The sequence below is a fragment of the Cololabis saira genome, chromosome 1 (assembly GCF_033807715.1).
Source record: "Cololabis saira isolate AMF1-May2022 chromosome 1, fColSai1.1, whole genome shotgun sequence".
NCBI classification, from domain to species: domain Eukaryota; kingdom Metazoa; phylum Chordata; class Actinopteri; order Beloniformes; family Belonidae; genus Cololabis; species Cololabis saira.
In genome coordinates, this window is record NC_084587.1 from 4,203,648 (window position 1) to 4,275,736 (window position 72,089).

Below are 72,089 nucleotides of genomic sequence, written 5' to 3' on the forward strand. Positions count from 1 at the left end.
AAGTCTGGATACAGATTCACCCTTTTTGACTTTCTTAACTTCCTTTCTGCATAATGAGCCGATTCCTGCCATGCTGTTTTGGAAAATTTGCAACTGAAAGGTCGCTTAGCATCTTTTAGTGTCAGTTTAATCTGCATGCACATCTCATACATTAGAATGAAGCGGTGAGACTGTGCCCTGAGAGAAACCCCCCAGAAAGTCATCCAGATCTAATTCACTTGGGAACTTACATTCATACTAAAATGGTGCAGACTTACCGGTGGGGTTTTTAGAGCTGAAAACCAACAGCTCTGAGTTTGGGTTCAGCAGGCAGAAACCCTGTCAACCCTTACGGTTGAGCTGAAGACTTATATTTCGTTAAAGTATACCGTTAGGACGGGCCTGGGTCCAGTCTTCTCGTGGACCTCCCATCATCCTCTGAGCACTTGCTGTAAATATTTGTATGAGTCATTATTGGCATCATTAATTATGTGTTTTCTTTTTAACCACTGGTATTCCTGGTTTAGTTTCCCCGTCCTGTCCTCCCAGGACCAGTCCCAGATCTGGTCTACCTGGGACCGGTTCTGCTGGAGGTCCCGTCCATGATCACCCTTGAATTGCAGTAGATGAGATTATAGGAATAGAAATAGAAAGCCTTTATTGTCATTATAGTATAATGAGATTAAGCAGCAGCTCCATAAAAGTGCACACATGTAAAAGGCTATGTAAAAACAAAACAATAAACAGACAAAACAAAGGTATAATACACATAGGCATGTATGATATTTATTAATGACATGTGGAATATGCTGTATGTTTGTGTTATTTTGTTACTCGGGCAACTTCTCATATGGATTTATTTATGTATTTTGTTTCATTCTCTAAATCCTAAATGCACTAGTTTTTAAAAGCTAATTTTTTTGTGAAAAGGGAAGGCGTCAAGCTTAGGCTTCAGTCTACACCTTTTGGTCCTTTGTTTTTAGTTAAAATTGTATCTATCTATATATATATATATATATATATATACCAAAAAATTATATATTTTTTTGTATTACACTGATGATTTACACCTGTACTTTGGGTTATTTGTGTTGTGGAAATTGAAATGACCAATAAACTAAACTAAACAATATAAATATATATACACTATAAAAATAAGTGAATGAAAGAATATTGCACATGAATGGATGAATATCTCACGGTATTATAATTTGATTGGACTTGAATTCACCATGTCAGCTTCTCTTTAAAGGGCTTGTCTATCGTCATGTCAGAAGTTGCAACTCTGGCAGAGTTTTGTTGTTGTTTTTCAAGCTTGATTTAGGACAAAATCCCTGAGAAGCTTTGATTCCAAGTGTTGATGTTTAAAACTCCGTCTCCCTCTTATATATATATATAGGAGTTGAATATAAACCAAATGCAATCTCATAAACTCAAATTTTATTCATAATCCGACACAGAAAAGCACATGAAAGGTTGAAAGTGCGATTGAGAGTCGGAATCACTCAGAGGGAAAGATGGACAGATGTTCACCATTCACCACAATGTTCCCCGCTGTGAAATACCTCAACATCTGCAGGACCGCAGGTCCAAATATCCCAGGAATCTGGAGAGATCTCTGTGTGCGTGGTGTCGTCATGGAAACCATGGGCTCAGCAACACGGTCGGCGTGACATCAGCTGACGGAGGTCAAAGCTCCTAAAACCAGTTCTAGGAAACAGATGACGGTGAAACGTCCTCAGGGACGAAAGAGCAGGAGGTTCGTCGCCTCGTGCACACCGGCATTTGGTATATTTTATAGGTTCTGTTGTCAATAACAAACACATTTAGCTCTAAAAGTTTAAATAAAAACTAATTTACCACCAATCTTCAAAATATATGTTTTTATTGATAATTTTTCTCTGCAGATTGATGACGTTTGACGAAAACAGTCCATCAAAGGAGACGATACAATAAAAGCATCAAATACAAACTAACTCAAAGTCACATTTAAATACAAACATCTGCAGCTGTTTTTATAAAAACCTCCTCCAGTTCATGAGAGATGAGCGCCGGTCCTGCCGTGACCCGCTGAGTGCCGGGCCGAGCGCCGGGCCGAGCGCCGGGCGGGCGTCACGACAGCAGCACTCTGTTGTCCTTGGCCCACTTCCTCAGGGCTCGGATGATGTACTCCACCTGAGGGTTTCCGGAGTTACGCAGCAGCTCCAGAACCTCCTTCAGCGTCTCCCTGGAGCCCAAACCGGACACGTCAGGAAACCAGATTAGATCAAGACCGGCCCGTTCGCCGCGTGGATGTTATCTAACATCTCACCGGCTCCAGCTGACAACGTCAGGTTCATAACAAAGTGGCTGCGAGTCCTTTAAGTCTTCAGAAGTCTTAAATTCAATTTTTCCTAAAATAAGGCCTTTAAATGTCTTAAATGTCAATCCAAGGGTCTTAGTTTTAGAGGGAATGTATCCAGTCATCATTAAAAAGTTCATTTAATCATTTTGAGGAGAATCTCCTGCAGAGGTTCTAAATCTGTGCTGCCAGGCTGGGCAAGTTTCAGAAATATATATTTGGGCTGCTTTTCCTGGTTTTTACTAAATATTTTGGAGAAATTATTAACAAAGAAGTTTCCATTATGGCATCATCATGAAAAAGTTTTTTTACACTTTGAAAAGGAAAAGTTAATTCATTGTTTTGAGGAGAAATAAATCTGTTTACCAGTTGTTAAGCACACAACGTTGCCAGGTTGATCAGGTTTCCGCCCAATTGGGCTGAAAAATATAAGACTGGGCGGGTTGATAAAACTTGGGCTGCTTTTCCTGGTTTTTACTAAATATTTAGGAGAAATTATTAACAAAAAAGTTTCCATTATGGCAATGGAAAAGTAGAAATGTACACAATAAACTCACTGATATTTGATTTGCTTTAATCTACCCAATTTAATTGTAGTCTTTGTTTGGAACCTGAACTTTCTTCGGCTATTTAGTGGTGTAGTGAAGCTTGAAATTTATTACGCATTTGATAATTTATGGTTTTAACATAGAGAATGTTTGATTCGGGGTGGTTTTTCATTATTTCGGTGGATTTTACATCACGTTTGGGCTGGAACAGATTGGCAACCTCGACCTCAGCACTGGATTTCTTAGTGATTTGTCTTTTTGGTCTTAAATTTAGTTTGAAAATGGTATTAAAAAGTCTTAAATTTACCTCGGTCAACCCTGTAGAAACCCTGGATAAAACCACCTCACAAACACTGAAGAGGAAGCAGAGCAGGACGTACCTGGACTCCTTGTTGGCCAGGATGAGCTGGAAGACGCCGACGCAGGCGCCCCGTTTTCCCTCCCAGTAGTTGGAGTCCGGGTCCAGCTTCTCCAGGCCGTCGAACGCCTTGGCGGCGTAGTAGAACTGGCCCATCTGAAACAACAGGCCGGCATCACGAGCTGCTGCAGAACCTTCTGGGTCCTCAGCGGGATAAATCCCACACTTTCCCTCCTGATGGCTGATAGTTTTAGGAATGTGGAGCACAAGTATAGAGGGTCTGCATTGACGTCACTTCCCCACTGGACCAGCCCCCTCACTCTCACTGAGTGGCAAAAACAGCTGCAACTAGTGGAGAAGACGGGATAACAGCTGATTATCGACTTAAATTAGCGTCAGTTGGACTTGACAGTGACCCGTACAGTTACCCCAAGAACCAGTGGTCCATGGACATTAATATTTGGTACAGTTACCAAGAACCAGTGGTCCATGGACATTAATATTTGGTACAGTTACCAAGAACCAGTGGTCCATGGACATTAATATTTGGTACAGTTACCAAGAACCAGTGGTCCATGGACATTAATATTTGGTACAGTTACCAAGAACCAGTGATCCATGGACATTAATATTTGGTACAGTTACCAAGAACCAGTGGTCCATGGACATTAATATTTGGTACAGTTACCAAGAACCAGTGGTCCATGGACATTAATATTTGGTACAATTACCAAGAACCAGTGGTCCATGGACATTAATATTTGGCCATGAATCCGGTTTCCTGATATTTATATGGACTTAATTTCTACGCCGGGGAAATACACGAAGCAAAGCTTGAAGGAATACAAAAGTCTTGACGCTTGGTCCGACTTCAAGGCAGGATTTGTTGTAGAAATTAAAGTAATGAGGACACTGAACTTTATGATTTGACCGTTTAACGTTAGCTACCCAAAAATCCAACATTACCTGATACAAAATGGGAACCACAAATCCACGTTTCGGTGCCTGGAATCCAGTTGTTTCTGTGAATTGCAGCGATCCATTTGTCTCTCTTAAGCTTATTTTTCATTAGTCTGTAAAACTATAACTCCGATTTCTTGCTAAATCTATGAGTACAGTCGATCGCACAACAGCTCTTTCCCATTTTAGATGTTTTCCAGTTGCTCAAACTGAAAGTTTACGCTGCCACTCAGTCTTTCTGCAAATCGCATCTGTGACGTCATGCACATTCCCTCTATAATATCAAGTATAATATCATCACGTTTGGACTAAAGAAGCGGCGGGAGACCTTGTAGCAGTCGTTGGCGATGAGCTGCAGCATGGAGAAGGAGTCCGAGGACGTGCCCATCTTCAGGTACAGCTCCCAGGCCAGCTGACCCTTCTGGTTCATGATGTCTGAGGAGGAGAAGATCACGGGGTCAAGGTTCAAACCCGAGACGCATTCGTGGACAGATTGAGCCAGAAGAGGCAGAGAAATATCTGAAATGAGGTTTTCTCTCTTCGTTCAGCTGTGGAGCGTTAAACACGGGCTGAACGGAGGGACTTTAAATTCTTTGCGAGCCTGAGGCCTGAAACCTGGCAGCCGCGTCAGAATCCCGTCCAGGCCGCAGTTAACAGCCGGGAAGAAGCTCTCGTTTTTTGTTTTTGCAGAGTTAAACGGTCCGAGAGCGTCCTGGACTCGCCGGGAGACGCCATGCCCTCCTCTGTTTACCTTAAACGCCTCGCGGCTGATTCTGCTGATTCTGGACCTGCTGCCAGGTCGGAATAAGTCTTTATTTCTTCTTTTGTTGGGTATAAAACCTAAAACTCAGAGCAGGTATTCTGGCGCTGGCAGGCCGTTGTGTCGGGGAATGCTTTCAGGATTCTTCAGACTGTTGTTTTAAAATCTTTTTGTGCCAAAGTTTAAACCAGAGATGAGGAGAAAAAGCTCTATTTCCTCATTTGACTTCAGTAACTTCAGTGTTTTGGTTTGAAATCCGACCCAAACACCATAATAGTCTGGTGAGATCTTTCTTTGATATATGACACACAGAAATACCTTACTGCAATTAAAAATAGCATACGTACAGCATCGCGCCAGCCAGCTCAGGTAAACGTAGTCGTTTTTGATCTTTTCGTTCTGAATGAGCAGAAAAAGCTGCGAAAGAGAAAGTCAAACAAATGAGTCAAGGGCGGAGAAAAGGAACCGTGAGGATGTTTGCTGAGTGAAAGAACCTCTTCTGCTTCTCTGTAGTTGCCGAGCGCCGCTTTGGCCTGAGCGTAGTTGAAGTTGAACGTGTCATCGTTGGAGAAGTAAGTCTGAAAACACAAGTGAGGCTTTAACAGGAGAGAAAAGAGCGATGAATGAAACAGGGAGACGCTCCGCTCGCCTGAATACCGCTGCACTTTTTCTTTTTTTACTTATTTTTTCTAATGAAAATTCCGTCAACAATTACAGAGTCAGGTTTTTACGGAAGAGAGATTTTTTTTTCATTATGCACTTCAAGAAAAAAGTTGAAATGTTGATTAAAAAGTCGAAATGTCGAGAATAATGTTGAAGTACAATCTCGAGAAAAAAGTTGAAATGTATTTCAACTTTATTCTCGAAATTTCAACTTTATTTACAAAATGTCGACTTTATTCTAGAAATTGTATTTCAACATTGATCTCGACATTTCAACTTTTTTCTCGAAATTGTATTTCAACATTAATCTCGACATTTCGACTTTTTTCGTAGTGCACAATAAAAAAAAATCTTCCCCTCTCAAATATTTTTCCCCCTGCATGGCCCTGATACTCTTCCGTACCTCTGAGCTGTGTGTCTAATGCAGTTTTTTTGTTTTTTTTAATGAAAATTCCGTCAACAATTACAGAGTCAGGTTTTACATACTTCACAAAGCAATTATTCTCCTATCAATGTCCTTATTGTCCAGTGGTGATGGTGGTGTCCTCTTGCTGTGCTCTATAATCTGTCCATTATTCCCATTTTTCCTGAAATTGTGTCTCTTGTAATCGTAAACACAGAAAATGGAAAAACTAAAAACGGAATGTGGGAAAAACTAAAACCGATTTGATCTGTCTCTGTTTCCTCCCTGGATCTGTTTGGTAATTCTGCCCCACGATGTTTCTGAAAGCAGTTCTATCAGCATTCTGGGAGCTGATTGGTCCTTACAGCATCATTAGCTGCAATACTTGCTGTTGAATCTCAATATAACACTAGTGTTAATATGTTGCAGAACTACAGTCATATAATTCATGCAACAGCGCAAAAAACAGTTTTAATAACACTAACCCAAATCGATATTGGATCGAATCAAATCCTGATAATCGATTCTGAATCTTAAGAATCTGAATCGAATCTTGACATTTGAATCGAAACCCAGCCCTAATATGAATCCTCTTTTTGTATGACATCTTGTGTCAAATTTCCCAAATAAAGTATCTTACAAGATTTGGGAATCTTGTATCCTATTATTTTTCTTAAACCCTGCCATATTTTATCCCAACATCCAATTATCTTCTGGCAAAACCAGAAAACATGCATGTGGGCCACATCCATGTGTCCACATAGTCTCCTGCATAGCTGCTGGTTACATACAGTTTCCTTCCTAATGTTTGGAGTTATAAAAAATCTGACTATATTTCTCCAAATGAATTCTCTCCTGCGTTTTACAAATATTAAACCATTCCTCCTCAGTTATCCGTTCTCTCAACTCTTTTTTCCCATTTTTCTTTGATCTAAAGAGAGGAAGTCTTCCTGCATGACAGCAAACCTTTGCACAGGGTTGAGATTACTTTACATGTTTTTCCTTCATAAGCTTTCAAAAACACATCAATAACTTCATTATCAGTGTCAGTTTTTATTTCCTTCTCATAGTAATCCCTAATTTGACGGTATCGATATTGTGCATGTTCATCTAATCCAAATGTATCGCTTAACTTTTCAAAACTCTGCAGCTTCATATCGCTGTAATGCCTTTTTTAGACCATTGCTTAAACCCGTTATCATCGTGTGCTGCTCTTTTAAAGCGCCACTCGTCAGCTGAAGTGGCACTTCTCACCCAGAGTGGCTGTCTTTATTCTCTTTTTTTCCAACTTCATCTCATTTAACAATTACAAAGAAAGTGATTCTGCACGGCGGCACCAACCTTGACTGAGTTCAGGTAAACGAGAACGTCCTCAAACTGCTTTAGCAGGAAGAAGCAGGAGGCCATGCACTGCCTGCCAGGAATAGTGTCTGCAGGAGCAAAAGCCTCGTTGAGAGACGGTTGCACATTTAGTCTGTGCAGAACGACAGCGATAAGGGTTTATATCTGGCCTCACCACATTCGCTGGCGGAGCCGCCGACCAACTGAAAGAACTGCTGAGCCATTTTCAAGTGATCCCTCTGGGAGATAAGAGCAGTTACGCACATTAGTTACACAGGCGGAGACGGGATATTTGCATCCGTCTTGTTCTCTAACCGAAATACTCACTGATCCCAGTTCCTGTCCGAGCGCCACGTTCACCACTCCCTTTAAAATGTACTCCTGCGAAGAGGATAAAGGATGAGAGGGATGTCATCTAATCTGCATCAAAACCCTCCAACAAGTAAATAATCACATCACTGAGACAAAACAGATTCTCATCCTTTCAGATCCTAGAGACATAAAAGTGCTTTTGAAGATTAAGATAAGTGGTCGAAAGGAAGGAAACATCTCAAGTGAAGCAGAAGATGTTTGTGGGCAGGTTTTATTCCAGCTATTTAGCTCCAGATCTGACCTGAGGTGTGGTGGGAACCAGGTCCTGGATGAGGTTGTAAGCTTCCTGGACGTCGTCTGTGAATGTAAAACAGAACACGTTGGTCTCTAAGAGAGGAAACCTGACAAACATGTGAACAGAGACGCTGCAGGATAAACGTGACGGTGAGGTTAATGGAAAGGATCGCTGTTAAATGAAATAAAGTGGACGAGACATGAACCTTCTCGGGTAAATGGTGTCTTTAATTAAATGAAGCTCAAAGTAAATGTTTGTCAGTTTGTTTACATTGTCAGTCACATCTCAACTTTACTGACTTGGATTTTGAAAACCAGAGTCAGAGGAGGGGAGGATCCCAACAGAACCCTCCACCCGGTTCTGTTGGGAGGCCGGAGGGAAGGGAGGAGTTTTAAGTAGTTTTAAGAGTGGAGAGAAAGATAAATGGATGCGTGAGTGCAGCATCTGCAGTAGTAGAGACTCAGAACTGAGCTGAAAGGTGAGATTTTCTGTTTACTGGTTGATTTATGCAGCTGAGAGAACGAATGAGATCTCAAATAGAAGCAGATGAAGCTAGTTTCCTCTGCAGACTCTCCAGGAGTGATTGGGTGAAAAGTTCAGTTGAGAGGGGGGGGGGGGGGGGCATGGATCCATCCATGGATTGATCCATCCATGGATGGATGGATCAATCCATGGATGGATGGATGGATTAATGGATCAATCCATGGATGGATGGATTAATGGATCAATCCATGGATTAATGGATCAATCCATGGATGGATGGATTAATGGATCAATCCATGGAAGGATTGATCCATCCATGGATTAATGGATCAATCCATGGATGGATGGATCAATCCATGGATGGATGGATCAATCCATGGATGGATGGATCAATCCATGGATTAATGGATCAATCCATGGATGGATGGATCAATCCATGGATTAATGGATCCATCCATGGATTAATGGATCAATCCATGGATGGATGGATTAATGGATCAATCCATGGATGGATGGATCAATCCATGGATGGATGGATCAATCCATGGATGGATGGATCAATCCATGGATGGATGGATTGATGGATTGCACACAATGAAATACATTTCAAAACAAATGTGGTCAGAAACTAAGATTTATAAAATACAGAGAAATCCATCCATCCATCCATCCATTTTCTCTACTGGTTTCATTCTGTGCAGGGTCCCAGGGTCTGCTGAAGTTTATCCAGCTCATCACAGGTGAGGCCGGGGTTCACCTGGACAGGTCACCTGTCCATCACAGGGCCACATAGACACACAAACAAGAATGCACACTCACACCTACAGGCTATGAAGAATCATCAATTAACTACTACGCATGTTTTTGGACTGTGGGAGGAAGCCGGAGTAACCAGAGGGAACCCATGCAAGCACGGGGAGAACATGCAAATTTAACACAGAAAGACTCCCACCAGGCCTGGGAGTCGAACCAGGATATAAAGAAATAAAATCACAAACTGTTCAAGAAGAAAAACCTGCGTCAGAAACCTAAAAACCTCTTTTGCAGTGCCATGCACATCCAGGACTAGTGCCTTTATTTTTAAGGTATAAGTGTTTCCCTGTTATGGCAGTATCCCTGAGAACTGAAGTGGAGCGTGCACTGCCCTCTAGAGGCCGCAGCGACAACTACAACTGGACTGGCTCCATCTTCAGGAAACACTAATGGTTCTGAGGCAAGCTTTTATCATATTGTCTTGTTGAAAAACAACATTTTGCATTATGATGTTATTTTGGCCATAACTTGTGGTGCTTTTGTGCAAAAATACTTTTAGGAATTGTCATTATTTTATGAACAAATATCCTCTAAACTACAAATCTAAAGTGATTTATGAGATCTACATATGACATTAGTTTCCTCTTTTTTAATGTCTAGTATTAAAAGTGAAACAGATGAGTTTTTTGTGTTACAATATTAATTTTGATTTCCTTTGAAGGATTATCTGATCACCTTTATGAAGCGTGGTCTAACCCGCGGTTAAACAGTCTCATCTAAAGACGATAAAGTCACAGTTCTAAGTTCCAGATTTAGGAAGAAACTACAACCAGATTCCTGTTTGAATCAAAGTACAACAATCCTCACTGGTTCTGATACGGATGGATGGACGGACGGATGGATGGATGGATGGATGGATGGATGGATGGATGGATGGATGGATGGATGGATGGATGGATGGATGGATGGATGGATGGATGAAACAATGAATGATGGATGGATGGACTGATGGGACTCTGCTCTAGTTTGTACATAAAGTGGAAGATTCTGCATCTGCTTGTTTTTATTTAGCGGATTAAAGTCTGCAGCAGATGTGAAGTCTGACAGGATTCTTTCATTTTTCCTCCAAAATAAATAGAAATCAACAACCACTGCAGAGAACAAATACAAACAAATACAAACACATCTCTTAATCTCTGTGCAAAACGCTGCACATGCTGAGATGTGTGGGAACTGGTTCTGGAACTGGTTCTGGAACCGTTGTGGGGACGGTGCTCCACCATCGTGCAGGTTCCTCCACCTGCAGTGCTGCTGCCCTCACCTTGCCTCAGGTAGTAGATGACCAGGTTGAGCCGAGCTTCAGAGATCACGTCGATCAGGGGGGGCAGGACCTGCAGCGCCCCCTCCCCCCCACGAAACACCACCTGCAGGATCAGAGGGAGGCAGTCATGCACGTGAGACCCCGGCGTGTGCTCGTACCATCACAATCACAGCAGCAGTCTGCGGCTAACCTACCAGGTTGTGTCGGATTAGCTCTTTTGCAAACTCAAAGGAGCAGGACGAGATGTCGATCAGGTTCTTCAGCTCCGCCTGAGAGCGAGAAAGTTCACACTCAAGTCAACCAAAACACAGCCATCACTCTACGCAACAATACCCCTCCTGACCACAAGGGGGCAGGATTTACCTAGATCGGGGTTTAGCAACCCGCGGCTCTAGAGCTGCATGTGGCTCTTTAGCGCCGCCCTAGTGGATCCCTGGAGCTTTTTCAAAAATGTTTGACCTTTTTTTTTCTTCCTTTTTTTCTTCTTTTTTTTTTTTTTTCTTTTGTTTCTCGTTTTCCTTTCCTTTTTAATCTCGACATTTAGACTTTTATCTAGAAATTTTTACTTTTTTCTCGACATTTCAACTTTTTTCTCAACATTTCGACTTGTTTCTCGAAATTGTACTTCAACTTTTTTCTCGGAATTTAAACTTTTTTCTCGACATTTCAACTTTTTTCTCAGATTTTAAACTTTTTTCTCGACATTTCGACTTTTTTCCTCGAAGTGCACAATGAAAAAAAAAATCTTCCCCCCATTTATAACTAAGTTTTAGTTTTAGTCTAGTCTTTGGGTCTTGGGTCATTTTAGTTTTTATTAGATTTAGTCACGTTCATTCTCCTTTTAGTCGTGTCAAGTTTCAGTCGACTAAAAGTCTGAGCATTTTAGTCTTATTTTAGTCAGAATTGTCCAGGAGCATTTTAGTCTCGTTTTAGTCAAAGATTTTATTTAGCCAAACCCATTTTACAATTCAAACAAGGTTATCTTATTATTGCTTTTTATTATTTTACCTCTTTTCTTATAATTTTATTTGTTATTTAAGCGTACTTTTAAATTAAATACTTATGATTTTTGAAAACCGCGCAAAGTTATGGATAAGCCCTGAATGCAGGCATTATGACGTAGAATTGTCAAATTGGTTTAATTCACCATACGAATTGTAACAGATTACTTTTGTAATACTGTATTTGACCCGGTGTTTGTACGTTTTGACCGTATAGAAACGTAATTCTTGCCATTTTAAGAATGAGATGTACCTGCTGTACTCTACTGCCCTTACTTTTTAACAACTTGTGCTTTTTTTATTATTTTACCTCTTTTCTTATCATTTTATTTTATTTTATTTGTTATTTACTGTTTAATTGTGTCTTGCCGCTTTTAATGTTGATGTAAAGCACTTTGAATTACCTTGTGTTGAATTGTGCTATACAAATAAACTTGCCTTGCCTTATATTATTGTTACCTTATAGACTCAAGAATACATTCATTCCAGATACAGAAGACTCTAATTTGAGTTTAAAACATATTTATTTTTCTGCATTTCTCCCCATCTTTTTCTTTTCCACGTCTATGTAGGAAAGTGTATCCAAATATGGTTCTTCTTCTTCTCCCCCCCAGAGCAGATCCCCGTGTTTCTCTATGTAACTTTGTTTTTAATGTACGTTAACTAGAGCTCTGCGTTAACGGCATCAGCCTCTAACTCTGCAGCTGCATCTTCTGGATCTGATTCCCCGCTGCAGCGACTGGGATTGAGGACTAACGTCACCCAGCAGAACTAAACCAGAGAAACAACTGAAAACATGGACATTAAACCAGAGAAACAACTGAAAACATGGACATTAAACCAGAGAAACTACTGAAAACATGGACATTAAACCAGAGAAACAACTGAAAACATGGACATTAAACCAGAGAAACTACTGAAAACATGGACATTAAACCAGAGAAACTACTGAAAACATGGACATTAAACCAGAGAAACTACTGAAAACATGGACATTAAACCAGAGAAACTACTGAAAACATGGACATTAAACCAGAGAAACTACTGAAAACATGGACATTAAGGATCTTTGGTAGAACATTTCGTCTCGTTTTGGTCAATGAAAATGAAGACAAATTTTAGCGTGTTTAGCGAGTTTTTATCTTGTAATCTACATTTTAGTCTCGTTTTTATTCCTCTACGATATTGCATTATATATTATTATCGTTATCGTCACATGACTAGCATTTTGTTGCGTATCGTCTCTTTTTCCTCAGGTGATAAACATTTGTTGATGACGATATTTAGTCATAATTTTCATTGACGAAAGCAACTTTAGGTAGAACCCCGTGTTGTCAGAAATGGTATTACTACATAATACGAAATATTTGCAGGGATGAAAAAGCGAGCACCTCGGCCTCCTTGCCGTTGTAGACCCGGTAGTGGTTGCAGGCCTTGAGGTTGAGGGCGATGGTGGAGTCGGGGATGCTCTGCAGGTACACGGCCAGCACCTCCTGGGACACGTCGTAGTAGTCCAGCTTGTAGTAGCACAGAGCCACGTACACTTTCAGGGCCAGGAAATCCCTGTGAGGACGACATGAACCTGGCTTTCATGACAACTTCTTGTTCATGGACATAAAGCTGCATAAAAATGCTAAAAGTCATACTTTTATATTGTGAGCCAATTAAACTCTCAGGCATCTGTCTCATACAACGCTCTAGTAGTTTTTGTTCTGGACATTAAGGCTAGTCTTCTTCTAATTGTGATGGAATTGACTTTAATATTAAATATGGTCAGTGAGGTTTTTCTTTCTTATTTTAGTATTTCTCTGAACATTTACCAGCCTGATTTCAGGTAAACCTGCAGGGATGTCTACTTCTAGGAAGACTAAAGGCTTCCCATTTGTGAATCACCTATTTCAGTGCAGAACAGTGATCTCCAAATAGTTTGGAAAGAGTTTATAACCCTTTCCAGACTGATTCGTAGCAACAACTGCTTCTTTAAGACCATTGCTGATGTCTTTCTCTCCAGGCAGTGTTAACACACATTTGAACGCTCCAGATCACTAGATGATCTTCTTTTATAGAGGTCTGCAGACCTGCTGATGATCAATTTATCTAAACATCAAGCTGCAGCTTACCTCCTAAAATCTTAAAGCAGCAATAAGGAGGTACTTAGTATTGCCCACATTATTATCTTTATTTATTTATTTTTGGCTTCATTTCTGTTGAATAAATAATAGCACAGTGGAAAAAAAGGTTGTATGTCGTTGGTCTGAGGTTGTATTTGCCTGGTTTTAAGACTCACTAGGATCAGATTGTTTACATGAAAATCAGTTTATGGGACAATCTGAACAAAGAAACCAAAGAAAACAAATCAAACATCACATTCAAAAGAACAATTAAAGCAAGTATGTTCAAGAAATATAATGAAATATGTTAGTTACATTTGATTGACCTACCCATCGTCATGAGGGGTATAATCATCGTTTGAATGGAATTAACTGGGCAACTAAAAAGGAATGTGACAGTCTGTGCTATTTTTATTTTATTTTGTTGTTTTTTAATTTACGTTCTTTGTAAATGGATTCCTTGGGGTAAAGGGGCAGATTAAATCAAATTATTCTTCTTTCTGCTCCCTTTCATTCAGAATTTAGGAACGTTTGTGTTTATATTAAATTGTTCTTTAATTTTAATCAATGAATGAAATAAAAATAAAAAGATAAATATATAAAATAAAAATAATAACAATAATAATAATAAAATAGAAGTAAAAAAAGAAAGGGGGGTTCTAATGTTTTCACATTACTTTTAAAGAAATCCAGACTGACTGAGGGATAAATAAGGTACTATTATCACAAGATGATTTGAACCCATAACAAACACTTGTGTCTTCAGGAGCGTTACCGCGGCGATGCCTGGATTCCCTTCGGTGCAGAGCTCATAGAAACTCAGGAGAACTCTTCATAGCTCTCATGGAGATAAAAAACAAACAGAGATATCTGCAGCTAACATGTAAACTTTAAAGCACAGTTGATCCCCAGATGCCACAAAACCACAATCTGACCTCTGACGTAACGATCGCATTTAAAGCCCATGGGATTTGGAGGAAACCAGCTCCCAGACCTGCTGCACCAGCACTGGGACCGCCGTCGTCGTGGTTTCACGGGCCGTGATAAAGGCCCAATCCCAATACACCCCCTACTTTCTTCCACTAGCCCTACTTTCTACTACTAGCCCTCCCTCACTATCACTAACCCTAAAAAAGAAGGGCAGATTTTAGGGCACTTGAAATCTTCCCAGGGGCCTGTCCCAATACTCCCCCTACTCCTACTTTCAGCACCACCACTAAAATCAGGAAGCCGAGAGCCAAAAGCTGTTTTAATTTCAGCTGTAGCGCTGTTAATATGCCACTTTATTAAGTTTTAATATTTTTTCGGGCGTAAAAGTAACCGTTAAGATCCCCAACCTGGGCTCTTGGGGAAAGAAATTTGGTGCTATGCTTTTAAGAAATTTGACCCGATGTTTTCGGAGATGATAAGAGCCGCCGGCTCGGAGCAGCAGCAGCAGCCGGAGTACAGACGTGATCCACCTGCGGCGTCGTCCCGGGCAGCTCTGTGGAGAATTACCGCTGGCTGAAATAAATCATTTAGGAAGATAAATGTTGGTTTAATAGATGAAATCTAACAGTTGTAGCTACGCCTGTTAAGAAATTTGCTCCGAAAATTTCGAGATTTCTGCCTGCCAGCTCCGGAGCTGATTTATGGTTGCGCGTTAAATCGACGCAGAGCCTACGGCGTAGAGTACGTAACCTACGCCGTAGGCTCTGCATTGGTGTAACGCAGAACCATAAATCAGCCTTTATTCTGGCGTGATCTTCGGCAAACGGGCAAACGAGTGATTATGTACATTCACTGAGTGAATATTATGAAAGTAAAATATATATTTCTCACTAGAAATGTAATCAAAACGCATTTTTATGCAGAAACTAACTCAAAATATTGATTTTATTCACTAAAAATTAAGAAATGTCCGCCATGTTTTTTTTTTTGATTCAATCCAGACGAAAAGCATTCTGGGAAATATTTACGTCCCTAGATCCGCTAGTGAGCATCGGAAAACACTAGCTCCGTAGGGACATATTCATAGCCACTACACTAGTTTTCTTCACTACCCCTAGGTGAAAAGAGGAATTGGGACACCACTACCCTCACGGGAACGCGCAAAATTTAGGGGTAGGGATGAAAACTAGGGGTAGGGGAAGTATTGGGACAGGGCCAAAGTAGAGCAGGATTGTGAAGCTGATTTAGGAGCGTGAAAAGGAGGGACAAGAACCAACAGACCTGGACTCCAGCAGGAGGCGTTTGTAGATGTCTATGGCTTCCTGGTAGTGCGAGCGCATGTAGTGGATGGACGCCAGGCTCAGCTGGTCCTCCGTCACGTCCTCAAGGTTCTTGTGGAAACCCATGAGTCTCTTCTCATCGTTAAACTGAGATACAACAGACAAGAGCGAGGGATGGTTTTACAAATTACAGCGACGGGGAAGAGAGTGACAAAGAATAAATCAGGTTTGGGAACTAGTGACGGATGTGTTGAACTACAAGGTCGGGGTTGTGTAGAAGGAATGCGCATGACGTCACAGATAGGACTCCACAGCGGGTTTCGCCCACTGAGTGGAAGAAAGACTGAGTGGCAGCGTAAACTTTCAGTTTGAGCAACTGGAAAACATCTAAAATGGGAAAGAGCTGTCGTGAGATCGACTGTACTCATAGATTTAACAAGAAATCGGAGTTATCGTTTTACAGACTCACGAAAAATAAGAAACGCAGAGACAACTGGATTCCAGGCACCGAAACATGGATTTGCGGTTCCCATTTTGTATCAAGTAGTGTTGGATTTTTGGGTAGCTAACCTTAAATGGTAAAATAAAAAAAAGTTCGGTGTCTTCATCACTTTAATTTCACCAACAAATCCTGCCTTGAAGTCGGACCAAGTGTCAAGACTTTTGTATGCCTTCAAGCTTTGCTTCATGTATTTCCCCGGCGTAGAAATTAAGTACATATACAGGACTGTCTCAGAAAATTAAGAATATTGTGATTTTCTGTAATGCAATTACAAAAACAAAAATGTCATACATTCTGGATTCATTACATTAGCCTTTTATTATTTTAATATTGCTGATCATGGCTTACAGCTTAAGAAAACGTAAATATCCTATCTCAAAAAATTAGAATATTCTGGGAATCTTAATCTTAAACTGTAAGCCATAATCAGCAATATTAAAATAATAAAAGGCTTGAAATATTTCAGTTGATTTGTAATGAATCCAGAATGTATGACATTTTTGTTTTTTTTAAATTGCATTACAGAAAATAAAGAACTTTAATACAATATTCTAATTTTCTGAGACAGTCCTGTAAATATCAGGAAACTGGATTCGTGGCCAAACATTAATGTCCATGGACCACTGGTTCTTGGGGTAACTGTACGGGTCACTGTCAAGTCCAACTGACGCTAATTTAAGCCGATAATCGGCTGTTATCCCGTCTTCTCCACTAGATGCAGCCACTTTTGCCACTCAGTGCGAGTAAGGGTCCAGTGGGGAAGTGACGTCAATGCATTCCCTCTATAAATCATGTTTGGGAACTAGTGACGGATGTGTTGAACTACAAGGTCGGGGTTGTTTAAAAGCACTGAGGTGTCAGGCGGGACAATCAGAGGAAAGCAGGTAGTATTGTGGTGACGGTGTTGTTTCTCCGAACCTTGTGAGAACAGTGAAACAGCAGCCGGTTCTGGAGCGGCGACTTGGGCGCTGCGGAGGACAAAAGACAGCAGATTCAGAGAGACGGCAGGTCTCGGGAGAATAACGGCATGAGTCACTCGCTCCCATCACATCACTGTGATTTGATCTCACACAGCGGTTCCACGCCGGCTGAAGAGGGGTTTAATGAGAGAGAGCTGGTGTAAAATTACACCGCTTCCACCTCCAGCAGGGGTTGCTAAATCTAGTGAGCAATCTTTGTGTAACTGAAGCTCAGAATGAGCCTTCAGAATAAAAGAGGAGATGCATAGCTACCTCTTACATCAGAACAAAAGAGGAACAGCTGTTCAGATTTAAACCCTTTCAGACAGATTTCTTGGGAAAAACAACCTCTAATAATTAAGATAGTAGTTTAGGTGCACAGAAATATCTTTTAAATGACACCAGAGAAGTCATCTTTTATCATCTTACATTCTTTACGTATTAGAGTCTTTGCACAAATAGTGGAAAACTAGGTTCACATAATGTGAATAATACTAGACTCTCATGAATAAGAGTATGTTTTTATGTGTTTATGTAGTTGTTATTTATTTTTTATGTTGTATGTCTTGATATTGGGTCTAGAGCCCGTAATAAAGTTTATATATACTAGGCCTGTGTTGAAAAAAATCGATTTTCCGATTCTAAATCGATTCTCATATAAATTCCTAAAAATCGATTCGTATGTCTAAAGATACATTTTTTTTCATCATTACATTACAACTTTTGGTATTTTTTTGTTTATGCCCAAAAAAGGAATGTTTTGTTGGTAACGAGAATAACTGGTGCCATGTTTTTGCCTTTAAATATGTTTAAAGGTATGAAAACATTAAAGTTTTCAGTTATAATTGCATAAATTGTCTATATTTCATTACTTTATATACTGTCTTGAGGTTACATTTGCATAAAATGCTAAAAACCAAATTATCAAAAATGAAAAACCGAAATGGACTGAAAATGGAAAAAATAAAAATGGAATGTGGTAAAAACTAAAACAGATTTCATCCGTCTCTGTTTCCTCCCTGGATCTGTTTGGTAATTCTGACCCATGATGTTTCTGAAAGCAGTTCTATCAGCATTCTGGGAGCTGATTGGTCCTTACAGCATCATTAGCTGCCAATACTTGCTGTTGAATCTCAATATAATACTAGTATTAATATGTTGCAGAACTACAGTCATATAATTCATGCAACAGCTCAAAAAACAGTTTTAATAACACTAACCCAAATCAATATCGGAATCGAATTGGATCGAATCAAATCTCGATAATCGATTCTGAATCTTAAGAATCAGAATCGAATTGATTCTTGACATTTTAATTGATCCAGCCCTAAATAATACTATAATGATGATTATTCAGTCACGTTAGCGCCAGTTTGGTCAAACATAAGCCATCACGCCATGTTGTTCTTAGAGGGACGAGACTTTCACCCCCAAATCCTCCTGGAAATAGTAATTCAGTTCATGAATGCTAACATTTGACATGCTATCTAAGGCCTGTAGTGTCGGATAAGCAGCTCTTGCCCTTTTTAACATTGCTTATGTCTTTTCTCCTTGGCATTGTGTGAACGGACACCTCAATGGTCCAGACCGGACAGCCTTATGTTTTTATAGAGGTGTAATAATAATAATAATAATAATAATAATAATAATAATAATAATAATACATTTCATTTGTTAGGCGCCTTTCATGGCACTCAAGGCCGTACAGCAATCAAAATACAAAAACACAATTTAAACAATAAAGAACAGATAATTTTGCAGCAGAACAAAAAAGACCATGTACGTTGTAGGTGTACTTAGTTGATTAAAATCTCATCTTTGAATCAAACTTCACCAGTAAAGTCAAACATGACATAGACATGTAATGACAACCAAAAATATTTGTGAGTGTGGGGCTGGATTCTGAATGTCTGAAGCCAGAATATGGTAGTTTTAGTTTCATATTTCTGTGATGACAAAAGCAAATTTATCACCAATGTCACACTGGATAGACTTTACAAAAGACATATATAGTCCATTTTCCACTTATTTCCTTTACAGGACTGTCTCAGAAAATTAGAATATTGTGATAAAGTTCTTTATTTTCTGTAATGCAATTAAAAAAACAAAAATATCATACATTCTGGATTCAGTACAAATCAACTGAAATATTGCAAGCCTTTTATTATTTTAATATTGCTGATTATGGCTTACAGTTTAAGATTAAGATTCCCAGAATATTCTAATTTTTTGATCATGTAAGCCATGATCAGCAATATTAAAATAATAAAAGGCTTGCAATATTTCAGTTGATTTGTAATGAATCCAGAATGTATGACATTTTTGTTTTTGTAATTGCATTACAGAAAATCACAATATTCTAATTTTCTGAGACAGTCCTGTATGTCCCAGTTTACATATGTGCATTTTAAGTTCATACAATATTGTGATTGGCCTGAATAGTAACCACTTAATCATGATAAATCAGCCGTGTATATTTGATTTAAGTGTCCAAAATGAAGGTGTGTGTTAATTGTTTAGCATTCAGGACGTGTAAATATCTCCGCGGGCGTTCCTACCCTTCACCGCAGCCTCCTCAGCTTCTTTATAGAGCCCCAGAAAAAATAGGGCGCAGCCCAAATACACCCACACGTCTGGAGGACATTCGGGTTTCACAGTCAGAGATCTGTATTCCTGTCAGAAGATGAGCAGAGATTATCACTAATGTCATCAGAGCCTAAAACAAAAAAATCCCATCACACGGTTTCTCACGTTCGCTACCATTAAGTGCAGAATTTGTTATCTTAACGCTGAAGGGAAGCGTTTACCTCCATCGCTCGTTTGTGGTCTCCCAGGTGAAAGGCGCAGTAGCCGATCCAGAGGTCGGCATTCTCCTCTTTCTCTCCGATACTTCTCTTGAACTGAGAAAGACACAACCAGACGTCAGCTGCTGCAGCACCACCGTACGAAACGCTGTCTGTAGAGTATAATTCTGCTCCAGAATTCATATCCGGGGAAAAAAGATAATCTTCACACGTTAAACAAATAGGAAAGACAAGGATAACTTCTCTATGAAACTGAAGTTAGTGAAATCAAGTAGTTCTATGTGAGCTCGCAAGCTGTCAATCAATCCATCTCATTACATCTCCCCTTAATTTAAGGAATTAATCTTAATTTTTAAACTTCAGTCTGGAATTTTAAAATGTATTAATTTCACTGAAATCTCCAGGCAAAGAACAAGTATTTTTGTTATATGGGTAACTTTGAAAACATACGTAGCCTGGAAGTTCCTGGATTCACCCCCAAACCCGGAGTTTATAATATTTATGACTATAACTTCATTGGATTAAATTATTTTATTTCTTTTGTAATTTAACATTTACAAAACTGTCAATGAACCCTAATAGTGTCCGTCGCAACTATAATTCTGAATTTATTGTAAGTGTTTTAACTATGTATAATTATTATGATTAATAGCTGGTACTTTATGATCCTGGACAAACGCTGCTGGTTTTACTTAGAGTGGACATAATATGATCATTTCCAATATAATTAACAGGATATGGAATATTTATTTTAAACCTTGATACTTCTAGAGCACCTCCTCACCTAATATAACTGTAAAAGGATGCAATAACTTAAAGTGAAAGAAGACATCATCTAAAAAAAGCTGAGTTGCTTCTGGAGAGTGAGACAATTTTGTGGCGGAGTTTAGGGAACTGTCTTCTGATTGGTCGATATCCTGGAGGAGCACCACTGACTGTAGAGCATCGCTGCTTTTCAGTTACACTAAAGTTTTGACTTGTGTACAAGGAAGTTCATACTTGACGAGCACGACTCTGGAGCTTCAGTTCAGTCTTTCTGCAATTGAAACATCAGTGTTCTTGTGTACTTGATGACATCACAACTCAGCCAACAGGCGGGCATGTATTCAAAAACAATTCAAATTAACATAAAATCAAAACTATAAACATTAGAATAACTCAGAATGGACAATGAATTCTTCCAGCATAAGTGCTTATAACTGTTACTTTAAAGTATGTGTTTTGGTGCTATGCTTTTGTATTTCAGCCCTGTAATTTAAAAAAAAGGGTTAATTGGAGACAAAAATAGAGAAACTTGACTCCAGGGCACTACACATCATCTACTTTATCTCTGTTTTATTCTTTTTCGAGGTCCAAATGTATTTTTTGTGCTTTTATTATACATTTTATTTTCATTCTTATGTTATTTCTTCATATATCTTTCATTTCAGTGTCTCTGTAGAGCACTTTGAGTTGCCTTCGTGTATGAAATTGCCTTCCCTTGCTTTTATTCTCTATATATTATATAGTAAATAGTCTCTATATTGGATTGGTGTCCAAACAAATGACAATCTAACGTTTTTGCAGATCATTTCCTCTTTAAATGGGTGGTATGTTACAAATTTATGAGCTGTGTCTGATAGTGTATTAAGGTGCTCAGTTCTCTACAGAAATAAAAGTATGCAGTAGATTAAATAATGTCCTATTGTGGACTGAGATTAAGTTTAGATGAAGATTGTGTGAATGAGGTACCTCCAGTAAGGTCTGAGCCCCCAGGTAATCTCTCTGCTGGAGATATTCCTCCAAACTGGGAACTTTGGTCTTGTTTTTCCTCTTCTTTTCACTGGAGCTCGCTGATGTTTCTCCTCCCAGCGCTGGTTTCACGCGTGAGAGGATCTGTCCGAGGGCATCATTTCATTTCATCAGATTAGGGCACGAAATAAACTCTTTTCAATGTAAATAATATTTGTTTGTCAGTATACATGTCATGAAACACTTTAGAGGACAATTGCAACAGTTAAATGACAATGTAAACAAATAAAAAGAGAAACTATACTGTTATAGCTGAAAAGTGCTTTCCTTACCATTATGAAAAGTCCTTTTTGAAAACGTTAGTGTTAGTAAGGATTTGTAAAAGCGTGTTTATCACTAACTCAGGTAGCTGTGATATTAGCAGCATAACAGTAACGAGCTGTTCAGGTGTTAACTGCGCATGCGCACTTTGGTATGTAATTGAAGAAAAAAAGAAAAGGGTATCTGTCAACAAAATGTTCCGAAAATAGCGTGTTAAAAGTATTTTTCCTTCTATTCAGTGTCCTTAGTTGCTGAGAAACCTCGTTGTATCTTTAGCTGTTAGCGCTTAAACTTAAACAGCATACATTTAACAGCATTTCCGCTGTACAATTTTCAAAATAAAATCAGACCTTATTGACATAACGATACTGTACAGCGGTTCAGTGCCCGTTCAGCGCGAATTGTTGATTTATAGATCTCCATATCCTTTTCTGAGCTGGTTAAGTGTAACATTTATTATGTAAGCCCAAAAGAGGCAGTTGCAATTAGTGTAGTAAAAGTGTCGGATGGCATTTATTTTGAAAGCTGTTGGAACAGCCGATCTCACGTTTCAGGAAATTGATCTTCCGGTGGTTTATCCCAAGTTGCTTAGCAACGCAGAACAACGACACGGCTGCGCCACAATAATCGTGATTCTGAATCACGATTGTCTCTGTGAAAGTCAAATTTGGAAACCTAAAATAGTTCAGAATTATGTACACGGACATTGGCAGAATGATATATACTATTTGGTTCTGGCTTAGTGCCGTTAAAAGCTTTTGTTCTGCCTCCAGTATGCGTCAACGCCCCAGTGGCCTAATGGATAAGGCACTGGCCTCCTAAGCCAGGGATTGTGGGTTCGAGTCCCATCTGGGGTGACCGTCAGTTTTTCATTTACCATATTTCATTGACATTCAACACGACCTCTTACTTCCTTATCCTTTAACAGTTAAAGTTTAACTAACCCGAGTATCTAAGCTCCAACCTCTCTAAGTCACCAGCACCGTACATTATATTATATTACACTTACGTAAAGTATGTCCTCGTCCCTGAACCATCTCGATCCAGCCTTCATTCATAAAAAAAACAACTAATATTTAAAGAAATCTCTTGCTGGTAATGATTCCTGTGGTGAGTGAAACCAGATCCTAGAAAGCTTGCTGCTATTTGACTTTCAAATTGTTTAAATTTGACTAAATGTTGCTTAACTCTAATCACTATTTGTCTAGTATTGATTCAAAGACAGTATTTTTGATAAGCCAGAGAGTTGCAATTTGTGCGCAGAGTTCATAAATATGTTTTTTTTGTTTTTTTACCAAGAACGCTATCTATATTAGACAGTAAAAAGAGGAAAAAAGACTATACAGTTGTCTGTGAACAGCCTCCAGTGACACAAATGTTTTTCTAAAGACTAAAGGTTTAATTACTATATATTAATTTGTCATTGAAATAAGAATGATACCGTCAGCATTTGCATTTCAAAAACAAAATCCAGCACGCTTTGGAAGTGGGCTGCAAGTGTAAACCAATGGTTCAGGTCGACCCGAGAAAAGGTCTAAGCATTCAAAGTTAGATGTTATGAACACAGAAGTTGGCTGTAAGAAAATGGGATTTATAAACAAAAAAAAAATATATCAGCCATTATTAGCGTAGAAAATAATAATAACAATAAATCAGATTACAGACTCGTGATTGGTGATTTAAAGTGTCATTTATTAATCACTTAATGTTCTCACAATCTACCAGGCAGCAAATAAACCGTTAAAACACAATTCAAATACAGAAAAACTCAGATTATTGATTGTGATGTTTGGAAATGTAGAGAATATTTGTGGTTTTACAATTAACTAAAATAATTTCGAATCTTTACAGACCCGAATGTGGTCCAGTATAAATATGACTGAATCTCTTTTTCTAACTAGTCTGCAGCTGATTAGTCGTCTGGTCTTCTCACTCTTATAAAGAACTATATCCTCCTACAGTTGTCCAAAAATGCTATTAAGATAAAACACAAAGGTTACAGGAAACACTAACATAATTACGTGTTTAGCAACGTCTTAGGGGGGAGCTGTAGAGAAGACTGATGGTGGACATTCTGAGGCGTTAAAATGAAATAAAACCTTTTTTTTAAGGATTTTAATGAGTCAGATGGACCCGATCAGAACATTTTATCTGCTGTAGTTGGATATCTTTACAAAGCAGACAGAGTTCTTCAGCTGATGTTATTCTCTCACTCAGACGCAGACGAAGCTGAGTCTCTCTCCACAGTCTCCACAGGGGCAGTGGGGGTAACTGAGGGACAGTTGGGCTAATTCAGGGGTCAGCAACCCGCGGCTCTAGAGCCGCATGCGGCTCTTTAGCGCCGCCCTGGTGGCTCCTGGAGCTTTTTCAAAAATGTTTTGACCTTTTTTTTTCTTTTTTTTCCTTTTTTTTTTTTTCCTCTTTTTATCTTCTTTTTTCCTTTTCTTTTTTTCCTTTTCTTCTCTTTTTTTCTTCTTTTTTTCCTTTTTTTCTTCCTTTTTCCTTTCCTTTTTAATCTCGACATTTCAACTTTTTTCTCAACATTTCGACTTTTTTCTCGAATGTACTTCAACATTAATCTCCACATTTCGACTTTTTTCTCCACATTTCGACTATTTCCTCGACATTTCGACTTTTTTCTCAACATTTCGACTTTTTTCTCGGTATTTTGACTTTTTTCTCGATATTTTGACTATTTCCTCGACATTTCGACTTTTTTCTCGATATATTGACTTTTTTCTCAACATTTCGACTTTTTTTTCGGTATTTCGACTTTTTTCTCAAAATTTTGACTTTTTTCTCGACATTTCGACTTTCGCCATTTGCCTTCATTCTAAGGCTTATACAAGACTTTTAATTTTTTGCGGCTCCAGGCATGTTTGTTTTTTGTGTTTTTGGTCCAATATGGCTCTTTCAACATTTTGGGTTGCCGACCCCTGGGCTAATTGGAGGGAAATGGGGGTAACTGAGGGGGAAATGGGGGTAACTGAGGGAAAGTGGGGGTAACTGAGGGTCGTCTCACTCAGCCACAGATGAACCTGAGTTTCTCTCCACAGTCTCGGTCCTCCCACGTTCCCTCGGGGGTCAAAGCTCCGCAGCGTCTCCATAACGGACACCGGTCCTCCTGGTCCTCCTGGTCCTCCTGGTCCCCGGTTCTGGTCCAGGCCTCGTACTCCAGCGGATCCCCGTTCACCCACATCCAGCGGTCCCCCAGGAACCGCAGGCCCGTCCAGACCGGCCCGCTGACCCCGCTGTGCTGGATCTGGGTCTGGACCAGGACGCTCTCGCTCTCGGACAGCAGGCTGGCGAGGTCGTTGCCGGCCCCCCGGCAGTGGTCCAGAGCCTCCTCCCAGGTCTTCTCCTCCGGCACCACCGCCAGGTTCAGGCAGAAGAAGCCACGCAGACTGTAGTCGATCAAACCTAAGAGTCCATTGGGACTCCAAACAAGATGGTAATTCTTCTTAAGATAACCATTTAGCATGTCCTGGTACATGTAGTCCGCTCCTCCTGACCATCTCCATTTACTCGTTTCAGAGTCCCAGTAGAGACCGAGCCATCCAGTCTTGTTCAGATCCACAGACTCCATGAACACCTTCTCCTCCAGGTGAGTGCCGATGGAAGACAGGTCCACATGATGCTCCCGACAGTAGTCACGAGCCTCCAGCCAGGGGAGTTTGTCTTTGATGAAGACATGTTTTGCAGAAAAACTGCATGAACTTGTGATGATGAGGAGTCTGAAGATGATCTTCTCCATCCTGGTTCAGTCTGCGTGCAGCAGGAACGAGGGTGTGATTTTTATGTGTTTCTCTCAGATGATGACGTGATGACAGAGGAAATATTTACATATCCACTATCTGATCCCTTAAGTAAGTCAAATCATCTGTCCCCGAAACAAATCACTCTAAAGTCACACTAGACTCCACACTGAACTCTTTTCCTCTAAAAAAGATATTTTCATGCGGAGCCCACAAGCTTCAACACGTCCAAATGTTCCCAAATCAGACCCCGAAGACGAACTTTCATCGCTGCTATTTCATTTACCATAAGAGATCAAGAAGGATTTGTACATCCGATCATGACAAGGTTGTTTTGCATGGGTTGCCGTGGCAACGACTCCAGTAATCTGCAGCCAAGATGATGACACCATTTTTGACATCCCATCCCTTTGGCTTCTTTAGATTGGTTCTCTGTACAATCAAATGTAAAAAAAATGTTCTAGTCACATGACAACTTCTTGATTAAGTAAAGCAGACATGAAAAACTCCCGGCGCGTGATCTGACACGCCACCTCATCTTATCTGGCCCGCAGGAACATGTTAACATGATTGTGTACTTACAATTTTTCCCACTATTCGTTACCCCAACTAAAATGAAAAAAAAAGATGGAAGCAAAGCCAGCGCCTGGTTCTTGACTAATGGAGACCAGTCAGTATTTCCCTACAGTAAGTGGCTCGAAGAGCCGATTTGTCAGTCAAATGTTTGCCACACGACCACAGTAGTAGTAACTTTATATCTACTGTCATTAGTTAAATGTAGATACTATTATCTAATGAGGATTTGGTTTTTGCAGGACCGGCGGTGCTTTCACAGTAACTACGATGCTGATCAAATAGTCGGACACCTTTGGCGTGAAGCCTCAGAAGATGTCGTTGTTCCTGATAACTTGATATAAAAACTCTTCTTTTTCAGAGTTCAGAGCCGCTTGTTGATCCCACTAAGTCCAGGACGAGAGTAGGAGGTTGTGGTCATCAAGCTCCCGGTTTCGGTCGAAGATGGAAACGCTCTCCTCAAAAGGTTGGCACCTCATATACAAGAACACACTTATGCAGTGGGGCAAAAAAAGTATTTAGTCAGACACCAGTTGTGCAAGTTCTCCCATTTAAAAAGGTGAGAGAGGCCTGTAATTTTCATCACAGGTAGATCTCAACTATGAGAGACAAAATGGACTTTTAAAGAATGTATTTGCAAATTATAGTGGAAAATAAGTATTTAGTCAATAAGAAAAGTTGATCTCATTACTTTGTTATAAACCCTTTGTTGGCAATGACAGAGGTCAAATGTTTTCTGTAAGTCTTCACAAGATTTTCACACACTGTTGCTGGTATTTTGGTCCGTTCCTCCATGCAGATCTCCTCTAGAGCAGTGATGTTTTGGGGCTGTCGCTGGGAAACACGGACTCTCAACTCCCTCCAAAGATTTTCTATGAGGTTGAGATCTGGAGACTGGCTAGGCCACTCCAGGACCTTGAATTGTTTCTTATGAAGCCACTCCTTCGTTGCCCGGGCGGTGTGTTTGAGATCATTGTCCTGCTGAAAGACCCAGCCACGTTTCATCTTCAATGTCCTTGCTGATGGAAGGAGGTTTTCACTCAAAATCTCACCATACATGGCCCCATTCATTCTTTCCCTTACACCAGGGGTGTCCAAAGTCGGTCCTCGAGGGCCGGTGTCCTGCATGTTTTAGTTGTTTCCCTGCATCAACCGACCTGATTCTAATTAATCATCGTCACCACCTTGTCATCGAAGTCTGGATAGTTCTGGTAATGACCAAGCTCCTTGTATCACGGTTTGATAAAAAAAGGGACACATCTATAACACGCAGGACACCGGCCCTCGAGGAACGACTTTGGACACCCCTGCCTTACACGGATCAGTCGTCCTGGTCTCTTTGCAGAAAAACATCCCCAAAGCATGATGTTTCCACCCCCATGCTTCACAGTATGTGTGGTGTTCTTTGGATGCAACTCAGCTTTCTTTCTCCTCCAAACACAACAAGTTGTGTTTCTACCAAAAAATTCTATTTCGGCTTCAATCTCACGGGGTGAGATCTTGCATGGAGCCCCAGATGGAGGGAGATTATCAGTGGTCTTGTATGTCTTCCATTTTCTAATAATTGCTCCCACAGTTGATTTCTTCACACCAAGCTGCTTACCTATTGCAGATTCAGTCTTCCCAATCTGGTGCAGGTCTACAATTTAGTTTCTCACGTCCTTTGACAGCTCTTTGGTCTTGGCCATAGTGGAGTTTAGACTGTGACTATTTGAGGTTGTGGACAGGTGTCTTTTATACTGAAAACCAGTTAAAACAGGTGTCATTAATACAGGTAACGAGTGGAGGACAGAGGAGCCTCTTAAAGAAGTTACAGGTCTGTGAAAGCCAGAAATCTTGCTTGTTTGTAGGTGACCAAATATTTATTTTACCCAGGAATTTAGCAATTAATTCAGTAAAAATCCTACAATGTGATTTCCTGGATTCTTTCCCCTCATTCTGTCTCTCATATTCGAAGTGAACCTATGATGAAAATTACAGGCCTCTCTCATCTTTTTAAGTGGGAGAACTTGAACAATTGGTGGCTGACTAAATATTTTTTTGCCCCACTGTATGTACTTTTTTTCCCCCCATGTATGGCAGTAAAAGAAAACATTTCTTTTTTTTAGTGCTGTCAGGCGATTAAAAAATGTATCTAATTAATTACAGGATTTATAATTAATTAATCTAATTAATTGCATTTTAATCTCATATCTGATAAAGGTCCCCAAATAAAGAATTCGAATTCTAGGACATTACAAAATTGCAGTGCATGACTAATCAATTGAAAACACTAAGAAGAGAAGATTTGAAATCCACATTTTTATTGGGGAAGTGTGTTTCATAAATGAAATTCAAAAGAAAAAATATCTTCCTGTTCAGTTGGTCGTGCATCTGTGCACGTTTGCCTGGGGGAGTGGTTTTAATATGGTTTGGTCATGACACCATTCCTCCTTGAGTCTCTCGTCTTCAACGATTGAAATTGGCCTGCAATCAGCAGCAACACACTTTGGGATTGAGTTTGTCAGTTTTTCTGCCGTGGCATTGCTCATTTGTTTCCCAGATTCTGCAAGCGTGGGTTGGCCAAATGAGCTCACGCTAGCGCAGTGTTGCCAACTCCTCAGTAAGGAAAGTAGCTATTGGCTGTCCCAAAAGTCGCTAGAAGTCACTAAATGACGTCATCGCCTAATTTGCATAATTGGCAATTTGCATATAACTGTAATGGACGCTGTAGGAGAGAGGAATAATGTCGTGGGAGAGACAAAAGTGAGTAAAAAACACCCTAAATATGTTTAGAACTACAAATGTACAAAAATAATTTCAACATAAACAACATTTAATGATTTTAATGCTTTGTCTAGATCCACATTACACACATCAGTTTTGTCCTGTATTGTTAAATGTTATAACAGCAAATTTAATCAAAAAATTGTTATGTAGGGGGAAATTCCTAGCTCTACAACCAACCCTCCTCCTTTATCCGGGCTTGGGACCGGCAAAGTGACCCGAAAGACGCACTCTGGCAGAGTTACTTAGGTTTTTTTTTTTGTTTTTTTTTAAAGTTTTTTTTTTCATAGTATTTGTTTTTTTTAGGGGGGTTTGTTTAGTTTTCGTTTATAACTTAATACTCCACTTACCTGTAGGAGCCTACAACAAGTCACAGTAAACCATGAACATAATTTGCAACAACAATAACATGTTTAACATTTTTTTGTATAGACTGTTTTAACTTGAGTGGGTGTCTTACCGGCCCATAAAAAGTTGGAAACAATTTGGTCAAGTGATTTAAAAAAAGATTTTGGTAGAAATAAAGGAGTGCATTGGAACAAAAAAAGAAATTTAGGCAATACAGTCATCTTCACTGTGTTAATTCTTCCTATCAGCGCCAATGGTAGGGAGTTCCACCTCTGTAAGTCCGCCTTCACTCGAGTTACCAGTGGGGAAAAATTAGCGGTGAAAAGAGAGGGCAGAGTGCGGGTCACATTAATCCCTAAGTAACTAAAGCCCGACGGGCTGAGTTTAAAGGGGATATCAGATTGTTTGAGTAGTAAAGCAGAAGTGTTTATGGGGAAGCATTCACACTTGTGAAGATTGACCTTATAGCCGGAGAAGGATCCATAATTCTTCAACAGAGATAATATTGGTGCAATGCTGGTTAAAGGGTCAGATACATATAAAAGGAGGTCGTCTGCATAAAGTGACAATTTGAGTTCCACATTGGACCTAGAGATTCCGCGAAATAGAGGAAGAGTTCTTAAAGCAATTGAAAGTGGTTTGACGGATAGAGCGAAAAGCAAAGGGGAGAGAGGGCAGCCCTGCCTCATGCCACGTGATAATGTAAAATAAGTGGAGTAGTTGTCATTGGTGTGAATGCTGGCCTGAGGGGAAGTGTAAAGAAGTCTAATCCAAGATATAAACCTGTGTCCAAATCCGAATTTATGAAGTGTTGCAAAAAGATAGTTAAATTCGACACGATCAAACGCTTTTTCAGCGTCAATCGCGATAACAACTTCAGGAAGTGGAGAAGAATCTTTAGAGAAAATCACATTTAGAAGTGTACGAACATTATAAAAGAGCTGGCGTCCCTTGATGAAACCATTCTGCTCCTCAGATATGATGCTAGGAAGGATCTTATCAAGACGAATTGCTAGTGCTTTGGCTAAAATTTTGACATCCACATTCAGTAAAGACAAGGGCCTGTAAGAAGTGCGTGATTCAGGGTCTTTGTCCTTCTTCAAAAGGAGGGCAATGGACGCCTGCATTAAAGAAGGAGGCAATGAGCCATGATCAAGGGACTCATTGTACATTGAGAGTAGAAGGGGGGCTAATTTGTCTTTGAATTTTTTGAAAAACTCAGCGCCGAACCCATCGGGACCAGGGGCCTTGTTGCTTTGCATAGCTTCAATGGCGGCAGCAATTTCTTGCAAGCTAAAAGGAGCATCGAGGCCATTAGCCACATCCAAATTGATAGTAGGAACAGTGATACTTTCAAGAAAGGAGGTCATTTCTGCTGTGTCAAGTGGAGATTCTGATTCATATAGAGAGGAGTAGTGTAGGAGCCAAGCCCAGTGCTTGGCTACTGAGAATGTTTGACCGGGATCTGGTCGACGCGCTTGGCTGCTGCTGCCCACTTTCCCCGGCGGTGATGGACGAGCCAGGACGCTTTCTTCTGATGCGATTAAAACAATATTTATTGCGTCTTGATTAATGTTGATCAGACAAAGCATGAAGTGTAACTTTAGCGCCACAGCGGTCAAAAACCATTTGCCCTTCCGGGCCAAACATCTGTCAAACAATGTTACGTCATCACCTTTATACACGTACCTGTGGCTCAGGTAACACACAGCGCCACCCACACACACACACAGTGAATGACAACCTTATTTGGCTCCTATACACCGGCCCCTAATTGTTGATGGCAGACCGACATAACAATTTAAAAAAAAAATAAATAAATAAACAAAACAAAAAGGAGCCAAAAAAAATGTTATAACCCAGTTATGACAAAATACAGTGCAGCCAAACAAATCTATGCGCCATGCACCAAACAGAGCTTTGTCACTGGTCTCTCAATAATGTTGGTCTTTGTTTGTAGATTCTGGTGTGTGTGTCTGAGGATAAGCATAGAGATGTGCTGATCCTTTGAGAGAATGAGTGGATGCTTAGCTTCTTCAGGCATTGCTCCTCTGTTCAATCTTCCTCCAACTCTCAAGAGCCCGTCCTCCAACACTGGATCCAGCCTATATATGGGACTCCGTCGACTCACTGTCGCTTTCCCAGAAGACAAAGCAGAGATCTCCTCCCTAAATCTCTGCTGCTGGCAATAGCGAATTATGGCCACCTCAGCTCCCATTAGCTCATCCAGCATCAAAGTGCCATTCCTGCATGTTGATGTGACCCTCTGCCTTTCAGCCTGCCTCCAGCTGTCCTGACCTCTTTCCTCTGGATGAATAGTGCCAGAAGCCTCCAACCGCTTCCTCAAGCGACTCTTTGACAACAACATAGATTTTAACCTGAGGACCCAGGCAACTGCTCTCTTCAGCCTTTTCCAGCCAGAAAAGTAGGTAATGAGCTGGCCAGTAGGATTAGACATGTCACACACGCTGATGTTGTTCACCGTTGCCTCCTTTCTGACCTCCTCGTCATTAGTGTCCACTGAGATGTCCAACACAGTTTGTGGCCAATCCTCCTCCTGGTTCCAAAGAAATGTGGGACCTTCCAGCCACCTACTGTTTTTTAGAAAGTCGGACACCTTCATTCCCCTGGATGCATCATCGGCTGGATTAACTTTGGAACTGACGAATCTCCACTGTGAGGGTTCAGATGTTTCTCTGATGGTTGAGATTCTGTTGGCCACAAATGTGTGAAAGCGTCTATCCTCATTGTTAACATACTTCAATACTGAAGTGCTGTCAGTCCAAAAAACGGAATCCTCCAACTGGAAGTTCAGCTCTGCCTTTAACAACGAGTCCACCCTGGTGGCAAGGACAGCTGCTGTCAACTCAAGTCGGGGAATAGTTACAGCTTTCAGTGGTGTCACTCTGGCTTTACCAAGCAGAAAGGAGACATGAATGATGTTTATACGATTTAAAATCCGGAGGTATGTTACCGTTCCATATCCACTTTCACTGGCGTCGGCAAAATGATGTAACTGGGCCTGTTTGACTTCTCCAAAATCCACTGGCTTGATGCATCGATCCACCTTAAATGCAGCTAGTTGATCCAAGTCTTTCAACCACCCTTTCCATTGGGATAAAATGTCCTGTGGCAAGCCATCATCCCATCCACAACCTTTCCTACAGAGCTCTTGCTGCATAATTTTGGCTAGCAATGTGACTGGTGACAACAAACCCAACGGGTCATACACAGAACTGGTAACTGACAGCATACCACGCCTGGTGAGGGGTTGTTGTTTCATCTCCATCTTAAACCTGAAAGAGTCAGTCTCTACACACCACTGTAGACCCAAAGCCCTTTCCACTGGAAGTTTATCTCGGTCCAGATCCAACTCCTTTAGGTCTTTGGCCCTTTGCTCCTCTGTGATGGCTTGCAACACAACGCGACTGTTGCTGGTCCACTTTTCCAAAATGAAGCTCCCTTTGAGACACAAAGCACTGAGATCGTTGATCAACAGACTAGCTTCTTCCTCAGTGGCTGAGCTCTTTAAACAGTCGTCCACGTAGAAATTCTGCTTGATAGATTGAATCACCTCATCCGAAAACTCAGACTGGTTGTCATTAGCAGTTTTCCTTAGTGCGTAGCCCACACAGCTAGGGGACGACACTGCACCGAAAAGGTGCACACACATCCTATACTCAACGAGTTCCTTAGTAACGTCCCCATCTGGCCACCAGAGGAAGCGGAGAAAATCTTTGTGTTCCTCAGAGACCCTCACCTGGTGGAACATAGCTTGGATGTCTCCCATGAATGCCACTGGTTCCTTTCTGAAGCGAATAAGGACACCAAGCAATGAGCTGGTGAGGTTAGGGCCTTGCAAGAGTTCGCTGTTTAATGATGTTCCTTGAAAGGTGGCTCCACAGTCAAACACCACACGGAGGGATCCTTTCCTCGGATGGTGGACGCCATGATGAGGGATGTACCACACCTTCCCCTTTTTACACTGCAGTTGCTGTTGAGGCACTTGTTCCGCATAGGTTTTTCTTATGAGTGTGTCCATGTACCCAGCATACTCCTGATGTAAGTTTTTGTTGTTCAAAAACCTTTTCTTCAAGCTCTGGATTCTTTGTTTAGCCACTGCAAAGTTGTTAGGCAGACAGACTATCTTGTTCTTAAAAGGCAAGTTCAAACAATACCTTCCTTCCTGAAGTACTGCAGAATGTTCCATGATTTCCAGAAACTTGAGGTCCTGTCTGGACATTTCTTTCTCCTTTGTGGTCTTCTCATTAAACTCATGATTATACTGTTCAGCCAGCATTTCTTCGAGTTTACACACAGAGATCCTGTTCACCATGGCCATGGGAAGCTCTGCCTCCGAGGCACCACCGTTACCATTCAGTGGACCATTAACGACCCATCCCAGCACTGTCTTGATGGCATACGGGCCTTTCCCGCAACTGTTAATGACCTCCCATGGTTCCAGTATCTTGGGAGCATTGGTTCCAATTAACAGTTCGACATTCGCTTTTATGCTTGGGATGTTCACCTTGGACAAATATGGCCATTTAGCCAGTTCCTCCGATGTTACCATGTTATCGATAGTGACTGGCATTTTCATCTGGGTGAGAACTTCTGGGAGATCATGAAAGTCATTGCTGTCCAGATCAGATACCTCCAAACCAGTCAATGAGTAGGCTGGAACAACAGTTTTTTGCCCCATTGTGCTCAACAGAAAGTTGGTTCTTCTGCCTGTGACGTTCAGCTTCCGCATTAAATGTTCTGAGCAGAATGTGGCTGAACTACCCGGGTCCAAGAAGGCATAGGTTCTTATGATCTGATTTCCCTTTGCACTTTTAACCTTCACCGGGAGAATGGACAAAACACACCGGTCCTTACCGGCCCCTGTATGTCCACATGTTTGGTGTGATGTCTGGCTAGATGCATCCAACGTATCCGGAGCTGGTTGCTTTCTGATGTGAAGCACAGTGGGGTGAGTTTGACCACATACCTTGCATGTTAAGCGTCTCTCACACTCACGACTCATATGACCAACGCTTAAACATGCAAAGCAAACCCCCTTTTCTTTCAGAAATTGAATTTTTTCCTTGTGCTTCTTTCCTTTAAGCTGTCTGCACTCTTCCAAAGAGTGGCTACGAGCACAGCAAAGGCATCCAGCTCTCTCAGCGTTCTCCGAGTCTGATATCGGTGACCTTTCAACTCCTTCAGGCACTTCCATAGATGTTACTGTGGTGGCAACAACATTTCCCTTCATTCTGTTCCTGGGTTGTGATGTGTGGCCAGATATTGGATCCTGTATCTCCCCAAACAGAGGATCAGAAAGAATTCTGACACGACGCTCAATAAATATGACCAGATCTTTGAAGTGAGCTCTTTGGTTGGTGTTCTCCATTATGTCATGAGCTATGGTTCTCCATTGCTCCCTTAATTTGAATGGCAATTTTGACATAATGGCTCTCATATTCACTGGCATATCCAGCTCCTGCATGTATTGGAGCTCCTCCATGGCGTTGCAGCATCCACGCAAGAACAAAGAGTAGGCTTGGAGAGCTTTGACGTCCTCAGGTTTTATTGTTTGCCAAGCCAAAGCCTTTTCCATATATGCACTTGCGATTTTGTATGGATTTCCAAAGTGCTTCTGAATAAGTTCCTTTGCCACTGTGTAGCCACGCTCAGGTGCCATATGCTGGCAGCTACGCACCAATTCACGTGGCTGACCTCTGGTGAATTGTTCGAGATAATACAGACAATCTGCCTTACTTGCCTTCTCCTCCACTCCTTGCTCAAAGGCCTTTATGAAAGTCCTGTATTGGAGAGGGTCCCCTTCAAATGTGGGGATATCTCGTGGTGGCAGTGATCTCAGATGCTGATGCTGCACCAGAGCTGTTGTTATCTCATTCTGCTTATGCATGATGGTAAGTATGTCTCCAGACGGATTGAAACAACTTTGCTGATGGTAAGTAGGTTGAGCATTTGTTGATGGTTGTTGAAGATGCTGTGATATTTCAAATGTGTTTTCATGTTGTTGTTCATTGTGGCTGTCTTGATGCCTTGAAGCAGCTCTAACCCACTGTTCAGTTTCCTTGGGTCGCACGTCCTTTGAAATGGTTCTGTTGGGTGGTAATGACCATTTTGTTAAATCCTCTTGTGTTGACCGCAACGTTTCAGGCTTGTACTCCTCGGCCATAGGATTGAACATAGTGACAGTTCCCCTTTTTCCGGTCTTCCTTTCCAAATAGGAATTCATGCCATTACCGGATGCACGAGAAGCACTTCTGCATTCTGAAGCCTGTAATACTGCCAACTTAGCAGTGGACGCAGCTATTTCAGCTTCCAAATCAAGCTGCTCTCTTTTCCTCCTCAGCTGCTCCTCCTGCTCCTCCAAAGCATGCCTTTGCTTTAACGCTGCAGCACGGGCAACAAGTGCGGCCCTTTCTGCTGAAGCCTTTATGGCTGCAGAGGATGTGGTACTTGACCTACCACTGTGATGGCTCCTATGACTTGAGCGTTTTTCAATATTTGAAACACTGTCATTAGGATTAATGTCATCCACCACATTATCATTTTCATTTCTTTCACCACATGAAATCCACATTTTTGCATCTGCAATACATTCATCAATAGGCAACATTTTTGCTTTAAACCATGTTTCATGTTTTTCCCTTTCAACACATGGCAGTAGACCCATTAATGTATCCTGCACATTTTTAACTTCACCACGCACTTCAATCAACTCTTTAAAAGCATCTTTTACCTGTGTTTTTTCATGCTTTAACATTAAACATTGAATTGATTTCCTGATGTTAGTTGCTTTATTAAACTTGGCTTTTCTGTCAGACTGCAGCCTGTCCAATTCATTGGCAAGCGCCTTTGCAGTAAGCTTAACCACTCGTTTTTGGGTCAGTGTTTCAACAGCGCCAGTCCAGCTATGCGGTTTACCGGCAGTTTGTACATTAGTCCCGTCATAACTAATTAAGTCCGACACCGCACCGCGTGGATCCATGCTGAATAAACACAGTCAATGAGCAGTTCGCAGTGTACGAATAGTCAACGCAAAGTTTTATGTCCCCCCAGCTTCGGCAACCAATGCATTGGATTTACACCTAATTTTTGTGCACACAATTTAAATGGCCATTAAACAGTGTAGCGCTACACGTACCTCCGTGAGTTGGGCGCCGTGCGGTGATCAGCTGATCCGATGCCCCACTCAGCCACAGCTCCACGTCAACACCGCAGCCCCTCCATGCGTTACGCACCGCGGTAAACCAGTGATCCGATGATCTGGTGCTCCTGATCCGATGCTCCGGGACTCAGGTGGTGATCCGGGTGGTCCGGTTGTCAGATTGTGAGCGCTGCTCCGGTTGTCAGATTGTGATCAGGTTGTGAGCGCTGCTCCGGTTGTCAGATTGTGATCAGGTTGTGAGCGCTGCTCCGGTTGTCAGATTGTGATCAGGTTGTGAGCGCTGCTCCGGTTGTCAGATTGTGATCAGGTTGTGAGCGCTGCTCCGGTTGTCAGATTGTGAGCGCTGCTCCGGTTGTCAGATTGTGAGCGCTGCTCCGGTTCTCAGGTTGTGAGCGCTGCTCCGGTTGTCAGGTGAGCGTTGCTCCGGTTCTCAGGTGATGAGCGCACCGCAGCTCAGCAGCTCCCGAGTCTCAACATCCCAAGACGGATGCAGATGATTTGAAACCGCAAAAGTCCAAACAGCTTCCACCAGCTACACTCGTCCTATCGAGTCGCCTCCTTTACGTCCCAGACGTGTAGAAGTGTCTGAACGAAATCCAACAGGTGCAGGTTTTTGACTATATTGTAGGAGCCAAGCCCAGTGCTTGGCTACTGAGAATGTTTGACCGGGATCTGGTCGACGCGCTTGGCTGCTGCTGCCCACTTTCCCCGGCGGTGATGGACGAGCCAGGACGCTTTCTTCTGATGCGATTAAAACAATATTTATTGCGTCTTGATTAATGTTGATCAGACAAAGCATGAAGTGTAACTTTAGCGCCACAGCGGTCAAAAACCATTTGCCCTTCCGGGCCAAACATCTGTCAAACAATGTTACGTCATCACCTTTATACACGTACCTGTGGCTCAGGTAACACACAGCGCCACCCACACACACACACAGTGAATGACAACCTTATTTGGCTCCTATAAGTAGTATGACTTAAAATTGTGTTGATGGCGACTGGATCGGTGGTAAGTGTGCCAGTAGAATCTCTAATGCTGGGAATCAGTCTCAACGTTGCTTGCCTTTTTAATTGATGAGCCAATAACCTGCTTGGTTTATCGCCGTGTTCATAATAGTTGGCATGAGCGCGTAATAGGAGCCATTCAGAATCGGCTGTCGCTATAAGATCGAATTTTGACTGCAAATCAAGCCGTTGTTTCAGTAAATTCGGACTTGGGTTAACTGAGTTTAGTCTGTCTATGTCCTGAATTTTAGATGTGAGCTCCTGTAATTTAGCCCTGCGGATTTTACTGGCAAATGCTGAATAAGAGATAATCTGTCCTCGCAAATATGCTTTGAGTGATTCCCATACTAGCGAAAAACTGGTAGAATCTGTTTTGTTTAATGCAATGAAATCATCTATTGAAGCAGATATAGAAACATTAAATGCATCGTCGGATAAAAGCAACGGATTAAACCTCCAGGGAGAAGAAAAACGCGGGCGCTCAGACAATGTTATATTCAAAGTTAGAGGGGCGTGATCTGAAATAACAATTGGGTGGTATAGGACAGAAGTAACTTTGGAAAGAAGAGAGCCATCAACAAAAAAATAGTCAATACGTGAATATGACTGATGTACTTGTGAAAAAAAAGAGAATTCCTTATCTCCAGGATGTGAGAACCTCCACGGATCAACAAGCCCGTTCTTGACTGTAAAATCGGTAATAGATTTTGACATAGAGGATTGAGTCAAAGTACGAGGATTCGAACGGTCCAAAGAAGGATTAATAACACAATTCAGATCACCGCCCAGTATTGTAATATGCGTATTTAAGAAAGGGAGGTTGCCAAACAGCCTATCTGTAAAATTGGGGTCATCAAAATTAGGGGCATATATATTCACCAACAATACAGGGTTACAGTATAGAGTGCCCGCAACAATAAGATATCTACCATTCTTATCGGATATTGTCCTGGAGACGGAGAAATTAACTCTTCTGTTGATCAAAATTGCTACTCCTCTAGACTTAGAATCAAAATTTGAATGAAAAATATCACCCACCCAAGCACGTTTGAGTCTGAAATGATCTTTATTTCGCAAATGAGTTTCCTGAAGGAAAGCTATGTCAGTGTCCAAGCGTTTCAAATGTGAAAAAATCTTTGATCGCTTAATTGGATTATTCACACCTCTAACATTCCAGCTAGTGAATCCGATGTTTGATCCAGTATCAGGCTTGTGCAGATTACGATCGTTCATATAGGCATTCTTTGAGAGAAAATAAGACAGACTCACCCACCACAAGAGGAAATATAAGAAAAAGAGGTAAAAGGGAAAACCAAAACAAACAAAACTCAGGAGTATATACATACCTACAGAGACATAATCCGAAAGCCAACAACCCATAACCCCCGCCCACCCACCCAACGCACATTAGATGATCTCATCCCCAAACGATGGAAACAGCCGTGCAGGCTTCAAAGGAAGCCATTCTCAAAAAAAGATGCTTTCGACTATAAAGCTAAATACAAAAACAAAAACAAAGTCAGCTCCTGCAGAGTTAAAACCTTTAAAAAAAAATAAACATAAAATATGAGGCATATAAGACCAACAGTCTGAGCCATTCTGACAATCGCCGTCTTGTCAGGGTAACAACAAACATCAATTAAATTAAGGAGATCTTTGGCCTGTAGAGCAATGATATATACATATATGCACTCGCACAACCACACAGACACGCACACACCTACACACAAATTAAACAATAGACAGGGGTGTGTGCATATTTCTAATCAAGGCATCATACCAGAGAAATGATTAGGCCTTCAATTTTAAACGGTGCTGTTCCCATTGATAGTTAGAAAAAATAAAAATTAAAAATTAAAATTACGACATAAAGTCCCGTTTTATGAATTGACTCACTCACCCAGGGCCAGAGTCCCGCATGGACAGCAAGCTGGATAAATCGTCCCAGAAAACTAGCTGGTAGTCACTTTTTTTATTTTCTTGATGAATGCCAAGGCTTCATCTGGCGCCGTGAAGTCCCGTTGCTGGCCGTTATGGGTTACACGCAGCCGGGCGGGATACAGCAATCCAAACCGGATCCCTTCAATCTCTCGCAGCTGATGGCGCACGTCATTAAAGGCAGCGCGCGCCCGCGCTGTCTTGGCGGTGTGGTCCGGGAAGACGGAGATGGTCATATTCCGAACCGTTATCCGCTGCCGCTCTCTCGCCTTTCTGAGGATGTCAGCGCAGTCCGTGTAATAATGGAGCTTGGCCACAATAGCGCGGGGCCGGTCCCCGGGCTTGGGCTTTGGCATGAGAGCGCGGTGAGCTCTGTCAACCACTGGCTCCGCGTCGAGGGCGAAGGCTTCCGATAAGAGCCTGGAAACACCGGCTGCAGATGAAGAGTCAGGATCCTCCTCCGGGACACCAATAATCCGTATGTTCTGCCGACGAGACCTTGACTCCAAATCCTCGCATCTGTCCTCCAGCCTCACACATTCTTTCGACAAACGATCAACTTTTTTCTGGAGAGCAACGATGTCGTCTGAGCAGCTTGAGAGAGACTGCTCCATCCCAGTAACCGTGGCTGTGAGTCCTGCGACGTCCGCCTTCATGGAGGAAATACTGCCAGAAAGATCCGCTTTAAGGGAAAGCAGCTCGGACTTAATAGAAGTTAAATTGTCACTCAATGCTGCTTGTAGCTCTGTCTTAAATATAGCCGCAACATCATTGCGAAGTGCGGAGAGCAGTTCGGTTTTGAGCTGGCTGAACTCCGCGGCGGGAGCCGGTGCGGCGCAGGTGCTCTCCGGAGGAGGAGAATCACCGCGGGGCGAGGAGACAGCGTGAGCCGCAGGCCGCGGGTTAAAGGGTTATTCCCCGCTTTAATGGACTTTGGAGGCATTTCCGTTGGTAAGTAGTCGATGTAACCGCGTTGAAAATAAGTTAGTTAAAACCAAAGCCGTGGGAGTGATGCAAAAAGTGCCAATAAATGAAGAATTAAAATTAACTCTGCAGGAGCTCCGCTAAGCACGTCTCACCCCATGTATCGCTAAGCCGGAAGCCCCTTTACCCATTCATTTACCCATTCATTTATGTGCGCTCGGCGCAGAGCGGCGGACGAGAGGCCGAATTGAACATTGTCTCCAAAACACCAGATAAGTCTCCAATAACACTGGAAAAAGTCGCTAGATTTGTCGCTAGTCGCTTTTTTGAAAAAAAGTCGCTATAGGGGTCTGAAAAGTCGCTAAATCTAGCGACAAAGACTTCCGGTGTAGCGACTAATGGATGGTGTTTTTTTGAGCTCCTGCAACAACCTTTAAAAATATCTATTTTTGGTACAGCTTTTTCATTTTCCTTCGGTTTATTTTTCCCGACCTTCATTATTTTACTTTGGCCCCGTATTTTTTCCGACCAAAATGCCTCCAAAACTCAAACCATCCGCACCACCGCTGCGGCCCTCTCCGCACGCAGCATCCCCGCCTCGTGGTGACCCCCCGTCCAGCCTGGCCGAGGCCGCCGGGGCCGCTCCTTCACACGACTTTAAGGCCGAGCTGCTCGCATCACTCCGCGTTGAGATGGCGGCTGTTTTCAAAGCGGAGCTTCAGGCTGCTTTAAATGAAAACCTGTCGAGCATCAAGACTGAGCTGCAAGCGGTGAAGTCGGAATTATCAAGCAGCATTACAAACATCCAGTCTGATGTGCGCGCTCTGAAGAGCACCGTGGGTGAAATGGAAACATCTCTTTCATCCTGCACCGATGACATCACAACCTTACAGGCTAAAGTGGAGCATCTGTCAACGGAACTGATGAGGCTGGATAATAAATGCGAGGATCTGGAGGCGAGATCCCGGCGCAATAACATACGGATCGTGGGAATTCCTGAAGATTTTTCCACCTCTTCTGCTGTTACGGATATTCCCTCTCTGCTCAAGGAGGCTTTCAACTTGGAGAAGGAGCCTCTCGTGGACCGGGCGCACCGCACCCTCCAGCCGAAGCCGAAAACCGGAGAGCGCCCTCGTCCCATCATCGCCCGTCTGCACTATCATACAGACTGTGTGGATATATTGCGCCGAGCCAGGGCTCAGCAACGGATTACGTGCGGAGAGTTGACTTTTTCTGTCTTTCCCGACCACACCCAGAAGACGGCCCGTGCCCGAGCCGCCTTTAATGACGTCCGCCGCCGGCTCCGCGAGATCCCGGGGATCCGCTACGGTCTGCTGTACCCCGCCCGCCTCCGCATCACTCACAACGGCGCAGAGAGGGAGTTCAGGTCGGCAGAGGAGGCCAGCGCTTTCATCACGTCGCTCAAAGTCTAGTTGAACTTTTTTCAGTTCATCAGTGTCGGATTTTTTTTTTTTTTTTTTTCTCTTTTCTCCCATATATACACGGTATGTGGTTTTCAGTTTAACTTGGTCGTGATTGGTTGTACCTCTCTGTTAATGTTGCTGGGCTTGCAGGAGCTCAACACGAAGCTTTTTGGTTATTAGTTATGCTTAAAGCCGTAAGTGTTCTTTTCAGGGATCTGACTCCTTCTGGAGTTTGCACTGGGTTCTCCATCGTTTGGGGATGGGGTCGTTGTAAGTGCAATTGGGGGGTGGGGGGTGGGGGGTTCAGTAGGTTAAGTTTGTTGTTGTTTTCAATTTTCCCCCTTTTTTATTTTTTTATTCTTTTTTTTTTTTCTCCCCTTTTTTTTTTTTTTTTCTTCTTCTTCTTTCCTCTTTCTTTCTTTCTTTCCTCCCTCCATCCCTTTCTTTCCTTTCCTTCCTTGGGGATCCGCATTCAGTACATCTCTATCTTTAGGAATTTAACATATGGCCACTAATACTGGTACTTCTGTGAGATTGTTGAGCTGGAATATTAAAGGCATGGGGAGTCCAATTAAGAGATCGAGAATATTTGCTCACCTGAGACGTCTTAAAGCTGACTTAGTGTTCCTTCAGGAAACCCACATGCGCACCAAAGACCAGGTCAGACTTAAATGTCCCTGGGTTTCTGAGGTGTTTCACTCTGATTTCAACTCTAAGGCCAGAGGGGTTGCTATATTAATTGGTAAGTCAATGCAGTTTTCAGCTTCTAAGGTGATTTCAGACAAAAACGGCAGATACTTAATTGTGGCGGGTACGCTATTTAATATTCCCATATTATTAGTTAATATATATGCCCCCAATTTTGACAACCCACACTTTATGAACAAGCTTTTTGAATGTCTCCCCTCATTGAACGACAGTCTTCTTATAATTGGCGGGGATATGAACTGCGTAATTGACCCCAAACTAGACCGCTCCAGCCCACGAAATCTGACTCCTTCTTCAATGTCGAGGTCTCTTTCAGATTTTGTGTCCAAGAACGGTTGCACCGATCCTTGGAGATTTTATAACCCTCGTACCAAAAAATATTCCTTCTTTTCTCAGATGCATCAATCTTTCTCTCAGATTGATTATTATTTTATTGATGCTAAACTAATTCCCAAAGTACTGTCTGTTGATTATCATCCTATTGTGATTTCCGACCACGCTCCTCTTTCTTTGGATATTCAGTTCTCTTCACAGCCACGCTACTCAACATCTTGGAGGTTCAATACATTACTTCTCTCAGATGATAAGTTCACCAATTTTATTACAACTAAAATTGATGATTACATCTCTATAAATCAAAATGATATGGAACCAATTTCATCTTCACTGCTGTGGGAATCATTAAAAGCATATTTGCGGGGACAAATTATCTCCTTCTCTGCTCACTTGAATAAGTCCCGGAAAGCCAAATTACAAGAACTCTCTATTAAGATCACAAAATTGGACCAACAACTTGCTACTTGCCCCTCTCCCAGTTTTCTTAAGCAACGTGTCGATTTACAGACTGAATTTGATCTCCTTACCACTAATGACGCAGAGCGACTTCTCTTACGATCACGCTCCATATATTATGAACATGGAGACAAGGCAAGTCGGCTCATGGCTCATCAGTTACGTCGCCAGGCAGCCTCACGTATGATCCTTCAGATAAAAGATTCATCAGGCTCATTGCATCAGGATCCCACCGCCATTAATTCTGTCTTTCACTCATTTTATTCCTCTTTATATACGTCTGAATCTCCATCTGGCTCCACTGAATTGAATTCATTCTTAGATAGCCTCAACTTTCCTGTTATAGGCTCCGATGCTGCTAAAAATCTTGACTCGCCATTAACAGTAGAAGAAATTAATCTCGCTGTGAGAAGTATGCAAAATAACAAAGCTCCTGGCCCTGATGGATTTCCAGTGGAATTTTTTAAGAAATTTCAGGATAAATTGTCCCCTTTATTGCATGCTGTTTATAAGGAATCACTGGAACATGGCACTCTCCCTTCCACTTTAAGGCAAGCCTCCATAAGTCTCCTCTTAAAAAAAGATAAGGATCCAACTCTCTGCGGCTCATACAGACCTCTTTCGTTAATAAATGTAGATGCTAAGATTCTTGCTAAAGCCTTGGCTTATCGCTTGGAGAACATTGTGCCAACTATTGTCTCAAATGAACAGACAGGATTTGTCAAGGGGCGACAGTTATTCTTTAATGTGCGGACACTTTTAAATATTATTCACTCTAAAACTGTCACCACAACACCTGAAGTCGTAATCTCGGTCGATGCTGAAAAGGCATTTGATAGGATTGAATGGGACTATTTATTTACTGTACTGAAGAAGTTTGGGCTGGGGAATGGGTTCATTTCTTTGATACGTCTCCTTTACACGTCTCCACAAGCAAGCGTTTCCACTAATGGCATTCAGTCCAATTTTTTTACTCTAGCCCGTGGCACCAGACAGGGGTGTCCCCTCTCTCCCCTATTATTCGCACTAGCTATAGAGCCCCTGTCAATCTTTCTGAGGTCCTCCCCCACTTTTACTGGGATCTCCCGATTGGGAACAGAATATAAGCTGTCACTTTACGCTGATGACTTATTGTTATATGTCTCGGATCCTGTCCTCTCCATTCCTTCAATTTTATCTGCTTTCCAGATATTCGGGTCTTTCTCAGGCTATAAAGTGAACGTATCTAAAAGTGAATGCTATCCCATTAATGACTCAGCAACACAGCTCGTACAGTCAGATATCCCTTTTAAGATTAGTCCTTCCGGCTTTAGGTATCTTGGGATCAACGTAACCAGAACGTTAAGCTCTCTTTTTTCTGCTAATCTCTCACCTTTAATGTCTACAATTAAATCTGACCTCCATAGATGGAAAAGCTTACCTCTTTCGTTAATTGGAAGAATTAACACAGTTAAAATGAACATTTTGCCCAAATTTCTATTTCTGTTCCATTGTCTTCCACTTTTCTTACCAAAACACTTTTTTAAAATAATTGATCAAACTATTTCTGACTTCTTATGGTGTGGGAAGGCTCCTAGAATCCGCAAATCCACACTTCAGAGATGTAAATTCAATGGCGGACTGGCACTTCCCAATTTCCAACTGTATTATTGGGCAGCACATATTCAAAAAATTTCATTTTGGTTCAAATCGGTGAATATGCCATGGTGTAAATTGGAGGCACAGTCATGCATTTCATCCTCTTTACCTGCTCTACTTACCTCATCTATTCCATCCAACCTCTCTGTCTTTACAAATAATCAAGTGGTTCACTCCACACTTAAAATTCGGTATCAATTTAGGAAACACTTCAAATTTAAGTCAGCATCTACTTTAGCTCCATTACTGAACAATCATTTATTTCGACCTCCGCTTACAGATTCAACCTTTCTCATATGGCATAATAAGGGCCTGAAAAGTTTTGGAGATCTTTACAAGGATGGTATCTTTCGCAGCTTTGCAGATCTCTCAGGTGAATTTAATCTCCCGCCTTCTCATCTCTTTCGATACTTTCAGATTAGACACTGCGCTAAAGCTTTGTTTCCAGTTTTTCCATCCTCTCCGCCGAGTCTACAGTGGGAGGTGCTTTTAAACCACGATCCACTTCAAAAATCACTGATCTCTAAGGTTTACGATGACCTTCTGTCTTTCGATCTCTCTCCAGTTATTAAAGTTGGGGCTGTCTGGGAAGATGAACTGGATCTAAATTTGGAGGATGACTGGTGGGACGCTGCTCTTAAAAAAATTTACACAAGTTCATCCTGCGCTCGTCTTACACTTATACAGTTTAAAGTACTGTTTAGAGTCCACTTTTCTAAAGCTCGACTCTCACAGATCTATCCCAGTGTCACTGACGAATGCGACAAATGTCATGCCTCGTCCTGCAATTTAACCCATATGTTTTACTCTTGCCCACTACTTTCTCGCTTTTGGAGGAATTATTTTGACACCATGTCAAAAATACTCTCGGTGAATATAAATGTCTCCCCCCATGTTGCCATATTCGGGCTCCCAGAGGACCATGGCCGGTTTACTTCAAATCAAATAGACATTTTGGCTTTTACTTCCTTACTGGCAAGACGCCACCTTCTTCTCCACTGGAAGTCGACTAAGGCTCCTTCTAGTACCCAGTGGCTCAACGACACCATGTTTTTTCTGAAGCTGGAAAAGATTAAATATTCACTGAAGGGTAGTTGCAACAAATTTTATAATAAGTGGCTTCCCTTTCTTACATTCTTCCACTCTCTCCACTCCCTGCCTCCTGATTGACGGATCCCCCCCTCCCCCTCTTCTCTCATTCCTCTCTTTCTTCCTCCTTTTTATTTATCTTTTTATTTACTTTTCTTTTGTTTTGGTTTTTTTTTTTTTTTTTTTTGCTTTGGGTTTTTTTTTTTTTTCTCCCCCTTTTTATCATCTATTTTTTTTAATTCATACTGTTTAGCTTAAATACTTAAATATTACTTATATATAAGAATATAATAATTTTCGTGTATTTGTCATTGTTTTGTGTGGATTTTTTGTTCTGTTCTTAATCCAAAAAAAAAAAAAAAGGAGGTAGACTGTATATCTTTTTTTGTTTATTCCTGTTGAACTGTGCCTTACCCCCTAATAAAAATATCAAAACAAAAATCTAGCGACAAAGTCGCTAAGTTGGCAACACTGCGCTAGCGCTAGTAGCTGTAACGTTTACAGTGGAACTTGTCCGGACATGTTTAGCGCCTAAATGATAATTCAGGCTGGAGCAGCTCCGGTCATAGGAAAATTATTTTTTACAAAATGTACAAATCACCGTGTTCTTGTTAATAGTCCCGTGTTCTTTCTTTTTATACATAAACTTGCCGTTCAAAGGCCCTAACAAAGATTTGCTGAGTCGCTCCCCTGAGTCGTCCAGGTTTGTCACCTTCTTTGTTAGTTTGACTAGAAGCAGGAGGGAAGTGACCTGCCAAGTGATGTACGGGTCCCCCAATGGGCCAAATTTCAAATGCGTGCACATTTTGCCACTCAATTAATTGCGTTAATTTTCATAACGCGTTAATTAGCAGTGTAATTAATTAATCTAATTAACGCGCTAAACTGAGGCAATGGCCTCTGGCCCGACGGACCTGTCAGCAGCAGGATCGGCTGAAACTTTAGTCTCCAAGAGCAACAGTACATCCGCAGTGTGGGATTATTGGGGTTGCAAAAAGAAGGAAATGCTGCGCTAGCGTTGCTACTTCACAGGGTAAAACTCCAAACCTTTTCCAGCTCTTTCAAAACACCACAGAGCCTTGTACGGCAGCTGTGTGACTAAAACATTGAGCACTGGAGCACCAGACAAACCAAAAAGCCAAAAACAGGAGTCACTGCCCGAATGGTTTGAAGGTTTTGCTACATACGAGCACAATGTAAAACACTGCGGGAGAATCACTCGGGCGATGTCCACATTTTTTGCTAATGGTGCTAGTTCGGTGAAAACAGAATTAACTCTTTCAAATTTGTGTAACCATCATTGTTTTGTTACTAAAGTCAAATGCAGTGTCGTGCATGAACGAGTTCAAATGAACGATTTCATTGAACATGTTCATTTCTGTGAGAACGTTGAGCTGAACGCAACATATTTGCAAATAAAGAACTGGAATTTGAACTGTTCAGATTATGTGAGTTTCAGCTTCACTGTTCCAATTATTACGGAATAGTCCTGGGTACGACGTTAAACTGCATCCGACGGTGGGGGCCTGGACCCAGGGGACGGAATGAGGGTACCCCTAACCACCGTCACCTCCAGGCGGCCTCTGGCAAAGGCTCAGTACCTGTCAGCCCCCAAACCAGGGTTACGGTAAAGACCCCCCCTGCCTTGTGGGACACCTTTGGGAGAAGGAAAGTCTATGGGAGTAAACCCAGACAGAAAACCAGGAGTGGAGCCCCTTAGGCGGCTGGGTGTCACCGCTGACCACCTACCGGCAGCTCCTGCAGCCAAGCTGATGCCAAACGTATTGCCCTGCTTTCCTTTGGACCACATCAGCAAGGCCGAGAGGGGGATCCTGACGACTGGGCACCCCAGGATCACCATATATTTTTCCCAGGCATGCGCCATGGAGAGGTCACTTCACGAGCTATAAGTCCAGACTGCAGATTCGCGCCCTGGAGAGGTTACTCCAGTGCCGTTGACCCACAGCGGCAGAAACAACACGGGAGACTACAGTCACGAGTTATAAGTCCAGAGCAGATTGGCGTAAGCTCAGACGCTACGGGCTGTCTCCGACGGTGGGAGGGACTTGTCAGTTCCACTGGTCAGCTACCGCCCGCCTCAAGCTGGGCAGCCCCCAGCCAATTAGGTGCTGACCCGCCACAGTCTGCCTGCTCCAATGGGTGCTTGGAGCTCAGGGTAAAGACCGAAAAGCAGACTGTAAAACCCCCGCACCAGGCAAAATGAAAAAGAAGAAAGGACGGATTTTACGGCTAGCAAGCTGGAACGTCAGGACTTTGTGCCCTGGCCTTTCAGAAGACCCACTTCAGGTTGAAGATTCCAGGAAAACGGCTATCATCAATCGGGAGCTTAAGAGACTCGACATCGACATCGCTGCTCTTCAGGAGACAAGACTTCCTTCAAATGGCAGCCTTCGTGAACAGGACTACACATTCTTTTGGCAGGGAAAAGAGCCAGAGGAACACCGAATACATGGCGTTGGACTTGCAGTTAGAAACACCATACTGACTTCAGTCGAACCACCATCAAAAGGCACAGCTCGGATCCTCTCTTTCCGCCTATCAACATCCTCAGGCCCGGTGAATATCCTGAGCATCTATGCCCCCACACTCTGCTCTCTTGCCGAGACAAAGGATGAGTTCTACGAGGAGCTGGAGAACACCGTCAGAGAGATCCCCGACACTGAACATCTGTTCATGCTCGGGGACTTCAATGCTCGAACCGGGGACGATTACGATTCCTGGCCCTGCAGCATTGGTCACTTTGGCGTTGGCCGGCTGAACGAAAATGGGCAAAGACTGTTGGAGTTATGCTCTTATCACAACCTCTGCATAACCAACACATTCTTCTCCACCAAGCCCATCCACAGAGTCTCCTGGCGGCATCCTAGATCACACCACTGGCATCAACTGGACCTGGTCATCACTAAAAGGTCCATGCTGAACTGCGTCCTTGTCACCCGCAGCTACCACAGTGCTGACTGCCACTCCCTAGTTGTCAGCAAGGTGCGTCTTCAGCGCAAGCAAATCCACCGCTCGAAGCAGAAAGGGCGCCCACGCATCAACATAGCAAGGACATCAATCCCTGCTTTGTGCGAGCGTTTCAACAGCACTGTCGAGGTTGCTCTCAGGGACTGCCCGAACAGCAATGCCGAAGAGAGATGGCGCCACATCCGAGACGCCACCTACAAATCTGCCATGGACATCTTTGGCAAGAAGGAGAGGAGGAATCCAGACTGGTTTGAAGCTGGAATCGCCCTATTAGAACCAGCAATCGCAACCAAGCGAGCGGCAATGCTTGACTACAAGAGGGAGCCCTCTGAGAAAACACTTGCTGGACACAGGAAGGCCCGAAGTGATGCTCAACGGATTGCTCGACAATGCGCCAATGGCTATTGGCTGAACCTATGTCAAAGCATCCAACTCTCCTCTGATAGTGGCAACATTGGTGCCATGTACGAGGGCATAAAGAAAGCCTTTGGCCCAAGTATTGCCAAGGTTGCACCACTCAAGTCTGCCTCAGGTGCCATCCTGACAGACCGAGGCAAACAGATGGAGAGATGGGCAGAGCATTACCAGGAGTTCAATGCAAGGGAGAACACGGTCACCGACACAGCAGTGGAAAACACCAACTCCCTGCAAGTCATGGAACAGCTTGACATCCCACCCTCCCTAGAGGAGCTCAAGAAGGCCATCAACTCCCTAACCTGTGGTAAGGCTCCAGGTAGTGATGGCATCCCCCCAGAGGTCATCAAGGCTGGCAAGCTGAGCTCTCTCCTCAACCACCTCCACAAACTCCTTCTACAGTGTTGGGAGGAAGGGACTGTGCCCCAGGACATGCGGGATGCTAACATCATTACGCTCTATAAGAACAAAGGAGATCGCAGCGACTGCAACAACTACCGGGGAATCTCACTGCTCAGCGTTGTTGGCAAGGCTTTTGCCTGTGTCATATTGAGCAGGTTGCAGTCACTTGCAGAACGCATTTACCCTGAGGCACAGTGTGGATTCAGAGCAGGGAGGTCAACAATCGACATGATATTCTCACTCAGGCAGATGCAAGAGAAGTGCCGTGAGCAGAGGCAGCCGCTGTACATCGCCTTCATTGACCTGACAAAGGCCTTTGACCTTGTCAGCAGGAAAGGCCTCTTCATCCTTCTGCAGAGGATTGGCTGTCCCCCCAAACTCCTGAGGTTGATTGAGTCCTTTCACGAAGATACTAAAGGCATCGTCCAGCATGACGGCTCAGCCTCCGACCCATTCCCAATCAGGAGTGGCGTAAAACAAGGATGTGTGCTCGCCCCGACACTCTTTGGAATATTCTTCTCCTTGCTGCTGTCGTATGCCTTCAGCCAGTCAGATGATGGAGTATACCTCCACACCAGAAGCGATGGAAATCTCTTCAATCTCGCACGTCTCAGGGCGAAGACCAAAGTGCGAAAAGTACTGATCCGGGAGTTGCTTTTCGCAGACGACGATGCTCTGACGGCACACAACGAGGAGGCATTACAGCGCCTTATTAGGCAATTCTCATGTGCCTGCGGAGAGTTTGGTCTTACGATCAGCCTGAAAAAGACCAACATCGTGGGCCAAGACGTCTGCAGCACCCCCCGCATCTCCATCGGTGACTACACCCTTGAGGTGGTTGAGGCCTTCCCCTACCTCGGCTCTACCATCTCAAACAACCTCTCCCTGGATGCTGAGTTGAACACGAGGATTGGCAGGGCAGCAACATCAATGGCCCGCCTGGCAAAGAGAGTCTGGGACAACCCCATGCTGACCATCAACACCAAGATGAAGGTGTACCAAGCCTGTGTGCTCAGCACACTGCTGTATGCTAGTGAAGCATGGACCCTCTACTCCCACCAAGAACGTAGACTCAACTCCTTCCATTTACGCTGTCTTAGAAGGATTCTTGGCATCACCTGGCAGGACCGTATCTCCAATAAGAACGTTCTGGCTCAGGCAGGAACACCAAGCATGTTTGCTCTGCTTAGTCAAAGGCGCCTATGCTGGCTTGGCCATGTCAGTCGCATGCAGGATGGAAGAATTCCAAAAGACATGCTTTATGGGGAGCTTGCCACTGGCTCCAGACCAAGAGGAAGGCCTCATCTCCGCTACAAGGATGTCTGCAAACGAGACATGAAGGCAGGCAACATCGACCCAGCAGGCTGGGAAGCTGTAGCTGTGGACCGCAGCAAATGGAGGCTCGCCATCAAACAAGGCATTCAGAGGAGTGAGAAAAGGAGAGAGGACCTCTGGGAGGAGAGGAAAGAGCGAAGGCAACAGAAGGTGGCATCAGCACCCACAGAGGCAGGCACACCTTACATCTGTTGAAACTGCAGCAGAGACTGTCACTCAGGAATCGGACTGTTTAGCCACAGCAGGGCCTGTATCCCACCATCAGACTAATCCCTGGCGCACACCCCATTGTCTTTCGAGACAGAAGGGAAGCCAATGAATCCTCCTCATTTCACCAGCGGGCGGCACATTTAAAATACTCAACGAGAGGAAGACTTCACACTACATTACCCACAATGCATAGAAACGGGCACCAGCTCCATGGCAACGGCGGCCCGAGCCCGGTGCAGTCTTTACATGACCAGTGAAGAGAGAGACGATGTGGACGCAGCGTCAGCGAGCCGTCAGATGATGATCCGCTTATCATTATTTGCGGGAATTTTACCAACCTGATCTCACAAAAATCAGTGAAATGCCCACGACCTCTCACCACTATTTTCCGTGGTACCAACACGGAAAGTGGTATAATTCCGTGTGGACACCACGGATATTGTACCATGAAAAGTCAATGGGATCTGTGGTCGTGATATATACACGGAATATGACATTATTATTATTTATATATTATTCTTTGTTATAGTGGCTCAATTATGAGTTTTTGTCGCTCAAGGTACTGTTTGTTACTGTCAGTTTGTAAAAGCATGTTTTTAACGCTGTTTTAGCAGTTTTATTGAGGTTTTAATGGGAGCACCATGGATATAGTAATGCGAAGTCAACGGGATCCGTTGTCGTGGTATACACGGATTATTACATTATTATTATGTATATATTATTCTTTATTATAGTGGCTAAGTTATACGTTTTTGACGCGTAAGTTACTGTTTATTACTGTCAGTTTGTAAAAGCATGTTTTTAACGCTGTTTTAGCAGTGTTTTATTGAGGTTTTAATGGGAGCACCACGGATATAGTACTATGCGAAGTCATGGGATCCGTGGTCGTGATTAATGCTGCGTTCCATTTGTCCTCGGAAGTTGGAGTTTCCCAGTTCCCAGTCAGTATTTTCAACTGGAACGCCCCTCAAAGTGGGATTTCCTACTGGGAAAGTGGGAGAAGCTTCACCACCCCCGAGTTACCATTCCAAGATGGCTGCCATTCCCAGTTCCCAGTTCCGATTTCGGAGGTAAATGGAACGCGGCAATATACACGGATTATGACATTACTATTATGTATATATTATTATTAACAGTATTTTGACAGTGAGTATTTAACCGTGTTTTCTAGTATTTAACGTAAATTCGAGTATTTAACCATGTTGTTTTCTGCCGCCATGACGACGGAGGTGGCGTAAGTGATGTGAAATTATTATTTTTAGCAAAAACCACAAGCGTTTCCTACTTCTAACCCAGCGGTTCACAAACTTTTTTAGCCGCGCACCCCCTTCTATGTCTCAACCCGGTTGACGCACCCCCGATCCCCCACCCAAAAATTTGATGCTTATTTTTTTTGTTTTTTTGTATAGTCTCACTAACATGTTGTATTCTAAATCTAGGCTATTAGTATGTAATCATGATGTTCAAAATAATTCAAAATAAAAAATCTTATTTTTGCATGTAAAACCCCCGTCAGGCGATGTGTCGCGGCAGCTGGACTGTTAAACCTAAATTATGGTTCCGCGTTAAATCGACGCAGAGCCTACGGCGTAGGGTACGCGGCAACGCACAACGTACGGTGTGCGTCGCCGCGTACCCTACGCCGTAGGCTCTGCGTCGGTGTAACGCGGAACCATAAATCAGCCTTCAGACAACTCATCAAACGGAAGGTGGATGGCGGACATGAGTTCCCGTCCATTATTGAAGTCTTAGACTCCTGCGACAAAGATGTTTTATCCAAGATTAACTGTTTGCATCGTATTGCATTGCCTGTTACAAGTTGCTCCGTGGAGCCTTTTTTAGTCGTCAACAGGACCAGAGTCGTCAGAGCGACGACGCTCACAGAGAGACTGAGGAGCCTCTCGTTGCTCATGTTTGAAAAAGATTTGAAGTGTGCATTTTCTGTATTTAACAGCGTTTGTGTGTAATGTATATGATTAATAACAGCAGCACGTCATTATAGGCGCCCCTCTGCTCCTTCACCCGCTCCCCCTCTCTCCTCCCCGACACACACACTATGAGCTGCAGCTCCAATGCGCGCCCCCTCGAGCACGCGCTGGAGCGCGAGTGTTTTGGATTGACGGTAACTTTATGGAGAGGTAGAAAAAAAGAAGAGAGGAAGAGAGACAAAGAATCGAGTGATTGACTGCTCCTTGCAGAAAGAAACTTGCCACTGAGGCGACTATTTGGCTTAAGGTTGGCCTGATGGTTTTATAATAAAACCATCAGGCCGTTTTCTGCATTTTCTGCAAAACTAATAATGCAAACTACAGATCACGTCATTGGCACCCCAGAATAGAGCTTTGCCACCGAGGTGGCAAAGCGCATGTGGAGTGCGCTCTGAATTTGGGCACATCACCTCTACCAGCTTTATAGGTCTGGGTAATGTACTTGCAAATATCCAATGTAACAGTCTTTGTGAGGAAATATCTATTCATCTCTTTGCCACCTCCAAAACAGACAAACAGTTGTTGCGTCTCTCTCATGGAAGGTGAAGCTCCTAAACCCGAATCGCGCAAACCCGAAGCGCGCACATGATGAGAGGAGGTCTTTCCTCCTCCATTTGCACAAATTGATGAAACCAAAACAAACTAAGCAAACGTAATTCATTTGGTAGATAGAGTCCAGTTACTACAGAATAGCCTACAGTTCAGTTGAACGTTACACTCCCCGAAAAAGTGTCGGGTCTGACACATCCACAGAATTAATTATGCATTTGTGGGCATTATTACATTGGTGGGCGTTACAGACGCGCATTTTGAATAGCCTGCATTTATTTATTCATTAAAATTACAGTTTTTGATTTAAAATTTTACAAAGGAAATGTTTATTTATACATCTTTATTGTGTGAAAAAAAAAAAATTATCAGACCGCCATTACATTTTTCATCTCGCGCACCCCCTAGAGGCAGCTTGCGCACCCCTGGGGCACCACACTTTGGGAATCCCTGTTCTAACCAATCATAAGTGGTGCATTAACCTAACCAGACCTTAGCCAGAGCGTCGTCCAGCCACAAAATATAATTTTTAATAACTTAGCCACTATAATAAAGAATAATATATACATAATAATAATGTAATAATCCGTGTATATATCACGACAACGGATCCCGTTGACTTCGCATTACTATATCCATGGTGCTCCCATTAAAACCTCAATAAAACTGCTAAAACAGCGTTAAAAACATGCTTTTACAAACTGACAGTAACAAACAGTACCTTGAGCGACAAAAACTCATAATTGAGCCACTATAACAAAGAATAATATATAAATAATAATAATGTCATATTCCGTGTATATATCACGACCACGGATCCCATTGACTTTTCATGGTACAATATCCGTGGTGTCCACACGGAATTATACCACTTTCCGTGTTGGTACCACGGAAAATAGTGGTGAGAGGTCGTGATATAGTCACTCATAGAATTTATCAAAAATATTACAAAAGAACAAGTTAAACTACAGAGTTGAAGCCTTTTCAGTACATCATCCATCTACTAAAGATTTTTTTTAAAGGTTTCTCTGTGTGGATCAGTACAATAATGTGGACATTTGTGCAATATGTTTAGTCGTGCTTTGCAATAATGTGTAGGTTTCTTTTTGTGTAGGTTAGTGCAATAATGTGGACATTTGTGCAATATGATTAGTCGGGCCTTGCAATAATGTGTAGGTTTCTTTTTGTGTAGGTTAGTGCAATAATGTGGACATTTGTGCAATATGATTAGTCGGGCTTTGCAATAATGTGTAGGTTTCTTTTGTGTAGGTCAGTGCAATAATGTGGACATCCGTGCAATAAGTTCAGTCGGGCTCTGTGCAATACGTTTTTTCTTCTACTCAGGGGTATTGTGTAATGGGTTTTCTGGGAACTGGGAGCGGGAACTGATGTGGGTTAATTATAGTGTGGTTTGATTGTATGTTTGGGCAAAGACTTCAGGGTTGTTTCTATGTTTGTTGGAGTAGGATTGTTGCCGTGCCTCGTGTCCAAGACAAATTTCTCCTGAGGGAGACAATAAAGATTCATCTTATCTTATCTTAGATTTATTCTGCACGCCACAAAAAACATAAAAACCACAAAAACCAAACATTAGTTACATTTTGACATTTTCTATCCGAACAACAACAAGGACCTTCCAAGTGTAATTTCCTCAGTAACTGAACAAACTCCGTCCTCACTGCAATGACTAGACAACATCTATTTAAAAGAGAATCTACACGCTACACGTAGCACACATAATGAAAAATCAGATTACGAGCTCATGATTCATTATATAAACCACTTAGTGTTGTTACAATCTACCAGGCAGCCAAAAAACTGTTACGACACAATTAAAACCCAAACTTCCCGAGGTGGAGACATCTAAAGGGATTAACTAGTGAACACAGAAACTCAAGATTACTGATTGTTTTACAATGAACCAAAACAATTTCTAATCCTTACAGACCTGAATGTGGTCCAGTATAAATATGACTGAATCTGATCAAAACACCGGAGTGAAGTAAACTCTTTTTCTAACTAGTCTGCAGCCGATTAGTCGTCTGGTCGTCTCACTCAGCCACAGATGAACCTGAGTCTCTCTCCACAGTCTCGGTCCTCCCACGTTCCCTCGGGGGTCAAAGCTCCGCAGCGTCTCCATAACGGACACCGGTCCTCCTGGTCTTCCCGGTCCCCGGTTCCGGTCCAGGCCTCGTACTCCAGCGGGTCCCCGTTCACCCACATCCAGCGGTCCCCCAGGTACCGCAGGCCCGTCCAGACCGGCCCGCTGACCCCGCTGTGCTGGATCTGGGTCTGGACCAGGACGCTCTCGCTCTCAGACAGCAGGCTGGTGAGGTCGTTGCCGGCCCCCCGGCAGTGGTCCAGAGCCTCCTCCCAGGTCTTCTCCTCCGGCACCACCACCAGGTTCAGGCAGAAGAAGCCAAGCGGAGTGTAGTCGATTGCACCTATCAGTTGATTCTGCCTCCAAAGAATATGGTAATTCTTCTTAAGATGATCATTTGCCCAGTCCTGGTACATGTCGTCCGCCCCTCCTGACCATCTCCATTTACTCTTTTCAGAGTCCCAGTAGAGACCGATCCATCCAGTCTCGTCCTGATCCGCAGACTCCATGAACACCTTCTTCTCCAGCTTGCTGTTGATCGAAGACAGGTCCACATGATGCTCCCGGCAGTAGTCACGAGCCTCCAGCCAGGGGAGTTTGTCTTTGATGAATACATGTTTTGCAGAAAAACTGCATGAACTTGTGATGACGAGGAGTCTGAAGATGATCTTCTCCATCCTGGTTCAGTCTGCGTGCAGCAGGAACGAGGGTGTGATTTTTATGTGTTTCTCTCAGATGATGACGTGATGACAGAGGAAATATTTACATATCCAATATCTTAATTTAATCAAATTATAGTCAAATCAAATCAAACAACTCAAACCAAAGTCACACTAAACTCCACACTGAACTCTTTTCCTCTAAAAAAGATATTTTCATCTTTCACCCACAAGCTTCAACACATCCAAATGTTCCCAAATCAGACCCCGAAGACGAACTTTCATCGCTGCTATTTCAAGAGATCAAGAAGGATTTGTATATCTGATCATGAAAAGGCTGTTTTGCATGGGTTGCCGTGGTAACGACTCCAGTAACCTGCAGCCAAAATGATGACACCATTTTGGACATCCCTTCTTCCGTTTTGGCTTCTTTAGATTGGTTCTCCGTACAATAAAATAAAAAAAAAAATTCTAGTCACATGACAACTTCTAACCCTGATCTGACACGCCACCTCATCTTATCTGGCCCGCAGGAACATGTTAACATGATTGTGTACTTACAATAAATCCGTCTATCATTCGTTCGTTCGTTTTTCAAAATAAACCCAAAAGTAAGAAAATGAAAAAACAACTAATTTTCTCAATATTCGTTTCCTAACTAAAATGAAAAAAACGGATAACGACTGTTTTTTTCAGTTTCCGATTTTATGCGCAAATGAATAATGGAAAAAACGGACCGTTTCCCGTTTTATCAATTTTTGGGGACAGATAATCGCAGTAACCTAGTCCTGATTTAGTTTTAGAGACCTGGAATGGTTGTTGTTTGTGTCTCTGCCTGTTCCCAATTCTGTTTGTTTTTTTCTCTCTTGCAGATTCCAAAGGCTTGTGTGCCCCTGGTGTGTTTTCCTGTGTTTCTCTCATTTCAGACTTGCAGCAGATGCCCCCCTCCCGTTGTTGCTGCTAGCTCTGACTATTAAAAAAAAAAGTCACAATGAAATCATTTTCCCAAATCTTTCAGTCCGAGGTGATATCGAAGTCATTAATGGGACAAATGAGGGTAAGCTGATGACTTGTTTTTAGTCACTAATAGAATTTATTATGCAAAAGAACAAGTTAAACTACAGAGTCGAGGCCTTTTCAGTACATTGTCCATATACTAAAGATTTATTCTGCACGCATGTATGTGTGCATGCAGGCCCCCCGGCGGCGGCCGAGGGGGCCTGCGGGCGGGGCCCCCACGACACGGGAAGAAGCAGTCAGAGATCCCGCGGCGGTGGACCGCGACCCAGGCAATCCCCGGACACCCGGTCCGGGCCGGACACGTTGCCAGGAGGCCCTCACCCCCCAGGCCAACGACCCCCACCCGGCGAGGGGCCAGCCTGCCCGGAGAGACAGAGCCGTCCCGGCCGCCGACGCGGGCAGGAGCACCCGCCCCCACGAAAGTGGCCCTCCAAGACCAGAGGGGCACCCCGCCGCGGAGGCAGCGGGGGGGACCGGAGACGGGCCCGGAGAGAGGGAACCCCCCAACAGGGCAACACCCGCGCGGGCCCGACAACGGAGGGCCCCAGACCCAGGCATCCCATTCATTCATCCATTCACCTATCCGATATCTATACTAATAATAATATAATATACTATACACAATAATGATAACAAAAAAAATGATAATAATAATAATAATAATAATAATAATAATAATAATAATAATAATAATAATAATAATAATAACCATCTTTGTATAATATAATATTGATAAATTATTAAGTTTTGTTGTCCTGCCAATGGAGGCCCAAATCCTCCATGGCAGGACCCTTCCACACCGCATTCTCACCGACACAGACGCACAATCACGCACCGTTTCCCCCTCCCCGGGGGGGTCCAGCGCCGCCAGAAGGCACCCCAGGCTGCACGGCGAGCCCCGCCAGGCCCGGGTATCCCGATCCACCCATCCCAGGCCGGCGAGGGAACGCGGGTGATGTGGGCCCCCCTACCAACCCTGGTGTTGAGTGCATGTGATTAATGCCATAAAAACAGGGAGGGGGAGGACAAGGTATCAATTTGACACCGCCCCCCCCCCTCCCGTGTCCTTGTCAAATGTATTTATTAAGTGTTGAATGTGCTGTGTCTACAGTGCTGTTAAAACCGTGAGGCAGGGAGTGCCGGGCCACGCGGGACAATCCCCCCCCGACCCGGACCCCCCGCCCCTTCGCCTATGTGCGTATGAATCGTGTAGGGGGGGAAGGAGGGGGAGCAGAGGCCAAAGCCAGGAGGCAGGACCAGCAGAAGACTTCCTGGAAGGACACCCACGTTCCCCCACCGGCCATCTCCCACCGGCCATCCAATTGACGGGGGCCGGCCCTCCGAGGGCCCGGCCCCACCCCACCCCGGGGCTACCCCGGCAGACACCCCAAAGGTCATGGAGTCCCTACAGACGCAGGGGCACGCGGCCCTCCGCCCAGCGACGGAGGACCCAGGCAGCAATGCCCCCCCAGCGCAGACAGCCCAGGCAGTGCCGGGCCCTTCGAGCGGGACCCCCACGCCCATGGCCCAGCCCCCCCAGGAAAACCGGAGACGCCCTAGCCCCAGGCCCAGCCCCCCGCCCGAGCCACCCCCCCCCACTGCCATGAGGTAACCCTCTCCATAGGGCCCCAAGTGTCAGGGTTTGACACTTCCCCCCAGTGTTTGTAACTTTCAGTTCTGTCTTGCCCCGCCTGTGTCCAATCTGCCCTGATTGTGTCTGCACCTGTGTCTCGTCATGTCTCGTTATCCCTTCAGTATATCTTGTCTTGTCATTCCTTGGTTCCCTGTCGGTCCGTACTGTTCTCTCCTCCATGTCTCCTCGTGGTTTTTGTTCCTGTTCCTGGTTTTTGTATTTTATCCTGCTCTGCAGCGCTTTGCTTTTGCCCTTTTGGATTAAACCCCTTTGTTTTTGAGAACTCCTGCCTCCAGCCTCCCTCTGTCTCCTGCACTTGGGTCCTTAAAGAACCAAACCATGACACCAAGGCCCCCACCGGCCAGGGACAGGGCCCCACGGCCCCACCCACCACCCCCCAGGGGCCACCAGAGACCTGCGCCCCAGCCCCCCCAAGCCGACCCCCAACCCCAAGGCCACTAGGTAATGAAGCCAATAATCGGGGACCAGAGAGAGTGCAAGTCAGCCGAATGTTGTTCATTGGAGGCAGACATTATCTCACTACTAATATGATCTGATAAAAGATTCCTAAAGTGGTTAATACATAAACTGGACTTTTGTTTCCAATTCACTAGAATGGTTTTCTTTGCGATACATAAGGCGGTGAGAACCAGGTGTAACCAGTTAGGTTCCATTTGAATATCTCCCAGGTGTCCTAATATACATATCGTGGGGCACACTGGAATTCTGTAATTGAACTATTTATTTTTAAACTATGTGAACTGAACTTTGAACTAGTTCATGAGAAGTATGAACTTGCACGACACTGGTCAAATGTAAACTTTATGTCTTTGTGGTAGTTGATCTGTTGGTGGTCTCGAAGAAACCTGGTTAAACCTTCTACAAAAAACATTAGTTATGTTATTGCTAGTCTCTAAATCGTATTTACTGATTAGATTATAATATGCAAGACATACTCACCCCAAAGTTTTGGGGACAGATAGTTGCAGTATCCTAGTCCTGATTTAGTTTTAGAGACCTGGAATGGTTGTTGTTTGTGTGTCTGCCTGTTCCCGTTTCTCGTTTTTTTTTTTTGTTTTCTCTCTTGCAGATTCCAAAGGCTTGTGTGCCCCTGGTGTGTTTTCCTGTGTTTCTCTCATTTCAGACTGCCCCCCTCCCGTTATTGCTGGTACCTCTGACTATTAAAAAAAAAAGTCACAATGAGATCATTTTCCCAAATCTTTCAGCCCGAGGTGATATCGAAGTCATTAATGGGACAAATGAAGGTAAGCTGATGACTTGTTTTTAGTCACTAATAGAATTTATTATGCAAAAGAACAAGTTAAACTACAGAGTTGAGGCCTTTTCAGTACATCATCCATCTACTAAAGATTTATTCTGCACGCCACAAAAAACACAAAAACCAAACATTAGTTACATTTTGACATTTTCTATCCGAATAACAACAAGGACCTTCCAAGTGTAATTTCCTCAGTAACTGAACAAACTCCGTCCTCACTGCAATGACTAGACAACGTCTATTTAAAAGAGAATCTACACGCTACACGTAGCACACATAATGAAAAATCAGATTACGAGCTCATGATTCATTATATAAACCACTTAGTGTTGTTACAATCTACCAGGCAGCCAAAAAACTGTTACGACACAATTAAAACCCAAACTTCCCGAGGTGGAGACATCTAAAGGGATTAACTAGTGAACACAGAAACTCAAGATTACTGATTGTTTTACAATGAACCAAAACAATTTCTAATCCTTACAGACCTGAATGTGGTCCAGTATAAATATGACTGAATCTGATCAAAACACCGGAGTGAAGTAAACTCTTTTTCTAACTAGTCTGCAGCCGATTAGTCGTCTGGTCGTCTCACTCAGCCACAGATGAACCTGAGTCTCTCTCCACAGTCTCGGTCCTCCCACGTTCCCTCGGGGGTCAAAGCTCCGCAGCGTCTCCATAACGGACACCGGTCCTCCTGGTCCTCCCGGTCCTCCCGGTCCCCGGTTCTGGTCCAGGCCTCGTACTCCAGCGGGTCCCCGTTCACCCACATCCAGCGGTCCCCCAGGTACCGCAGGCCCGTCCAGACCGGCCCGCTGACCCCGCTGTGCTGGATCTGGGTCTGGACCAGGACGCTCTCGCTCTGGGACAGCAGGCTGGCGAGGTCGTTGCCGGCCCCCCGGCAGTGGTCCAGAGCCTCCTCCCAGGTCTTCTCCTCCGGCACCACCACCAGATTCAGGCAGAAGAAGCCAAGCGGAGTGTAGTCGATTGCACCTATCAGTTGATTCTGCCTCCAAAGAATATGGTAATTCTTCTTGAGATAATCATTTGCCCAGTCCTGGTACATGTCGTCCGCCCCTCCTGACCATCTCCATTTACTCTTTTCAGAGTCCCAGTAGAGACCGATCCATCCAGTCTCGTCCTGATCCGCAGACTCCATGAACACCTTCTTCTCCAGCTTGCTGTTGATCGAAGACAGGTCCACATGATGCTCCCGGCAGTAGTCACGAGCCTCCAGCCAGGGGAGTTTGTCTTTGATGAATACATGTTTTGCAGAAAAACTGCATGAACTTGTGATGATGAGGAGTCTGAAGATGATCTTCTCCATCCTGGTTCGGTCTGCGTGCAGCAGGAACGAGGGTGTGATTTTTATGTGTTTCCCTCAGGCCAACGTGATGACAGAGGAAATATTTACATATCCAATATCTGATCCCTTAATTTAATCAAATTATAGTCAAATCAAATCAAACAACTCAAACCAAAGTCACACTAAACTCCACACTGAACTCTTTTCCTCTAAAAAAGATATTTTCATCTTTCACCCACAAGCTTCAACACATCCAAATGTTCCCAAATCAGACCCTGAAGACGAACTTTCATCGCTGCTATTTCAAGAGATCAAGAAGGATTTGTATATCTGATCATGAAAAGGCTGTTTTGCATGGGTTGCCGTGGTAACGACTCCAGTAACCTGCAGCCAAAATGATGACACCATTTTGGACATCCCTTCTTCCGTTTTGGCTTCTTTAGATTGGTTCTCCGTACAATAAAATTAAAAAAAAAAATTCTAGTCACATGACAACTTCTAACCCCCGGCGCGTGATCTGACACGCCACCTCATCTTATCTGGCCCGCAGGAACGACTGTTTTTTTCAGTTTCCGATTTTATGCGCAAATGAATAATGGAAAAAACGGATAACGACCGTTTCCCGTTTTATCAATTTTTGGGGACAGATAATCGCAGTAACCTAGTACTGATTTAGTTTCAGAGACCTGGAATGGTTGTTGTTTGTGTCTCTGCCTCTTCCCAATTCTGTTTGTTTTTTTTTCTCTCTTGCAGATTCCAAAGGCTTGTGTGCCCCTGGTGTGTTTTCCTGTGTTTCTCTCATTTCAGACTTGCAGCAGATGCCCCCCTCCCGTTATTGCTGCTAGCTCTGACTATTAAAAAAAAAAGTCACAATGAAATCATTTTCCCAAATCTTTCAGCCCGAGGTGATATCGAAGTCATTAATGGGACAAATGAAGGTAAGCTGATGACTTGTTTTTAGTCACTAATAGAATTTATTATGCAAAAGAACAAGTTACACTCCGAGCCGGGCCAGGGCCCCACCGCACCTCCACGGGCGCCCCCGGCGCCGCCGGAGCCCCCAGACGGGGGGGGGAAACGGTCCAACATCCCCCCATTCATACTGACAACATAAGACATAGACACCTGGGAATGGTGCCACCCCGCCGCCGTGCCCGCCCGCGCACCCCCCGGCCAGGGGAGGCCCGATCCCCGGACCCGGCCCCACCCCACCCCGGGGCCACCCCGGCAGACACCCCAAAGGTCACGGAGTCCCTACAGACGCAGGGGCACGCAGCCCTCCGCCCAGCGACGGAGGACCCAGGCAGCAATGCCCCCCCAGCGCAGACAGCCCAGGCAGTGCCGGGCCCTTCGAGCGGGACCCCCACGCCCATGGCCCAGCCCCCCCCAGGAAAACCGGAGACGCCCTAGCCCCAGGCCCAGCCCCCCGCCCGAGCCACCCCCCCCGCTGCCATGAGGTAACCCTCTCCATAGGGCCCCAAGGCCCCCACCGGCCAGGGACAGGGCCCCACGGCCCCACCCACCACCCCCCAGGGGCCACCAGAGACCCGCGCCCCAGCCCCCCCAAGCCGACCCCCAACCCCAACGGCTACGAGATCACCACCCCCCCGCCCCCACTAGGTAATGAAGCCAATAATCGGGGACCAGAGAGAATGCAATTCAGCCGAATGTTGTTCAGTGGAGGCAGACATTATCTCACTACTAATATGATCTGATAAAAGATTCCTAAAGTGGTTAATACATAAACTGGACTTTTGTTTCCAATTCACTAGAATGGTTTTCTTTGCGATACATAAGGCGGTGAGAACCAGGTGTAACCAGTTAGGTTCCATTTGAATATCTCCCAGGTGTCCTAATAAACATATCGTGGGGCACACTAGAATTCTGTAATTGAACTATTTATTTTTAAACTATGTGAACTGAACTTTGAACTAGTTCATGAGAAGTATGAACTTGCACGACACTGGTCAAATGTAAGCTTTATGTCTTTGTGGTAGTTGATCTGTTGGTGGTCTCGAAGAAACCTGGTTAAACCTTCTACAAAAAACATTAGTTATGTTATTGTTAGTCTCTAAATCGTATTTACTGATTAGATTATAATATGCAAGACATACTCACCCCAAAGTTTTGGGGACAGATAATCGCAGTAACCTAGTCCTGATTTAGTTTTAGAGACCTGCAATGGTTGTGTGTCTGCCCGTTCCCGTTTCTCGTTTTTTTTTTTTGTTTTCTCTCTTGCAGATTCCAAAGGCTTGTGTGCCCCTGGTGTGTTTTCCTGTGTTTCTCTCATTTCAGACTTGCAGCAGATGCCCCCCTCCCGTTATTGCTGGTACCTCTGACTATTAAAAAAAAAAAGTCACAATGAGATCATTTTCCCAAATCTTTCAGCCCGAGGTGATATCGAAGTCATTAATGGGACAAATGAAGGTAAGCTGATGACTTGTTTTTAGTCACTAATAGAATTTATTATGCAAAAGAACAAGTTAAACTACAGAGTCGAGGCCTTTTCAGTACATTGTCCATATACTAAAGATTTATTCTGCACGCCACAAAAAACACAAAAACCAAGCATTAGTTACATTTTGACATTTTCTATCCGAATAACAACAAGGACCTTCCAAGTGTAATTTCCTCAGTAACTGAACAAACTCCGTCCTCACTGCAATGACTAGACAACATCTATTTAAAAGAGAATCTACACGCTACACGTAGCACACATAATGAAAAATCAGATTACGAGCTCATGATTGATTATATAAACCACTTAGTGTTGTTACAATCTACCAGGCAGCCAAAAAACTGTTACGACACAATTAAAACCCAAACTTCCCGAGGTGGAGACATCTAAAGGGATTAACTAGTGAACACAGAAACTCAAGATTACTGATTGTTTTACAATGAACCAAAACAATTTCTAATCCTTACAGACCTGAATGTGGTCCAGTATAAATATGACTGAATCTGATCAAAACACCAGAGTGAAGTAAACTCTTTTTCTAACTAGTCTGCAGCCGATTAGTCGTCTGGTCGTCTCACTCAGCCACAGATGAACCTGAGTTTCTCTCCACAGTCTCGGTCCTCCCACGTTCCCTCGGGGGTCAAAGCTCCGCAGCGTCTCCATAACGGACACCGGTCCTCCTGGTCCTCCCGGTCCTCCTGGTCCTCCCGGTCCCCGGTTCCGGTCCAGGCCTCGTACTCCAGCGGGTCCCCGTTCACCCACATCCAGCGGTCCCCCAGGTACCGCAGGCCCGTCCAGACCGGCCCGCTGACCCCGCTGTGCTGGATCTGGGTCTGGGCCAGGACGTTCTCGCTCTGGGACAGCAGGCTGGCGAGGTCGTTGCCGGCCCCCCGGCAGTGGTCCAGAGCCTCCTCCCAGGTCTTCTCCTCCGGCACCACCGCCAGGTTCAGGCAGTAGAAGCCAAACAGATCGTAGTCAACTGCACCTATCATTTGATTCTGACTCCAAAGAAGATGGTAATTCTTCTTAAGATGATCATTTAGCATGTCCTGGTACATGTAGTCCGCTCCTCCTGACCATCTCCATTTACTCGTTTCAGAGTCCCAGTAGAGACCGATCCATCCAGTCTTGTTCAGATCCGCAGACTCCATGAAAACCTTCTCCTCCAGCTCGCTGGTGATGGAAGACAGGTCCGCGTGATGCTCCCGGCAGTAGTCACGAGCCTCCAGCCAGGGGAGTTTGTCTTTGATGAATACATGTTTTGCAGAAAAACTGCATGAACTTGTGATGATGAGGAGTCTGAAGATGATCTTCTCCATCCTGGTTCAGTCTGCGTGCAGCAGGAACGAGGGTGTGATTTTTATGTGTTTCTTTCAGGCCAACGTGATGGCAGAGGAAATATTTACATATCCAATATCTGATCCCTTAATTTAATCAAATCAAAGTCAAATCAAATCAAACAAATCAAACCAAAGTCACATTAAACTCCACACTGAACTCTTTTCCTCTAAAAAAGATATTTTCATGCGGAGCCCACAAGCTTCAACACGTCCAAATGTTCCAAAATCAGACCCCGAAGACGAACTTTCATCGCTGCTATTTCAAGAGATCAAGAAGGATTTGTACATCTGATCATGAAAAGGCTGTTTTGCATGGGTTGCCGTGGTAACGACTCTAGTAACCTGCAGCCAAAATGATGACACCATTTTGGACATCCCTTCTTCCGTTTTGGCTTCTTTAGATTGGTTCTCCGTACAATAAAATAAAAAAAAAATGTTCTAGTCACATGACAACTTCTAACCCCCGGCGCGTGATCTGACACGCCACCTCATCTTATCTGGCCCGCAGGAACATGTTAACATGATTGTGTACTTACAATAAATCCGTCTATCATTCGTTCGTTCGTTTTTCAAAATAAACCCAAAAGTAAGAAAACGAAAAAACAACTAATTTTCTCAGTATTCGTTTCCTAACTAAAATTTATATAATGGAAAAAATGGATAGCGACCGTTTCCCGTTTTATCCATTTTTGGGGACAGATAATCGCAGTAACCTAGTCCTGATTTAGTTTTAGAGACCTGGAATGGTTGTTGTTTGTGTCTCTGCCTGTTCCCAATTCTGTTTGTTTTTTATCTCTCTTGCAGATTCCAAAGGCTTGTGTGCCCCTGGTGTGTTTTCCTGTGTTTCTCTCATTTCAGACTTGCAGCAGATGCCCCCCTCCCGTTATGGTACCTCTGACTATTAAAAAAAAAAAGTCACAAAGAGATCATTTTCCCAAATCTTTCAGCCCGAGGTGATATCGAAGTCATTAATGGGACAAATGAGGGTAAGCTGATGACTTGTTTTCAGTCACTAATAGAATTTATTATGCAAAAGAACAAGTTAAACTACAGAGTCGAGGCCTTTTCAGTACATTGTCCATATACTAAAGATTTATTCTGCACGCCACAAAAACAAAACATTACAGTTACATTTTGACATTTTCTATCTGAACAACAACAAGGACCTTCCAAGTGTAATTTCCTCAGTAACTGAACAAACTCCGTCCTCACTGCAACGTATAGACAACATCTATTTAAAAGAAAATCTACACGCTACACAAAGCACATACAGTATAATGAAAAATCAGATTACGAGCTCATGATTGATTATATAAACCACTTAGTGTTGTTACAATCTACCAGGCAGCCAAAAAACTGTTACGACACAATTAAAACCCGAACTTCCTGAGGTGGAGACATCTAAAGGCATTAACTCAAATTAATTAACTCTTCAACACAAAAGTTTCACTCAACCTTTATTACTCTATGATTTATCCCTTTATTAGTTACTGCCACATTGCTTGGGCCTGCAGTCACCAAACAAAATTACAACCAATTCTTATGCTGCAAAAACCAGTGGTGAGAATCATTGGCCTCTTGGCCTCTAAGAAGTCACTCGTTACCTTTGTTTCGTAAATTTGGCATCCTTAATATCAACCTGATCTCACAAAAATCCGTGAAATCCCCACGACCTCTCACCACTATTTTCCGTGGTATATACACGGAAAATGGTATAATTCCGTGTGAGCACCACAGATATTGTACCATGCAAAGTCAATGGGATCTGTTGTCGTGATATATACACGGATTATGACATTATTATTATTTATATATTATTCTTTGTTATAGTGGCTAAATTATGAGTTTTTTGTTGCGCAAGGTACTGTTTGTTACTGTCAGTTTGTAAAAGCATGTTTTTAACGCTGTTTTAGCAGTGTTTTATTGAGGTTTTAATGGGAGCACCACGGATATTGTACTATGCAAAGTCAATGGGATCCGCCACCCGATTTGACTGCTGTCATACCATTGAATGAAGGACAAAACGATAACAATCATCGCATAGATATGGGCCAGTAGGGCCCTAGTCTACCTACCAGTAGGCGCAGGAGGCTGTTATCGCCCCTTTCTTTTTTTTTAGATTATTTTATTTTCAGCATTTTTTCAAGGTATATACATGAACATACAAACACAAAACTTCAAAACCCTCCCCAACCCGCCCCCCCCAAAAAAATAAAAAATAAATAACAAATAAATGAGGTTGAGAGGCAAGATAGACAACAGTAAGCACTTACAGCAAAAAAGCTTATAAATCTACAACCCGTCCATCATAGAGGCTGACAGTCAGTACGTGCACATGCAGCGATTCAAGCTGGTTGGAGATCATTTGCACACATCGTACTGACTTTTAAACTGCATGTGAACACCTTAAGTCAGTCCAGTCAATCTGATCAGACTGGATTCATCAACCCGCTTGCAGCACCTAGATAAGCCAGTTGCAACCGCCTTGTTAATGCCATGTGTACGGAGACATGGATATTACAGTCTGCGCATGCTCGAGATTTTCCCCCGGGTGGGGTTTTCCCCCGGAAGTGAAAGGAGACGACGCAACGCATGCTCAGTAGTAGCACCCTGGGGTGTCGTTTGACTGATTCAGGGGTGTCGTCAAAATATTTCCTATTCTGACATTTCATATATAAATACTGTATTTTCGCGACCATACGGGCGCCGTGTGAAAAGGCACAGTCTTGTGTCATTTCTGTATTTAAAACACACACGGCGCACCGACCGAAAAGGCACACACACAACAACACACACACACACAAGCACACAAGCGTGCTATTTAAAAATACAGCGGGAACAAAACTTTGTTTGATTGTAGGCTACTTTATTTCAGTTTTTACATTAATCAAACCCATTAAGTCTCATCCTCTGTTTCTGCATTAAAGAGCTCCGCTAAATCAGCTGTGCCAGTCCGAACTCCTCGCTGTCAGAGTCACGTTCCGTGCCGTGCGGCGCCTCGGAAATGCATGCTTTTGCAAAAGCTCGCAAAATAGTCCCAGCAGACACGTTAGCCCACGCATCAACAATCCATCTGCAAACTGTGGCATAATTCGCCCGGCGCTGCTTCACTCCTGGAGAAACTCCTCTCCCTCTCAGTCATCCGTCGCTCACACGCCGCTCGCAGCCTTAAGGCCGATTTATGGTTCTGCGTTAACCAACGCAGAGAAAACGCCGTAGGTTATGCGGCGACGCACACGTACGGTGCGCTACGCCGCGTACGTTACGGCGTAAGCTCTGCGTCGATTTAACGCGGAACCATAAATCAGGCTTCACTTTTCCAGCCGGCGTGAAGCCGGCTGGAAAAGTCTCTTTAGGCAGTCTTTTCTTTTAAAAGTCACCATAGTTTCTGTCCATCAGCGTGGCAACCAAGCACAACAGTGAACGATGACTTCTACTGTGGTGCAGTTAACGTGTTCAAGTTATTGCTACAAAATAATTATTGTTAAGCGGAGGTCAACCGGAAGTGGCTCTTTGTTGAAATGGTTACCATGGTTACCTCGGGTACAGCGCCACCTAGCGTCACGGAGTCAGCCATGCTCTGGTTACAGTGGCTTATTCAAGCTGATTCAGTCTGATCTCAGAACAGCATGTGTGATCAGATAAGTTGATCCAATCTTCTGCATGTCATTATCTGATCAGATCTCCAACCATGTTGAATCGCTGCATGTGTACGTACTGTGTCCATATATGCCAAATAGGGTTGCCACATCTCTGTAAAAGTTTGATAGTCTTTCCTGAGTGTATATGTAATCTTTTCAAGTGGAACACAGCTATTCATTTCTGAAACCCATCTTCCTATAGAAAGATGGGAGTCAGACTTCCATGTGATGGCAATACACTTCCTTGCAACACACAAGGCCAGTGCGAGAAACTTCTTTTGAGCTTTTCTTAATTGAGCATCAATTTTTGTAGTATCTCCTAATAAGCATGTTTGAGGATCTAATGGAAGACGCACTCCTAGAAGTTTTGTCATGATGTCAGAAAAATCATGCCAGAATGTGTTAAGTTTTGTGCATAACCAAGTGCAGTGCAGGAATGAGCCCTCTTCTATCCCACATCTAAAACACAGGCTAGATATCTCAGGTTTATATTTATGCAATTTCGGTGGCGTAAGATAGGACTGATGGAGAAAGTTATAATAGGTCAGCCTGTATCTGGAGTTAATAGTCGCAGTTAGACTTTTTCAATACAATTCAGACCAGAGCTCTGTACCCATCGTCACACCCAAGTCCAACTCCCATTTCTGCCTTGATTTATGTAAACCTGGTTTTGGGGCATCCTCCATCAAGAGAGCGTACACTTTTGAGATAAGATGTGGTGCATTACCCTCATGAAGCAGTCCTTCCAGATCATTGAGCATGGGTAAAGACATTTCAGATCCCAAAACAGATTTAATAATGATCTTAACTGTAAATAACAAAAAAAGTTTCTGCTGGACAGATCATACTTCCTCCTTAGGTCCTCAAAAGACTTATCGCCCCTTTCTATGGCTAACCCCATGTTATTAATGCTTGCTATGGAGCTCACACCTCATTATCGCCCCTTTCTATGGCTAATCCCATGTTATTAATGCTCAGTAGGCACAGAAGTTTTGTTATGAAGCTCACACCTCACCTCCCTTTTTTATGTATTTAGCTAGAATTTTAAAACCTGAACAATAGAATTCAACGTAAAATGCCGGATCTTGTCCATTAAAAACAATACTTTTTGGAACATAGTATAACGACCACAGATAAGATAAGGCCTTGCCCGCCTGGGCAACACATCAGCATTTGGCCGACTGGTTAGTGCAGTTGACTGTGGTCTGGGAGACTGTGGTTCGAGACACGCTCTGGGCCCGACTTGTTCGCCACAGTATATTCCTCATTGCTTTGAAAAGCTGAATTGTAACCGCTATACACCGGATGAACTAAAATATATTAACAACAAAAATAATTATTCATACTCCCTGTTACATTTAAACACTAGAAGCCTAAATAGGCATCATGATGATTTATTAGGTGGACTCCTGGTTTAAATGCAATAAATTATCTTTAAATATTAATAAAACTAACTATGTTTTGTTTCGCTCAAATAGAAACCGAAGTAATATTGAAAATATACAAATAGTGATAAATGGTAGAGCTATCGAGAGGGTAGAATTTAATAATTTTTTAGGAATATATGTGGATGAATTTTTAAACTTTAGGAAACATATTGATGAATCAACAAAGAAATTATCTAAATATGTCGGCTTATTTTATAGACTGAGACATTTTCTTCCTCTTGAAGCTCTCTTAACGCTGTACCGGTCTCTACTTGAGCCTCATTTAAATTATTGTAATGTTTTATGGTGTAATACATATCCAAGTTATGTTGACAAACTACAGATTTTACAAAAGAAAGTGATTTGCGTTATATCATGGAGCAAATTCTGATCCCTCTGATCCTCTTTTTTATGGTTTTAAGCTTCTGAAACTTACTGAGTGTAACATTTTCCACAATGCCTGTGTAATGTATACTGTAGTTTTTAGACTCAATGATAGACTCTGTCATCTCATCCCCATTTCTGTTCCCACTCATGAACACACCACAAGGGGAAAACAACTTTTAAAGGGAAAGAAAAGGAAACTAAAATGTACAAGTTTCAGTTTAACCTGCAAAGGTCCAAAAATTTGGAATGAGCTTGGTAGTGCTATAAAAGAGTCTGGATCTCTCTCAATTTTTAAAAAAAGATTAAAACAAAAATTGTTATTAAATTATGTTTCTTGTTAAATTTTTTATGTACCAATACCTGATGTATTATTTTAATAAGAATATCTTTGTATCTATCTTTGTATCTTTTTTTTTCTTATTTAGGTTATAAGGATATAAGGTTATTATACTGTATGTATATGTATTATATGTGTAATTCATAGTTGTTCTGCTGTGTGTAACTGGGCCCCTATTCATAAGCTACAGTAGCTTCTGGGGAGTCCCATTTTACAAACCTCGATTATTATCTTTATTTGTGTTTTTTAATTATTTGTAAATAAACTCAATTCAATTCAATTCAATTCAATTGTGTTATGGTTTTCTTTTAATA

At 43.0% G+C, this 72,089-nt stretch overlaps 2 protein-coding genes and 1 non-coding gene across 3 annotated transcripts; 1 reads left to right on the top strand and 2 right to left on the bottom strand.

Moving 5' to 3' along the window:
* Positions 1-1,156: 1,156 nt before the first annotated feature.
* On the bottom strand, positions 1,157-22,429 carry ift56 (intraflagellar transport 56). The gene is made up of 18 exons (XM_061729138.1): positions 22,168-22,429; positions 21,836-21,979; positions 20,108-20,200; positions 19,859-19,973; positions 17,260-17,309; positions 15,841-15,986; positions 12,910-13,081; positions 10,712-10,786; positions 10,518-10,620; positions 7,967-8,022; positions 7,681-7,734; positions 7,529-7,592; positions 7,354-7,442; positions 5,441-5,524; positions 5,294-5,363; positions 4,515-4,621; positions 3,249-3,382; positions 1,157-2,206 (listed from the first exon to the last, which is right to left on the bottom strand). Exons 1-18 carry the CDS (start codon positions 22,168-22,170, stop codon positions 2,092-2,094), a joined length of 1,674 nt encoding a protein of 557 aa, XP_061585122.1. The 5' UTR covers positions 22,171-22,429; the 3' UTR covers positions 1,157-2,091.
* Positions 22,430-22,940: 511 nt separating this feature from the next.
* On the top strand, positions 22,941-23,013 carry trnar-ccu (transfer RNA arginine (anticodon CCU)). Its single transcript has one exon. It is a non-coding gene; the product is annotated as a tRNA-Arg (tRNA).
* A 1,684-nt stretch (positions 23,014-24,697) lies between these two features.
* Positions 24,698-30,725, bottom strand: LOC133449846 (macrophage mannose receptor 1-like). Its single transcript, XM_061728796.1, has 3 exons — positions 30,701-30,725; positions 29,234-29,241; positions 24,698-25,913 (listed from the first exon to the last, which is right to left on the bottom strand). The coding sequence occupies exons 1-3, from the start codon at positions 30,723-30,725 to the stop codon at positions 25,179-25,181; spliced, it is 768 nt and encodes a 255-aa protein (XP_061584780.1). The 3' UTR covers positions 24,698-25,178.
* Between the last annotated feature and the right edge of the window lie 41,364 nt (positions 30,726-72,089).

Excerpts from the sequence above, each read along its gene's own strand:
- ift56 (XM_061729138.1), bottom strand. Across the intron at positions 20,201-21,835 it reads GGGCTCAGACCTTACTGGAG|TTCAAGAGAAGTATCGGAGA; the intron begins GTACCTCATTCA and ends TGTCTTTCTCAG. Across the intron at positions 10,787-12,909 it reads ACAACGGCAAGGAGGCCGAG|GCGGAGCTGAAGAACCTGAT; the intron begins GTGCTCGCTTTT and ends TCTCGCTCTCAG.
- LOC133449846 (XM_061728796.1), bottom strand. The coding sequence starts at position 30,725 with ATGCAGGCGTCCATTGCCCTCCTTT.